Below are 72,089 nucleotides of genomic sequence, written 5' to 3'. Positions count from 1 at the left end.
ATTTGGGCTAATAGCCACTTATCAATGAGTGCATACCATGTATGTCTTTCTGTGATTGGGTTAGCTCACTCAGGATGATATTTTCCAGTTCCAACCATTTGCCTACGAATTTCATAAACTCGTTGTTTTTGATAGCTGAGTAATATTCCATTGTGTAGATGTACCACATTTTCTGTATCCATTCCTCTGTTGAAGGGCATCTGGGTTCTTTCCATTTTCTGGCTATTATAAATAAGGCTGCGATGAACATAGTGGAGCACGTGTCTCTTTTATATGTTGAGGCATCTTTTGGGTATATGCCCAAGAGAGGTATAGCTGGATCCTCAGGCAGTTCAATGTCCAATTTTCTGAGGAAACTCCAGACTGATTTCCAGAATGGTTTTACCAGTCTGCAATCCCACCAACAATGGAAGAGTGTTCCTCTTTCTCCACATCCTCGCCAGCATCTGCTGTCACCTGAGTTTTTGATCTTAGCCATTCTCACTGGTGTGAGGTGAAATCTCAGGGTTGTTTTGATTTGCATTTCCCTTATGACTAAAGATGTTGAACATTTCTTTAGGTGTTTCTCAGCCATTCGGCATTCCTCAGCTGTGAATTCTTTGTTTAGCTCTGAACCCCATTTTTTAATAGGGTTATTTGTTTCCCTGCGGTCTAACTTCTTGAGTTCTTTGTATATTTTGGATATAAGGCCTCTATCTGTTGTACGATTGGTAAAGATCTTTTCCCAATCTGTTGGTTGCCGATTTGTCCTAACCACAGTGTCCTTTGCCTTACAGAAGCTTTGCAGTTTTATGAGATCCCATTTGTCGATTCTTGATCTTAGAGCATAAGCCATTGGTGTTTTGTTCAGGAAATTTTTTCCAGTGCCCATGTGTTCCAGATGCTTCCCTAGTTTTTCTTCTATTAGTTTGAGTGTGTCTGGTTTGACGTGGAGGTCCTTGATCCACTTGGACTTAAGCTTTGTACAGGGTGATAAGGATGGATCGATCTGCATTCTTCTACATGTTGACCTCCAGTTGAACCAGCACCATTTTCTGAAAATGCTATCTTTTTTCCATTGGATGGTTTTGGCTCCTTTGTCAAATATCAAGTGACCATAGGTGTGTGGGTTCATTTCTGGGTCTTCAATTCTATTCCATTCGTCTATCTGTCTGTCTCTGTACCAATACCATGCAGTTTTTATCACTATTGCTCTGTAATACTGCTTGAGTTCAGGGATAGTGATTCCCCCTGAAGTCCTTTTATTGTTGAGGATAGCTTTAGCTATCCTGGGTTTTTTGTTATTCCAGATGAATTTGCAAATTGTTCTGTCTAACCCTTGGAAGAATTGGATTGGTATTTTGATGGGGATTGCATTGAATCTGTAGATTGCTTTTGGTAAAATGGCCATTTTTACTATATTAATCCTGCCAATCCATGAGCATGGGAGATCTTTCCATCTTCTGAGGTCTTCTTCAATTTCTTTCCTCAGTGTCTTGAAGTTCTTATTGTACAGATCTTTTACTTGCTTGGTTAAAGTCACACCGAGGTACTTTATATTATTTGGGTCTATTATGAAGGGTGTCGTTTCCCTAATTTCTTTCTCGGCTTGTTTCTCTTTTGTATAGAGGAAGGTAAATGATTTATTTGAGTTAATTTTATACCCAGCCACTTTGCTGAAGTTGTTTATCAGCTTTAGTAGTTTTCTGGTGGAACTGTTGGGATCACTTAAATATACTATCATGTCATCTGCAAATAGTGATATTTTGACCTCTTCTTTTCCGATCTGTATCCCTTTGATCTCCTTTTGTTGTCTGATTGCTCTGGCTAGAACTTCAAGAACTATATTGAATAAGTAGGGAGAGAGTGGGCAGCCTTGTCTAGTCCCTGATTTTAGTGGGATTGCTTCAAGTTTCTCTCCATTTAGTTTAATGTTAGCAACTGGTTTGCTGTATATGGCTTTTACTATGCTTAGGTATGGGCCTTGAATTCCTATTCTTTCCAGGACTTTTATCATGAAGGGGTGTTGAATTTTGTCAAATGCTTTCTCATCATCTAATGAAATGATCATGTGGTTCTGTTCTTTCAGTTTGTTTATATAATGGATCACGTTGATGTTTTTCTGTATATTAAACCATCCCTGCATGCCTGGGATGAAGCCTACTTGATCATGGTGGATGATTGTTTTGATGTGCTCTTGAATTCGGTTTGCCAGAATTTTATTGAGTATTTTTGCATCGATATTCATAAGGGAAATTGGTCTGAAGTTCTCTTTCTTTGTTGTGTCTTTGTGTGGTTTAGGTATAAGAGTAATTGTGGCTTCGCAGAAGGAATTCGGTAGTGCTCCATCTGTTTCAATTTTGTGGAATAGTTTGGATAATATTGGTATGAGGTCTTCTATGTAGATTTGATAGAATTCTGCACTAAACCCGTCTGGACCTGGGCTCTTTTTGGTTGGGAGACCTTTAATGACTGCTTCTATTTCCTTAGGAGTTATGGGGTTGTTTAACCGGTTTATCTGTTCCTGATTTAACTTCGATACCTGGTATCTGTCTAGGAAATTGTCCATTTCCTGAAGATTTTCAAGTTTTGTTGAATATAGGTTTTTATAGTAAGATCTGATGATTTTTTGAATTTCCTCTGAATCTGTAGTTATGTCTCCCTTTTCATTTCTGATTTTGTTAATTTGGACGCACTCTCTGTGTCCTCTTGTTAGTCTGGCTAAGGGTTTATCTATCTTGTTGATTTTCTCAAAGAACCAATTTTGGTTCTGTTGATTCTTTCTATGGTCCTTTTTGTTTCTACTTGGTTGATTTCAGCTCTGAGTTTGATTATTTCCTGCCTTCTACTCCTCCTGGGTGTATTTGCTTCTTTTTGTTCTAGAGCTTTTAGGTGTGCTGTCAAGCTGCTGACATATGCTCTTTCCTGTTTCTTTCTGCAGGCACTCAGCGCTATGAGTTTTCCTCTTAGCACAGCTTTCATTGTGTCCCATAAGTTTGGGTATGTTGTATCTTCATTTTCATTAAATTCTAAAAAGTTTTTAATTTCTTTCTTTATTTCTTCCTTGACCAGGTTATCATTGAGTAGAGCATTGTTCAATTTCCACGTATATGTGGGCATTCTTCCCTTATTGTTATTGAAGACCAGTTTTAGGCCGTGGTGGTCCGATAGCACGCATGGTATTATTTCTATCTTTCTGTACCTGTTGAGGCCCGTTTTTTGACCAATTATATGGTCAATTTTGGAGAAAGTACCATGAGGAGCTGAGAAGAAGGTATATCCTTTTGCTTTAGGATAGAATGTTCTATAAATATCCGTTAAGTCCATTTGGCTCATGACTTCTCCTAGTCTGTCGACATCACTGTTTAATTTCTGTTTCCATGATCTGTCCATTGATGAGAGTGTGGTGTTGAAATCTCCCACTATTATTGTGTGAGGTGCAATGTGTGTTTTGAGCTTTAGTAAGGTTTCTTTTACGTATGTAGGTGCCCTTGTATTTGGGGCATAGATATTTAGGATTGAGAGTTCATCTTGGTGGATTTTTCCTTTGATGAATATGAGGTGTCCTTCCTTATCTTTTTTGATGACTTTTAGTTGGAAATTGATTTTATTTGATATTAGAATGGCTACTCCAGCTTGCTTCTTCTGACCATTTGCTTGGAAAGTTGTTTTCCAGCCTTTCACTCTGAGGTAGTGTCTGTCTTTGTCTCTGAGGTGTGTTTCCTGTAGGCAGCAGAATGCAGGTTCCTCGTTGCATATCCAGTTTGTTAATCTATGTCTTTTTATTGGGGAGTTGAGGCCATTGATATTGAGAGATATTAAGGAATAGTGATTATTGTTTCCCGTTATATTCATATTTGGATGAGAGGTTATGTTTGTGTGCTTTCATTCTCTTTGTTTTGTTGCCAAGACGATTAGTTTCTTGCTTCTTCTAGGGTATAGCTTGCCTCCTTATGTTGGGCTTTACCATTTATTATCCTTTGTAGTGCTGGATTTGTAGAAAGATATTGTGTAAATTTGGTTTTGTCATGGAATATCTTGGTTTCTCCATCAATGTTAACTGAGAGTTTTGCTGGATACATTAACCTGGGCTGGCATTTGTGTTCTCTTAGGGTCTGTATGACATCAGTCCAGGATCTTCTGGCCTTCATAGTTTCTGGCGAGAAGTCTGGTGTGATTCTGATAGGTCTGCCTTTATATGTTACTTGACCTTTTTCCCTTACTGCTTTTAATATTCTTTCTTTACTTTGTGTGTTTGGTGTTTTGACAATTATGTGACGGGAGGTGTTTCTTTTCTGGTCCAATCTATTTGGAGTTCTGTAGGCTTCTTGTATGTCTATGGGTATCTCTTTGTTTAGGTTAGGGAAGTTTTCTTCTATGATTTTGTTGAAGATATTTACTGGTCCTTTGAGCTGGGAGTCTTCACTCTCTTCTATACCTATTATCCTTAGGTTTGATCTTCTCATTGAGTCCTGGATTTCCTGTATGTTTTGGACCAGTAGCTTTTTCCGCTTTACATTATCTTTGACAGTTGAGTCAATGATTTCTCTGGCATCTTCTGCTCCTGAGATTCTCTCTTCCATCTCTTGTATTCTGTTGGTGAAGCTTGTATCTACAGCTCCTTGTCTCTTCTTTTGGTTTTCTATATCCAGGGTTGTTTCCATGTGTTCTTTCTTGATTGCTTCTATTTCCATTTTTAATTCCTTCAACTGTTTGATTGTGTTTTCCTGGAATTCTTTCAGGGATTTTTGTGTCTCCTCTCTATGGGCTTCTACTTGTTTATTTATGTTTTCCTGAAATTCTTTCAGGGAATTTTGTGTCTCCTCTCTATGGGCTTTACTTGTTTATTTATGTTTTCCTGGAATTCTTTCAAGGATTTTTGCGATTCTTTCAGGCATTTTTGCGATTCCTCTCTGTAGGCTTCTACTTGTTTATTAATGTTTTCCTGTGTTTCCCTAAGTTTGTTCATGTCTTTCTTGAAGTCCTCCAGCATCATGATCAAAAATGATTTTGAAACTAGATCTTGCTTTTCTGGTGTGTTTGGATATTCCATGTTTGTTTTGGTGGGAGAATTGGGCTCCGATGATGGCATGTAGTCTTGGTTTCTGTTGCTTGGGTTCCTGCGCTTGCCTCTCGCCATCAGATTATCTCTAGTGTTACTTTGTTCTGCTATTTCTGACAGTGGCTAGACTGTCCTATAAGCCTGTGTGTCAGGAGTGCTGTAGACCTGTTTTCCTCTCTTTCAGTCAGTTATGGGGACAGAGTGTTCTGCTTTCGGGCGTGTAGTTTTTCCTCTCTACAGGTCTTCAGCTGTTCCTGTGGGCCTGTGTCTTGAGTTCACCAGGCAGCTTTCTTGCAGCAGAAAAGTTGGTCTTACATGTGGTCCTGAGGCTCAAGTTCGCTCGTGGGGTGCTGCCCAGGGGCTCTCTGCAGCAGCAGCAACCAGGAAGACCTGTGCCGCCCCTTCCGGGAGCTTCAGTGCACCAGGGTTCCAGATGGTCTTTGGCTTTTTCCTCTGGCGTCTGAGATGTGTGTGCAGGGAGCAGTCTCTTCTGGTTTCCCAGGCTTGTCTGACTCTCTGAAGGTTTAGCTCTCCCTCCCACGGGATTTGGGTGCAGAGAACTGTTTATCCGGTCTGTTTCCTTCTGGTTCTGGTGGTGTCTCAGGCACAGGGGTCCTGCCGCTCCTGGGCCCTCCCCCACGGGAGCCCAGAGGCCTTATACAGTTTCCTCTTGGGCCAGGGATGTGGGCAGGGGTGAGCAGTGTTGGTGGTCTCTTCCGCTCTGCAGCCTCAGGAGTGCCCACCTGACCAGGCGGTTGGGTCTCTCTCTCACCATGTCTGGGAGCAGAGAGCTGCTGCGGGCCGGTCTACTTGTTCTCTAAGGGAGTTCTTCACGTCTTTCTTGAAGTCCTCCAGCATCATGATCAAAAATGATTTTGGAACTAGATCTTGCTTTTCTGGTGTGTTTGGATATTCCATGTTTGTTTTGATGGGAGAATTGGGCTCCGATGGTGCCATGTAGTCTTGGTTTCTGTTGCTTGGGTTCCTGCGCTTGCCTCTCGCCATCAGATTATCTCTAGTGTTACTTTGTTCTGCTATTTCTGACAGTGGCTAGACTGTCCTATAAGCCTGTGTGTCAGGAGTGCTGTAGACCTGTTTTCCTCTCTTTCAGTCAGTTATGGGGACAGAGTGTTCTCCTTTCCGGCGTGTGGTTTTTCCTCTCTACAGGTCTTCAGCTGTTCCTGTGGGCCTGTGTCTTGAGTTCACCAGGCAGCTTTCTTGCAGCAGAAAAGTTGGTCTTACCTGTGGTCCCGAGGCTCAAGTTCGCTCGTGGGGTGCTACCCACGGGCTCTTTGTAGCGGCAGCAACCAGGAAGACCTGTGCCGCCCCTTCCGGGAGCTTCAGTGCACCAGGTTTCCAGATGGTCTTTGGCTTTTTCCTCTGGTGCCCGAGATGTGTGTGCAGAGAGCAGTCTCTTCTGGTTTCCCAGGCTTGTCTGCCTCTCTGAAGGTTCAGCTCTCCCTCCCACGGGATTTGGGAGCAGAGAACTGTTTATCCGGCTGTTTCCTTCTGGTTCTGGTGGTGTCTCAGGCACAGGGGTCCTGCCGCTCCTGGGCCCTCCCCCACGGGAGCCCAGAGGCCTTATACAGTTTCCTCTTGGGCCAGGGATGTGGGCAGGGGTGAGCAGTGTTGGTGGTCTCTTCCGCTCTGCAGCCTCAGGAGTGCCCACCTGACCAGGCGGTTGGGTCTCTCTCTCACAGGGTCTGGGGCTTGACTACTTCTTGATTAATGTTTTGGCCTTTTTTTTTTCTAGATTCTGGAGACCTTCCCTTGCTGTAGTCTCCATTTCCTAAAACCATGTAGCATCTCCTTTGCTGCCTCTTCTTTTTATTTTCAAGGACACTCAGCCTATTTGAGTTTAAAATATTTAATCCAGAGTAATCTCAGTAGTTAGTTTTGTTGATTTGCAGTACTTCTAAATTAAAAAAAAAATATTTCCCCCTCCAATGCAAGGAAGAGTTTTGCAAATTCTAGTACAGGAAATGTACATTTGGGATAGGGCATTATTTGTCTATTTTTAAATTAATTAATATTTTTGTCAAATGAAATTTGCAAAACTCCACCACTGGAAATAGTTCCTGCAGGTATCAGATTTCCAAAGGATGCACTAGCATATTCATGTTGATTTTTATTTCTGTACAGATCCCAGTAGAGCCATGATGGTAAAGTTAATGAGATGAAGAGGTGATAGGCTCATTCTACATCATATTCACATTGAACAAGTTTGGATTCAACATGTGTCATACGGGATCAAAATAGTTAATGAATTTTCCATCTGTTCCTGTTTAAATATCTTGCAAGTTTACAGAGTGCACACTCATTTCCACAAAGACTGAATCAGTTTCTTCACTAGGATTCAATGGACATCTGTGAGATAGGAGTGATTCCTAAATGTTTTTATGTCTTACTGTCACAGATTCCAAATATCTAGAGTCACATCAGATTTCATATTCTGCCACATCCACTCAGAAATTTATTGACCTACAGATACTAGGGACACACTCTGTTTCACTGACGCTATTGAATGTCAGGTGTTCAAACAGTCTATTGAAGAGATTCCATGCTGACATATCATATGCTTTGAGGCCTTTGTTTCCCAGGGATCTGTGCTTATAACAAAGTTCTTAATGTTATAGGAACGTGGGTCTCATGTAACAAAGATGCTTCAGAATCCATAGTCATCTGCTCTGCCTGACACTGAGCCATTTAGCTGTGATCTAGAAGGCAACCCATGTAGTGATCCTCTTTACCATTTTGTGTGATTCCTTTTCTATACAAATTAAACAAATATTAATAAATAGCACATTTATTTGCTGACTAAAACTTTCAATAATTGATGAACTTAGAAAATGCTCTCCTTTTTGTCCCTTCATCATTTGAGTGATCAAACTGTCAAGCTATCTAGCTGAGTGCCTGAGTGTGTCAATGAAGAACAGTTTTCATTGGATCATCAAAGATTCCAACAGTCTTCATGAAGATTGTTCTCAGGGTCATGCTAGAAAAAGGGTTGACATGATTGTTGGATGATTATAACTTCAGTACTTTATAAGAGGATGAAGCAAGGTGATTAACATTTCCACATCATCTTTGACTTAACAGCTAGTTACATTAAAGCAGAACAAAGGATATGCTTCTAAAGCAAATAATATTATGAATATTGAATGGAGATCTTGGTGGTAGGAAAGATTCAGTGAAGCCATACTGTTTTGTAATTAAAAAAAGAAATTGCATAGAGTTTTAAAAAGGATGATCAAATAATTTAAAAGTACCAGAGAGTAATGTTGCCAGCTGCTGTCTGAGATTAGGATCACGTATCTTAAATAGTTCCACCGATACAGGCATTATGTCTTGGGAAAATCGGGGTCCATTTAGGATCTAAAGTTAAAGAAAACATTTGGAAACTTTGAGTATTCTGTTGATTCTGATCATTCAGCTCAAAATATCCAAAGTTACTGGTAACTTTAAAAGTCTATATAATTCATAATACAAAAATATCTATGAACAGGAAATGAGACAGAAAAGTTCAGTGTGAGTTGATTTGACACCCCAATCTCCCAGCAGTGTGAAAACATTCTGAATCTGTCAGTTGAGTATCAGGGACAGACCACATTGGTTTTGCCATCATGAACACTTCTAATTTTACTTCATTGAGATTGCAGAGTAATTTCTCACACAAAGCAGAGTTGAACATCTTGAGAACCTGGATTCCATAGACTTCTTGAAGACAGTATCTCTTTGATTTTTTTTGTTAATCTCTGAAAACATCAGAGACATTTTCAAAAGGTGGAAACTTGAGAGCCTGCCTCCTCTCATTCAGGTAGCCATTCCATTAGTAATCTCTCCCTGTTAATCTTCTCAATCTAGCTCCACCTTTCAATCTTCCCTGTGAGTGACCTAGTTCTGCCCTTCCCTATCTATACCTGGACCATTGCTATTCCTTTAACACATACATATCTTTAGTGTATCTTATCTCTTCAGTCCAAACTCTACATTATAAGACCATTGTAATCTCAAGAAACTATTTCTGTGCTTGTTGATTTCTGTTTTTTTTTTTTTAAACTCATGTCTGTGTTACTCCAGACTGTTCAAAAATGTTTAATTATTAAATAAGTATCTTGCTTTCTGAGTTCTGTTTTAGGCTCTACATACTTTCAGCATTGCTCTTAGTACACTGATGTAAGCAATTAAGTGGTTGGTTAATGTGGTGAAATGTTTGGCCATGAAAGAGATTTCAGCATTCTGTGGTGGAGTCAGAGGGATTCCTAGTCCCTTAAGCAGGTTTCTTCTAACACGTCTCTGAAATTGAACCAAAGGTTTATGTTTCCTTTGTTGTTCAAGATGCTAAAGGTAGCCTCTAATTTTGATAGTTTTCAAATTTATGTAACTTATGGATTAGCAATGTGAGGGAAGATTGAATGATTTCCAAGTATGAAACTAGATTAAGTACTATAAATAATCATGTTCAGATGAAATCCAGGTATGATGATTTTATAAAAGTGTGTTCCATTGTGATGTTTTAGTTCCTTAAAGTTGAATGTGAATTAGCCTTCTCCCAGCATCTAAGACATAGTGCAAGGCTATGTAGCTTAGTAATTTTTTCAGTGTTCTAAATAGTAAAACTAAAATCGTAGCTGTAACATAGCTATTTTTCTATTTTAAAGAAGGCACATACAATGGAGTCTTTTATTTTGAATAAAGCTAAGTGTATAATATATTCAAAATCATTTGTTACTCTACCTTAATGCCAAACAGAACTGCAAATCAATGGACTGAGGGTATATTACAGTAACATATTTATTAATGAAGATAAGATAGATGTAATAAGCTTTATTTTTTTCAAATTATTTCTGCCTTTTCAGAAATGTCACAATTAGAATTTAGCTTGTAACTTACTTATAACTCAGCTTACCGCTATAATAAACATTCAATTGAATTTTTCAAAGCTCTTTTAAACTTCCAACATGAAGCTTAATATTAAGCATCAGAAACTATTTAATCTCTATAAATTAAACTCTTGAGGAATTCACATAACTGCACTTATCAGAAGATGCTTGTATTCTAAGGCATGATTTTCACCATGACATTAAAAAGGACACTAAGCAAGAAAATGTTGTAGAGTAATGCTCATTACCCTAGTATAGGAGATTCAAATAAGCATGTTATAATGGTTGAGATGGAGTATCTTTGGTTTAAGTAACTGTTCCATTGGAACTGCAATAGGATAGCTGTGATAAGTTTTAAGATGTTTTACTCAGGAAACATAGACATAAGTGTACATGTAGGGAAGTATGAATTAATGATGGGACAATTCAATGATAATGCCTTTTCTTCAAGGGAACTATATTTAACTTAGTATCTGAGGGTCTACGTGGCCATGCAACAGTTTGTAATGATATTTGAAGTGTGGCACAATTTTGAGCTTTGGGGGTTCCCAGTCAATATCTCTATACTTCCTTAATAATGATCCATTGGAGAAGAAAAGCAAAAGCAAAAGGTTATGACCTTAATAAACTATATATATATACATATGTGTGTGTGTGTGTGTGTGTGTGTGTGTGTGTGTGTCTATTTATTAAGACACAGAGACACACAGAGAAAGAGGAGGGAAGGAGTATGAACATATGTATGTAGAAATTTATGGAAGCTAGAAGTTGCTGTTGGGTCTTCTGGAGCTGTAATTATGAACTGTATTACATAGTTCCTGTGGGCCATACTAAGTAATCTATAAGCTAAGCAGGCACTTTTTTTTCTTTTTTTCGGAGCTGGGGACCGAACCCAGGGCCTTGCGTTTGCTAGGCTAGCGCTCTACCACTGAGCTAAATCCCCAACCCCTAAGCAGGCACTTTTAATCCTCTGCTATTTTTCCATTCCCTTCATCAACAGATGCTTGAAAGTGTGCAGAGATTTTTGATAAGGCATCTAACTAATAGAGGTCATCAATGATCAGAACAGTTCATAACAAAACAGACGTTATGTCCAAATGAGAATTCATATGGGTGCGAAATTCTCATCATGGCTTCTTATCTTTTCCCTCAATGGGGAGTATTCAAAACCATCTCACATGTGGTTGGTTAGCAATTCAAAATCAAAGTATTTACTTCAAAAATTATTTTTGAAATAATGTACTTTATATTTTTGCCTCAGCTACAATAGATGGTGCTACAGTGGTGAAATTAGAACAGAAGGAGATTAAAATTCATCACTAAATACTTACTGTGAGGAAGAGAAGAAAACTGATTTGTACCCCCACTGAATTTTTGAGCATCTTAAATGTTATGCTCAGAAAAATAACCTTCTTGTAATAATCTTACATTCAAATTTTTTAATAAAAGATTAGTTCATAGGAAGTACTTGAAAGAAAATTATACTAAAATCAGAATCAACCATAATAAAAAATTTGAACCTCAATAGTTTAGCTCCGTGCTGTAAAATTTAAGATTAGAGATTAAATAAAACACATTGGGTTCACATAAGATTTTTGTCTTTATACCTAAATTTATGTTTCTGAAACCTGTTACATAAAAAGAACAATTGTTCCCTTTTTCTTATTATAAGATGAAACAAATATACAGTACTAAAAGTAGCTTTTCTATATAACATCTATTGCCTTTTCAAAATTATTTCTTCTTATTTTTGACTTTGTAATAAAATTGCATCATTTCTCCTTTTCTTTCTTGCCTCCATGCACTTTCCTGTACCCCTTGTTACTCTTATTCAGACTCATAGCCTCCTTTATTCATTATGTGTTGTTACATACAGACACACACACACACACACACACACACACACACACACACACGCTTGTATTCTGAAACAAACAAATTCAGTCTGCTAAGTCTAACATTGTATGTATGCTTTCAGGGTTAGCCATCTGGTGTTGCTTGACTAACTGGTATGCTCTTCTCTGAGGGAGACTATTTGACAACTCTAATTAAGAGTTACTTAATAGCCTGTGGTTTTTGTATAGGGCTGACACTTCTGGGGCCCCTCCAAATTAATATGTCTTTTGTTGTCCTTTCTTAGTTCTTGTTTAAGACTTATGGAATACAAACTAACATATAAATGCTTTTTACTCTTTGGCTCTTATGAATTGCCCATCCCTCTTCAAGAATGCTCCCTGAGCTTCACTTGCTTTTACTTTTTTTGTTTGTTTGATTTTGTTTTTTTGTTTTTTGTTTCCAGTTTCCTTTTAGTAATTTTTTTCAAGAAATCAGCAACCGATTATAATTTGTGGAGTGGAAGAAATCAATGAAATTGAAAATTTGATTAAGAAAAGATGAGAAAAAGGACTAGAACAAGGAAAGAATAGAAAGAAATTATAGCTTAGATTCTAGCTAAAGGAGACAGAGAAAGGACACAGTAACAGAGGCACTGACTGAGTAGACTCTATGAACTCATTTTCTACTTGGCTCTCCCATTTCACATGCAAAATCCACCCATTTAGATATCAGAGAGATGAACAGATTTCTTCCCTGTGTGGTCTCATTAGGCAATAGTTACACAGAAGAAAAGGTGAAACTCAATCAGTGAAGTGACTCAAATCAATTCTCTTATATAAAGTCCTTCATATGCTGTGTTTTATAGTTTTGTCCTTTTTCCACATTTAGAATGACAAACTATGCCAATTTAGTACAGCGGATTTTTCTTTCATCTGAAATTAACAAATAAAACCTGAGATAGTAATGTTATTAAAATGATGTTTAATAATTATTACATAAAATAACTACATTTCAGAATTATTATAGGAGAAATTTATGGATAGCGATATCAGCTGATATTCATTTGGTGCATATCCCTTCTCTCAGTAAAGATGGAATCAAACCCTTTACTTTTAATCATCTTATAGTGTTGATGTCTCCCAACACTTTTCATGTGAATTACTTAAATATTCTATGCTGTCTGTGAGATCCTATTTTAATTTTTTGCTCAATCCATACTGATGTCTCAAATTTCTTAGCAATAGCCAAATTCTTCCTGTCAGAATTACTAATGGACACTGATTTTGAAATACTTAAGTTATACAACTTTACATAATCTACCCATCTATCTTTTCACCAGCTCCTCTTCTTTTTAATATGAACCAGCATATATATCATATAGTGCTTGGATATTTTTTTTTAACATTGAATAGTCTTTACATTACTTCCTTGTAAATATTTTACCAACACTGATGTGTGGGATTACTGAGAGTGACAGTGACAAAGGAATCAGTGAGAAGATGAAAATATTCAATATATAAGAAATTTGGGAAGGAGACCAAGGGGAAATTGGAATAGTGTGGGATAGAGTAACTTACTTTTTGATATGGCATATTTGGAAATAGAGGAAAGTGGTAAATCAAATAGAATTAGACGGTGTCTCAATAGTCTATGGGGGAATGTTTTAGTAATTCTGTCTTTAAAAGAATCAAGAATGACTATTTTTTTAGTAAAACAAAATACTTTCTACATTAAATTGTCCTTTACCAGAATCTAAGAATTTGGTGAAAGAAAGATAATAAGAGAGTATAACAGTGCACAATATTAGCAAAGTCCCAGAGAGAAAGCTGAGACTCTACCAGTAGATGCCTTGCGGACTCAAGGTGACTCAGATGGTGATTTTAGTCATTAACTGTGCTGACCACTAGAGAAAATATTGGGAAATGTGCCAAGATCCTCTTGGGGGAAAATAATGGAACTCAGACTAGCTTAGGTTTCAGCAATTACTCTTGCATGCTTGGCCAAATAACACATCATTCAAAGATGACGCACACCCATTGACTGTGTGTCCCAGGCTGATTGCCAAGAAAGCATCTGTACATTAGAGTTACACAAGAATAATTATATCTAATTTCTCATCCTCATGCTGAATTGCCGACTACTCTAGCTTACTAATCATATTTCTTACGCATCTTACTGTGAGCTACCATATCAATATTTTAAATGATTTGTATGAGAGAGAGAGAGAGAGAGAGAGAGAGAGAGAGAGAGAGAGAGAGAGAGAGACATCCTCCTCATAATTACTATCCAATTCCTTCATCCCTGGACGCTATTTAGCATCAGTAAATAAAAGCATGATTTCTCTGCTTTTGTTTGCATGACATGGTTTCTGCTACAGTGGTAGTTTGTAAAATCAACTGTTTTAGAAAAGCAGTTATAGAAATTCTTTAAAAAAGTTTTTCCACTTCAAATAAGGAGGCTAGCCAGGTTCTCTGAAAGGCTACAGGTTAAAGGGGGGAAATTATGTGAAGATATGTCAGGTTTTAAGACAGTTTAATGTACATATTGACATACCAGTGTACTTGAAGGAAAAAGTGGTGCTGCATCCACTTCTAAATATTATTTTGGATACTGAAATCAAGCTAACATATATAATCATCAAAAAATTGCTCAGTTAGCTGGAAGTTAAGTAATGACTCTCACTGTGACTAAAAGAAACAAGTAATTATTGGTTTATCCTCGAGCTAAGCTAAATATTGAATTAATATGCTTAGGTTTGGGTGGCAGATGGATGAATGTGAAAAGGGAATGTCAAAATTCCTAAAGTATATCTTATATATTTGGATTCATAAAATGTTTAAACTAGACACACTTTCTATCTATCCACAGTTCTCGTACAATGACCACTCATACACACATGGGAACACAGAAACCAAAGAATAAACAGAAATATGATATTTATGAGGTTAGCTTAATTTGTGTAACAAGATCCAGACCTAGAATTGCTATTGAAGGAGAGCTTGTGAAAGAAAATCATAATAGTAATAATGGATCTGGGTTTATAACTTACGTAGTGAGGTTTTCAAAAATGTTATTGGAAGGACAACAACATATTTAATACAGCACAATTGGGAAATCAGTATAATCCTAAGAAAGCAATGCATTGTGTGAGGTCACATGAATATCTATAATTGTACAGTTGACCTCTCTCTCTCTCTCTATATATATATATATATATATATATATATATATATATATATTCATTGAATGAACAACAAAATGTGGCATCTATAGGGATCAATGGGGATCATGTGAAGATGGACTTATCTGAGATGTCCTTAGATACTATGATAAAAGGCACCTAGAACTCTAGTCCAGTTTGTCTAGTCTAGTGTCATATACCTGCACTGTTATCAAACAGAAATATTCACATGGTAACAAAAATGTATAGAGCATGCAATTTGAAGATGCAAGATTTTTTAAATAGTTAGAAGGCAAAGTGGTAAAGTATTCCATCCCTGATTTTTAGTGGCTAAATGAAGCCACAGGAACATCCATCACCCATGTATGAGAGCAATTCACTGTGAGATAAGTGCCAGTGACTATTGGTTTATTGGTTGCTAGTATTCCCATGTGGTTCATTAGGCTGTCTTCCATAAAAACTAGAAAGTGTCATTTAAGTATGTAGGACCAAGCAGCAATGGATAACGAGCTAAAAGGAGGACAAAATATTGCAAATGTTTCACCCAGTACGACAATCATTTATTCCATTGTGATGATTCTCTATTTTCTAACCCTACTATTCTGTAGTGGATATATTATATTCATTAATCTTATGTTCCATGTCAAAACAGTTTTTCATTGATTTTTGTTTTTTTTTTTGGTAATTGATTTCTATTTATATATCTCCATCTCTGACCATGTCCCTTTCTAAGCCTTAGTGCATATCTGATGGCCCATTATTGAAACTTAACTTTTCTATGTGCTGTAACTACTAACATTAAAGGAAAGGACATTGAACAAAGTACAATGAAGAGTAACAACATTCTTAACATATATCCCAATACACTTACATATGATGAAAACAAGATGAGAAACTTCCCCCCAAAAATATAGGTAATAATTCCAAAGGCAATTTAAGATACTGAGAAGAAAGCTATTCATCTATTCTATCTATGGCTATTCATCTATATGATGCTAAAATACCATGCACTGTTAATTAGTAGAATATATATATATATATATATATATATATATATATATGAACTGCCCATGTATACAGAAATCTCTGTCATTAATAACTTTTTTAGGATGTGCTTTAAGACATTTATAGATAGACTTTTCCCCTTGGAAATAAATAGAAATAACATTAATTCAAATGTTTACAATGGCCATAGAAAATAAAATTAACAAAAATGTGTTTCCATCTAAAGCTGTTGTTGTTATTGTTGCATGTGCGTGTACACTGGAAATCAATCATTTGATCTTTATTCTACAGTGTACATTGGGAAAGATTTATTTTATCTTTATTAACTTGAGTATTTCTTATTTACATTTCGGTTGTTATTCCCCTTCCCGGTATCCAGGCCAACATCCCCCTAACCCCTCCCCCTCCCCTTCTATATGGGCTTCCCATCCCCATACTCCCTCCATTACCACCCTCCCCCCAACCATCACGTTCACTGGGGGTTCAGTCTTGGCAGGACCCAGGGCTTCCCCTTCCACTGGTGCTCTTACTAGGATATTCATTGCTACCTATGAGGTTGGAGCCCAGGGTCAGTCCAGGTATAGTCTTTGGGTAGTGGCTTAGTCCCTGGAAGCTCTGGTTAGTTAGCATTGTTGTTCATATGGGGTCTCGAGCCCCTTCAAGCTCTTGTAGTCCTTTCTCTGATTCCTTCAACGGGGGTCCCGTTCTCAGTTCAGTGGTATTCGCCTATGTATTTGCTGTGTTCTGGTTGTGTCCCTCAGGAGAGATCTACATCCGGTTCCTGTTGGCCTGAACTTCTTTGCTTCATCCATCTTATCTATTATCCTTTGTATGACTGGATTTGTGGAAAGTTATTGTGTAAATATGTATTTGTCATGGGATATCTTGCTTCTCTATCTAGGGTAATTGAGAGTTTTGCTGGGTATAGTAGCCTGATCTGACATTTGTCTTTTCTTAGAGTCTGTATGACATCTGCCCAGGATCTTCTGACTTTCATAGTCTCTGGTGAGAAGTCTGGTGTAATTCTGATAGGCCTGCATTTATTGGTTTCTTGATCTTTTTCCCTTACTGCTTTTATTATTCTTTCTTTGTTTTGTGCATTTATTGTTTTGATTATTATGTGACAGAAGTAATTTCTTTTCTTGTATGTTCGTGAGCATCTCTTCCTTTAGGTTAGAGAAATTTTCTTCTGTAATTTTGTTGAGGATATTTACTGGACCTTTGAGTTGAGAAAATTCAATCTCTTTTATACATATTATCCTTAGTTTTTATCTTCTCATTTGTGCTGTATTTCCTGAATGTTTTGGGTTAAGAGCTTCTGGAATTTTGCATTTTCTTTGAATGCTCTGTCAATCTTTTCTATGGTATCATATAAACCTGAATTTCTTTCTTCCATCTCTTGTATTCTGTTGGTAGCATCTATGACTCCTAATCTCTTCCACAGGTTTTGTCTGTCCAGGTTTGTCTCCTTTTGTAACTTTTTTTATTTTTCTATTTCGAATTCTAGATCCTGGGTAGATTTGTTCAATTCCTTTACCAATTTGCTTGTGTTTTCCCATATTTCTTTAAGGGATTTTTGTGTTTCTTCTTTAAGTGTTTCTACATGTTTGCATGTGTTCTCCTATATTTCTTTAAGTGAGTTACTTATGTCCTTCATAAAATTCTCTATCATCATCATGAGATGTAATTATAAATCAGAATCTTGCTTTTCCAATGTGTTGTGGTAGCCTGGGCTTGCTGTGGTGGGAGAACTTGGTTCTGATGATGCCAAATAGCCTTGGTTTCTGTTGCTTAGGTTCCTGTGCTTGCCTCTTACCATCTGTTAAAAATGAAGGTACAACATACCTAAACTTATGGGACAAAATAAAAGCAGTGCTAAAAGGAAATCAAAAGAACCATGTGATTCTACTTCACACCAGCAAGGATGGCTAAGATCAAAAAACTCAGGTGGCATCAGACATTGGCAAGGATATGAAGAAAAAAGATCACTCCTCCAATGTTGGTGAGTTTGAAAGCTGGTACAATACAATCACTCTGGAAATTAGTTTGGTTTCTCAGAAAATTTGTACATAATACTATCTAAAGACCCAGATACACCACTTTTGTGCATATACCCAAATGATGCTCCTACATACAACAAGGACACATGCTCCACTATGTTCATAGCAGCCTTATTTATAATAGCCAGCGGCTGGAAAGAACCCAGATGCCCTTCAACAGAGGAATAGATACAAAAATGTTGTTCATTTACACAATGGAATAATTATTATTCAGCTATTAAAAAATGAATTCAGGAAATGCACAGGCAAATGGATGGAACTGAAAAATATCATCATGAGGAAGGCAACCCTGTCACCAAAGAAACTCACATGATATGCACTCCATGATAAATGGATATTAGGCAAAATTCTCAGAATACCCATGATACAACGCACAGACCATATGTAGCTCAAGAAGAAGAAAGACCAAAGTGTGGATGGTTCAGTCCTTCTTAGAAAAAAGAAAAAAATCACTCACAGAAGGTAGAGCATGGAGAGGACTTGGGAGTTGGAGGGGAAAGGGTGGTAGGATCAGGTATGGGAGGACACAGGTATGATATACAGAGCCTCAGAAGATTGAACAGAGGTGTGTGGCAAAGGAAGATTGGAACTGGGCCTAGCTATCAGAAAGTCCAATGCCAGGAAAGCAAGAAGCTCCCACTGCAGATCACATTAGCGGAAATACCCAACAAAGCGGAAGGAGAACCTGTAGAGACCATATCCAGAGGTTAGGCCAAGGCCCCAGATGGTGGAAGTGGTCCATCCACTCACCTCCAACTTTTTACCCCAGAAATTTTCCTGTCTAAGGGAAATACAGAGAAAAAGTGTGAATCAGAGACTGAAGGAATGGCCCTCCAGACACTGCAAGCCCAGGAATCCATCCCATATACATTCACCAAACCCAGACAATAGTGCAGATGACAAGAAGTTCTTGCTAACAGAACCTGATATAGCCATCTCCTGAGAGGCTCTATCAGAACCTGACAAATACAGAGGCCAATGCTCACAGCCAACCTTTGGACTGAGCATGGGGACCCCAAAGGATGAGCTAGGAAAAAGACTGAAGGAGCTTAATATGTTTGCAACCCCATAGGAAGAACAACAATATCAACCAACCAGATCCCCCAGAACTACCAGGGACCAAACCACCAACCAAAAATTACACACGGAGGAACCAATGGCTCCAGGTGCATGTATGGCAGGGAATGGCCTTATTTGGTATCAATGGAAGGAGAAAACCATGGTCCTTTGAAGGCTTGATATCCCAGTGTTGGGGAATGCCAGAGCAGTGAGGTGGGAGTGACTAGGTGGATTGGGGTGTACCCTCATAGAAGCTTGGGGAAGGGGATGGGATTAGGGGTATGTGGATAGTAAACCAGGAAAGGGAATAAAGTTTTAAATAAAATATCTAATGAAAACCAGAATATTCATATATAAAGTTCTCAAAATTATAAATGAATTAAAAATTAAAACATCTTTCCAATACAGTAGTGAATCTGTTTGGATATGACTTTGCTGTAGGAAATGGTAGAGCCTCCAGACCTCATCATCTTCCAAAATAATATTACATGATATTACTATTATAGATGTTCCATACATATGTACAACCAACTTTAGAATACATTTTTGCAATTACTCTATATAATTCATGTATTTTAAAGGAGTTGAGAAGAAAAACGGCAAGTACATATATTGTCTTTTATATAACCATCTAGGGACCTATTTCCCTACCAATTTGGGCCTTTTTCATTTCATCCTATGGAATTCTTTATCATCTGGTGTTATTTTCTTACTTCACTAAAATCTCACCCATATTTTGTTAGTTGTTCTTGTCACATGTACTTTATTTCTGAGTCCTATTGCACTAATATATGAAATTTATATCCCCATATATACGTTAATATAAATGTATGTATTTTCTATGACTATATGTAATGTCTTATGATTTTTAATTTCAGTAACCCCCTAGAGAAGATAAAGAAGAAACATAGACTCCCATTTCTAATATAGTTAACTCATTATGGTAAATGGTTTTATTTACTTGTATTTTGGTGTCAATTGCGAAGGCTTGATTCCCTAGTGTAGGGGAATGCCAGGTAGGAGAGGTGGGAGGGAGTAGGTGTGTGGGAAGAGCAGCACCCTAATAGAAGCGGGGGGGGGGGGTTGGGATAGGAGGCTTCCAGAAAGACAACAGAAAAGGGGATAACATTTGAAATGTAAATTAAGAAAATATCCAATATGTAAAAAAGGAGGGGTCCCCCTTGCTTCCAATAAAAGGATGACCGTTTAGTTTTGAAATTGGTAATTCATTTTGTTCATATTGCTTTGATATTATTGTATATGCTTTGGTAGGTCTCTTTGAATTCATTAGATTTGAAGTTGTCTGAAGTGTTTATATGTGTAAAGTACTTTTTTCATTGTTAAGATTTTTTTTTATTTAAATGATCTCTCTTTTTATCTCTCTACTCTTCTTTAATATTCACATTGAGACGGTACTTTTCTGTTGCCTGGACACCAACACTTCTTGTAAACTTCTTTTATCTTTTTTTTTTCCATTTTTTCCTATTGAAGATCCTTGGAATATATAATTTCTACTGCTTTGTTTTCCAGTTGTCTGAATACTTGTTCTGAAACATCAAACTAACAGTTATTTTTCTGCAGTGAATTTTCAAATTTGCATTATATTTCCAGAGTCAGAATTACTCTCTGTGTCATTCTTTTATAATTTCTAGCTATTGCCATTCACTGTGAGTGAGGCACTCACTCATTCCTTATTTGAGTCTATAATAATTCGTTTCCTTTATTTTTTAAATTATACATTATAAATATGTGTATATATAAATCACATTCAGGAACCACTTAAATTTCTGATTCTAAACTTACAAAATTATTTAATTATTATTGAATACTTTAATTGCCGTGTATAGATCAATACTTCTCAACACTCCTAGTGCTACAACCTTTAGTGAAGTTTTCGTGAGCCCCAAACCATAAATTTATTTTCATTGCTACATCATAATTGTAAGTTTTCTACTGTCATGATTCACAATGTAAATACCTTTATTTTCCAATGTTATTAGGTGATCCCTGTGAAAGAGTCCTTTGATCCCCCTAAAGGAGTATCAATCTACAGACTAAGAACCTATAGATTTGATATAGATCAATTGATTTTTTTCTTTTTGAATTAGATATTTAGGATAACATTGATGCTAATACCCCATTTATGATGAAAACAAGAAAACAGTGTCTTCTTTCATAGTGCATATGAACTCATAATGCTTGTAATGGCATGCTCAAACTTGTAAAAGCTCAGTCCACACCAACTCTTATAGACTTAAGAGCTATACAGAAAATCCCATTTCTGTCAAGGAAGTCTTGGCAACTGATAGCTTCTGGGAGTTTGAGAGTCAGTTTCCTGGATAGTATACCATGCTCCAGTGGAAGGCTACATATTCATGAACATATAGGCAGCACAAATGGGACTTTACAGATAAAAACAAAATACAAGGTACCACAAGACTGAACTAGAAAAGAAGGAAAAAAGTCCCGGAGGAGTTGGTGAAAGGGTGGCTATGAGCAAAATATATTATATGACACGATCAAATAACTGATAAAACAATAAAAAGAAATAGGGCAAAAGATTTTGTAACATCAAAATCCCTCCTTTATGCTGTCTCCTTCTGTGTACCATATAGAACATAGATGAATAATTTGGAGATTTATCATTATAAACCTCAGAGATATTTGGAAAATAAATAATTATTTGAAGAACCTTGGTTATCTTTTATTGTTCAAAGTATGCTGGCTAGAAATGTTAGAATATACCATCAAGATGTTTTATTTTAACTGAGGTGTCTTTATTTCAAAATATTTTTTAACATTAGTTGAAATAACTATTTTCTTTATCAGTGATTCTTTTTCTACAATTATGAGAGCAATGTACTAATGTCTTAATGTAAGTGTAAACTTAGAACATTCTTGAATACTTTTTTAGTTAATGAATTATTATTAAAGTGGGGGATGTTTCTCTCACTGTGTGCATGTGCTTCTCTCCTCTCTCTCTCTCTCTCTCTCTCTCTCTCTCTCTCTCTCTCTCTCTCTCTCTTTCTGTTTGTATGTGTGTAGTCTATACAGACATGCAAATGCCACATTACACATGCGGTCAGAGGACACTTCTTTGAATTTTATTTTCTTCTTTCACCTAATATTACATAAATTTGTAAATTAAAAATCAGAATCACCACAGAAATGAATATATGAATATATTAAATTTATCATTGAACTGTATAGGTTAATATTATAATAGAGTATAATAACCCAATTTTCATAATGGTAGAATAATTTTCTCTAGTTCTTTGGAAATGTGGATAAAATACACTACAGTAGAAAATGTAATAAAATTCTGGGGAAATAAACTTTAATATACTTGCAAAACTCAATGAAAATTGATCATCATAAAGAAGTAGAAGGTATAATTTAGTTTGAAAATATTGACTTAGACATTTTACCCCTAATGTAAATTGTTCTTGTCTTGCTAGTTTACAAAGAGATTAAACTGAAATGGCATTTGTTCTCCTTTGTATCTGATATATAACATAGACTTTACTATCTAACTGTGGTTGGCATGAGTGTATTTATGGAACTGCCAACCTGGAATGAGAAATTCCAGAAGAACTTCATGAATGGACATTGATTCAACAGCAAATGTCTATGTAAGAGTGTCAACCAGCATATTCTGTGCATCTTGAAATAAACAATCACTTTCTAGAGAATCAGTCATCATCTTGAGGGGAAGTTAGTACTCTGTTTCTTCTCACCTGATGGATTAAATTCTGAATAGAAGCTTTCAAGAAAGAGGAATTCAGAATATGTGGCCTATACTATTTTACCTTGATTCTGTCTTTGAATATCACATTCATTCAGCAGAAAATTGAGAGCAAAGCATCTATTTCTTTTCCATAGACACCATTTGAGATGCTTCTAATAATAACAATGACATACATCAGTGTATAGGAATGCCTTCCAGAAAAAGTAGCAGTGCTCTTCTATTTTTTTTTAACTATTTCCTTTATGTGCATGTTTAAGGAAAGGAAAAGAATAAAAGAAAGCAACGCATACTGATTTTAGGAGAGGACATCTTAATTCTGTGCTACCCGAATCCTTGACACAGATGACAATAAAAGAATGTGAATGATACTAAAAATATGTAGAAAGGAATGTTTACATGTTCACACTTGCATGGATTAATATCCCTAAAAAATGACAATGTTAACCTTTTATATATATAAATTGCTGTAGTCTTCTGCAAAATTACTCACTATTCTCTGATCTGAACTAAGCCACAAGGAATACTGGCTTTTTTAACAGAAAAAATATAAGCTGAGCCATTCTCTGGGTAAAACATTTATTGGCATCTAAACAGTGGAAAAATACACACTTCAACATTATATATATATATATATGTATATACATATATGTATATATGTATATATATAATATATATGCACACACACTTTTAATAGTTATGTAATTTCTCACCTGTGAGATCATTTGTAAGCATCTGATTATTTTCATATTTTACACTAAATTCATAATAAAGAAAATAAAATTCCCTTACCTATGAAGTTACAGGCATTACTTATTCCACAGAGAACACTGTAAAATAATTTACTCATCCAGCTGAATTCATCACAAAAACTTGATGATTTGCTTAATTATAGCTCAGTGAAATTGTACTATTTCAAACATGATATATGTTATATGCAAATATGAAAATATAAGCACTTAGTTCACATTTCCTAGATATTATTTCAAATACATGCTTCCTTTCTTGCTCCTTTCAGTAGAATTTTAATGACAATGGCCATAACTCCTTCCAGTAGAATTTGAAGGACAATGATAATATCATATGAGGATGCTGAGGCCCCTATCAAGCTAGACTGTATGTATCTGTAAATTGTGCAGCTGTGAAGGGGTAAAACCTCAAATTTGCACATTCGTCTTAAACTAAAGTGCAAGAGGTGTTAAACAAACCATAATACCAGCTGACCTAGTGTCAACTCATTGGAAAATTTAGTCCTTACACTTTTTAGATGATTTTGCAAGTATTCTGAGTAGTGGGAACACATTATGGATTTCAGGTCATGTAAAAAAAACACGCAATAACTTCTTGTTTTAACAGATGCTATGACTCTCTCTGAAGCAGAGATAAAAACTATTACCAGTCTTTCTAATATTTCAAGAACTTAGGTTTCCATTCTGAGTAGATCATATAGACCATTCTTGGCAGCTTCTTTTCCTGTTTAAGAAGACACTTCTATGAATGGTTGCTGTTTTCCTCCTGTTATGATTTTCACTGTACCTGGTTCGTTTTTCCTTACTCAGTTTAACATGTGTGCACTATATGAAACCATTAGCAATCATTCTACCACTTAGTGTTTCTCTCTCCCTGAGTAAAGTTCTATAAATTTCTATTCCATCCATTTCTAATCAGCTACAGAACGATGTCCTGAGTCACATACCATTCCTGGAGGAAATTTAAACAAATGCCAGGATTGCATACCTTCCCTTCAAGGATTCAGTTTACATTGCAAATGTGATCTCCTTATCATAAATAATAATGCTTGCCATAATCTGAAGAATTATTTTGACAGTGTGTCTGGGTTTCCTCTGACGTTTTATGTGACACTGCTACAAATTTCATCATTTCTGGGATTTTTATATGTGAAATTTCAGGCTAATTTTTGTCAGCTTTCCAATTTACAGTTTCAGAGTAGAAAATTTTCCTCAGAAAAGGGTACATTGGTTTTGTTTGTTTGTTGTCTAATCTCAGCAATCAGAATTTAAATATTAGTTGTAATGTCTCAAGAGTTGATACATGATTTAAGAAGTATCCAGTAACTTCTTCATTTTACTAAAACTGATATCACTTAGCACATGAAATATTTGTCCAGGCAGGGTAGGAGCAGAGGAAAAATGTCTGGTTGGTTAGTTCTATGAGTTCATTCACTGAGATGAAGGAACAATGTGACAAGACAGAGTCAATAAGCACATTTCCAATATTCCTAAGAGCAATCAGTGAGACATAATACCACTGCTGGAATCCCAACATAAACTCCTGTGAGTCATAATTTTGTGCCCTAAGACAATACCCTCCAAAAATCAGACGTTAATAAAGATTATGAGAGGGAAAAAAACCCATGAACTATCCATTTTAGAGAAGCACGAAACAGACCAAAGAATTTTGACCTTGGGCCAGAGCAGAAATTTGTTTCAGAAGCAATATATAGCAACTACTGTAGAAATGAAATAAGGAATACACAGATTTGTCTAGACCTTGCTGGGAAGGATTCTCTCTATGTCTACTAGTAGTCATTAATTCTGCTTCCTTTTCTTCTCTGGATACCCAGTAGACTGTATCACTCAGGCTCCCTGGAAATATGCTTATGATCTTATAGAGGAGAGTACAGGGTCACTATCTTCACATGACCAAAAAAAAAAAAAAAGACCATGTCATGCATAAGTACCTCACTTACCTTGTGCTTTCTACTACATGAATACAGGAAACCATGGCAACCTAGAAAGCCATGTGTTATAGGTGGCAGGTCATCTTCCTAGCTCTGAACCTGTGGATGAAATTATTTGACCCTCTTCTTTACGATTAAAGACTCTTATACAACCAAGGAATGGATTCCTGTTGCATAGATTCACTAGGGATTTTAGTATAAATGGGGTTATTATCAAGCCTACACTAAGGAAGGTTAAGATCAGTATATAGTTCAGTTGTCATGAGGAATAAACAAAACCAATAGCAGAAGCTAGGAAAAATGTCTGTATATTATGTGGCTTCAATGAGTATTAAAGAAGAGTGTCAAGAATAACTATAGTTCTATATTAATTAATTCTAGACATAAGAGATGAGCGCAGTTATTAGAGGTAGAGAAAGAAAGTGTATATTAGATTATTGCACAGCACAGCAGACAGGTACAAGTTGGCAAAAAGATTCCCATTGTGATTATTACGTTTATGAAAATATAATTCTTCTCCCTTGGCACATAGTTCACATCACAATCATGTAACAGCTTCATTGGAAGTTAGATGGAAAAGAAGTCTAAATATATATATATATATATATATGTATATACATATATATATATATATCTTACTTTTCCTTTTTAGCATTAAAGTTCTAGACTGGGGATACTCTCGCATCACATCAACTATATTTGTAATTTACATCTTCAATTTACATGGGTCTATAATAATTCTTATTTTTCTGGGCTCAAATATTTCTCGGCATCCAATTACACAAGACTATAGTTAAGCCTTGTGAAATCTTTACCACTCTTACTAATAGCATAAAAATTGCTATCAGTTCATTCAGTTACTTCATAGCTGAAATGCAGACACAATAACGGAATTCTTCAAGTCTACCTGTTCTGAGTCCTTATAGGATTCTTGTTTATTCTCTCTCTCTCTCTCTCTCTCTCTCTCTCTCTCTCTCTCTCTCTCTCTCTCTCTCTGTTGTCCCTGACCACCCCTGTTTATTCTCATATACTGATAATTCATTATGTGAAAAATTTCACCAGCCTTCTTTCAGAGAATGATATGTAGAGAAATTCTTGGTTAGCTTCTTACTATTTCAGTAATACTGAATGAGTCACATGATTTAAAAATATATTCATGATAATCTTTTGAACTGCCTGGAGTAATTCACACTGTTTTTTATGACATGATATGTCAAGATTGCTCAGTTCAGCACAGATGATAGAACTCATTTGGCTTAATGAGTAATGAAAATAAGAAATAAAGTTTTAGGCTGTTATACCTTTTCATATGTATTTTTGTTGTGTTTTCCTGAAACCTTACATATTTTAAATGACAATCGTTTCTATTAAAGAAGTGTTTATTTTGTGATTCAAGTCCTTCCTTTCCAATTATTTAAGCCACCAGTTTTCTTTCTGGTGATTGAAAGACATATCTATATTCTCTTTCATGTCAAGAGCAGAAGGTGTGAGCATTTGGGCACTGTATGTTGTATTAGATTTATAAAGCATAATTTGAGAAAGAGGTGGCATGTGGAAGAACATTGTCAATTGCTGGAACATTGTGAATTTGCTCACCTAACAGCCCAAGTGAGAGCATCTTACCCTTGTTAAAACAACCTGAGGAAGGGAGGAATATTTTGACTTTTGACATAAGAAATGCAGAAAATATCCATGAATGCAAAGCCAAAAAACAATTCCAAACAATAATTTCTATAAGAATATATAATTTTTGAGGGAAACACATAGTTGTACAAATATTGAAATTATGACCAAAGCAATTGGTAAATTGACCTGCAAATTAAATTTACATTAAAATATTTTCTAATGATAATATTTTCATTTTTCTGATGATAATATTTTCATTTTTCTGATGATAATATTTTCATTTTGCTACAGAATATATCAGCACTTCCTCTTACATTCATTGTCACTGGAACCTCAGTATTTGATGTGTCATATTTCAATCACCTAAAATTATACATATTTTATTTTTGCTTGAAGTCTGTCAGCCTACTTACAGTTTATGTTTTGCTTTGAACCATCTAAAACAAACAGTGAAACATAATTTATGAAGTCTTTTAAATGATATTTTACATGAACTCAAATATTCTTTCACCTATGCAATTTCACAATGCCCATGCAGCCACTATTTATGACTGTCTCTCTACAAGCAATACTGAGCAACTGGAGCTACACACAGGAAAGTTTGCTTTTCTCAGGGTCCCTAGAGTCATATTCCATTTCTATTAGCTAGCAAATCATAGGCTTACACTGTACAATTCAGGAGGCCTATGGGAGTTGTGCCTTCCAGGATGCCATTGTGAAAAGTGATTCCTTCCACAACACCTTTGTTGGCTTCAGTACATCAGAAGCAGCAAATTGTCCAGGTCTTCTAGTGTTGCAGGGGGAAAACAAGAGAGAGTTTAACTGTTCTCTTACCTGTCACCTAATCCCAGGAGACTTAACAAAACTTAATATTTAATACAGAATTCTCAAACACCTACTCTTTAATGCTAACCACAAGGCAAGAAAAGATTGCCAATGCATGTCTCTTGAGGTAAGTAAAGAATTTGGACAAGAAAAAAGATGCATGTGAGTCAATTTTTACCTTTGTGTAACTGCAAAGACATGTGATTACATGACCTTTGTCATCATGGCAGCATCTAGGACACCTGATTTCCTAACAGTGTATCTGAAAAGAGGAGATGGTGTGATGTCAAATATGTTCACAGTTCTCCATTTTCTTTCTGCTAAGTGAAAATAGAAAGGTCTATCTGATTCATTTTCATATTGTGAAATATGAAGACAACTAATAATTCATAACTTTGGTTTGATATACAGAAATCATATTGTCATGCAGTATTGGTTGAGACATAATTTGAAATTTTGTTTAATTTTACATTTCGAATAAATACTTAATACACATGGCAAACAAGTCAACTTTCCATGCTGTGATATTGAGTGCTAATCTCTACTCTTTCCTCAGGACATCCCTTTATCAGGAACTCTTAAGTCTATTGAGACCCTGTGAGGCATTTGTGCCCCAAAAAATTTGCCAATGGAAACACTGAAAGCAGGATTCCTGTGCTGATCATAGGCTAGTGTTCAATGTGAGATATTTTTATCTTCAGAGCCTTGGAGGAGAAACATTGAAAAATTTTCTACTCCTCTAGTTACTTCTACTTGACGATTGTTGTGCTATAAATAGAAATGGAAAAATTAAGTGTGGTAAACAATTCCAAGTTGGCAATGTTTATTTTCAAATTATTTTTCTACTAATTATGAAATTCTTGAGTTCTATAGGCATTACACCTTTGGAGAATCTATAATGAATGGCAAGGGTAAACCATAAGAATTTTTTGGATTCTCTGTGTTCCTTCAAGACATGAAAAGTATATCTCCTATATATTATGAACTAACTTGTACTGAAAGATTATGTGGATATATAAATGTGTGTGTATGTATATTATATAAATATTTATTTCCATAAAAGTTTACAATAATAAATTTTTGCAGGGTTGTCACTTCATATAATTTACTGTTTTTCTCTACATCCTTTTATAAATTCTCTTTGCTAATTGGGTAAATCATCAAGACATTTGGATTTAAAATTCTCTAACTAAACAAAAATTTTATCTCTGCTCCACCTTCCTAAGAACTTCTCAGGACAGATCCTCACTATATGCAGTCTATAATGTTTTGTAACTTCTCCTCAGATGCAACCTCAAATACACACACACACACACACACACACACACACACACACACACACACACACATGTTTGTATGTGTGTTTAGGACATCTAAAATATCATCAATCATCAATGTGAGAAAACTAATTAAGCAATTACTGCAATGTATTAGCAGTGCTGTCAACATACTTTATGTTCTAAACTTGATTCCAGTGCATCAATTTAAATGGGGAACCTAGGGGAGCCATTAACATTGTGAATACCTTCCTAATGTGATAGATTAATATCACATTATAAGAATGTATTGTATCATAAATGGTTTCTGTGTTCTTGGTTGCTTCTATTGCTATGAAAAAGACCATGTCCAAAAAAAATCTTGAGGAAGAAACAGTGTATTTCTCCCCAGGTTACAGAAAATCATAGAGAAAAATGGGGTCATGAACCTGGAAGCATGAATTAAACAAAGGCACAGAGAAATGTACTTATTGGTTTGCGCCCCATGTTTTGCTCAACTATCTTTCTTATAAAACCTGAATCAAGCGCACAAGGCTGGCAACCCCCACTGTTAAATGGTCTCTTTCACATTATTCATTAATCAAGAAATTTCTAAGGTTGCCTAATGGCCAATCCCTTGATTGCAATTACTTAACTAAAGTTTCTTCTTCTCAGACGACTCTAGCTTGTGTCAAGTTGAGCGAAAGCTAAACACATATGAAAATATTATAAATACCATCTTTGGTTTGCCTAATCTCTTCATTTTTCTCAACTATGTAATCCTGATATTTCATGTTATAATACAGAAAGATGACAAAAGGATGTGATCTTTTGAAGTTCCCAGCCTTCAGAATTATTCCTAGACTAATACATGACTATCACAAATTACTTGGTCTGTAATGTTCTAACAAAAAATACTGTTATTAAGAGGACAAGTTTCTAGTAAAAGATAAAGGAGCACAATTAACATAAACGAGTTTTGTTGGCTGATTGAACCTTTTAGTAATTTTCATTATAAGTTATAATACTTTCTCTTGTTAGAATTTTGTACATGTATATCAAACTTTTTGCAATATTTACCAATATAATGGTTTTATTTGCAGAATGACATGAATACACAAAATTTGCCAGGGCAGGAAGGAGAAAGAGTGGGTGGATGTTAGTGGAGTACCCTCAAAGAAGCAGGGGAGGGGGAAGGGACAGAGGGTTTCTGGAGGGAAAGCAGGAACATGGATAACATTTGAAGTGTAAATAAAACAAATATCCAATAAAAATTTTTAAAAAAAGAATCTGCTTATACTTCTTTCTCCTATATTACCATTTTATTTTTATGTTTTCCTGTGCTAAAACTATATTTAATTCATTTACATTTTTTCCTCTGGTATGCACTACATATATCTCAGTTTCAAAATGTTCTCTGGGAATAGTTTTTTTTATTTTTTTAAATTTTGTTTTCTTGGATATTTTATGTATTTAGATTTCATATGTTACCCTCTTCCCGCCAATCTACTATAATAGTCCTGCACCTCCTGCTCCTATGAGGATCCTCCCACTCCAACTCAACGACTCCTGCCCAAATGCCCTGACATTCCCATATATTGGGGAAAATAAGCTTTAACAGGACCAAGGGCTTGGACTCCTATTGATGCTGGACAATGGCATCCTCTGCTACATATGCAGCTGGTGCCATGGGACCCTCCATGTGTACTCATTGGTTGGTGGTTTAGTCCCTGGGAGCTCTGGTGGGGTCTGGTTGGTTGATATTGTTCTTCTTATGGGGTTGCAAACCTTTTCAACTCCTTCAGTCTTTTCTCTAATTCCTCCATTCGAATTTCCTTGTTCAGTCCAATGTTTAGTTGCAACCATCCTCATTTTTACCAGCAGAGCCTCCCAGGAGACACTCATATCTGGTTCCTGTCAATAAGCACTTCTTGGCATCAGCAATAGTGACTGGGTTTGGTGGCTGCATATGGGATACATCCTCAAGTTGCATAGTCTCTGGATGACCTTTTCTTTAGTGCCTGCTCCATTCGTTGTCCCTGTATTTCCTCCCCTAAGTATTTTATTCTCCCTTTTAAGAAGGAATGAAACATCCACACTTTTGTCTTCTTTCTTCCTCGGCTTCATATGATCTGTGAATTTTTTTTTAGTTATTTCAAGCTTTTGAGCTAATTTATACTTATCAGTGAGTGCATACCATATGTGTTCTTTTGTGAGTGGCTTACCTCACTCAAGATGATACTTTCTAGTCCCATTCATTTGCCTAAGAATTTCATGTAGTCATTATTTTTAATAGCTGATTAGGAATCCATTGTGGAAATGTACCTCATTTTCTGAATTCATTTCTCTGTTGAAGGGCATCTGGGTTCTTTCCAACTCCTGGCTATTTTAAATAAGGCTGCTGTGACCATTGTAGAGCATGATTCCTTATTATATGTTGGAACATCTTTTGGGTATATGCCCAGGGGTGGTATAGCTGGGTCCTCAGGTAGTGAAATGTCCAATTTCCTGAGGAAATTCCAGACTGATTTCCAGAGTGGTTATGCCAGCTTGCAATCTGACCAACAATGGAGGAATAATCCTAATTCTCTACATCCTCACCAATATCTACTGCCACCTGAACTTTGGATCTTAGCCATTCTGACTGGTGTGGGGTGAAATCTCAGGGCTATTTTGATTTGCATTTTCCTGATGATTAAGGATGTTGAACATTTCTTTGGGTGCTTGTCAGCCATTCAATATTCCTCAGTTGAGAATTATTTGTTTACCTCTATACTTCATTTTTAATAGTATTATTTGTTTCTCTGGACTCTACCTTCTTAAGGTCTTTGTATATATCATATATTAGTTCTATATCCAACATAGGATTGGTAAAAAATCTTTTCCCAATCTGTTGGTTGCTGTTTTGTCCTATTGACAGTGTCCTTTGTAGTGTTTGACTTATTTGCTGACAAGCTACATACAAAGGAGTCCTGTGGTTATCAAACATTTATTCAAATCTACTCCTTTGCCTAACTTGAAGAAAGTTATCTCCATGTTTAATTGTGTTACTGATATAAATATTCAATAACACTTTGAATTTAAGAATAGGAGATTAACCCAAATACTTATACACTTGTGATGTCATAATGACCTTTGTTCTCATTTTATTATTTTTCAGTTCGTGATAGTCTTACATTATGCTTAATGAAAAGGTTTCAGTAACTTGATTGCTTTATCTTTGAAATATCAGTCTTATTTTGATCAAATTATTTATGTATTTACCCAGCACATACCATATAGATATTAATATCATGGATCCAAATATTTCCAATAAAGGTAAACTAGACCAAACACAAGAAGACAGAAATGTAGGTGGTGTGTGTGTGTGTGTGTGTGTGTGTGTGTGTGTGTGTGTGTATGTGTGTATGTGTGTGTCTGTGTCTGTGTCTGTGTCTGTGTGTTAAAATGGGCAGTTTGGTGGCTATCCAGCTTGAATCCCTGAGAGGCTTTCCACTCAATATGATTAATCAAAACCAATACTGTTAATTATTGCTTTAGTGATGTTGAATTATTCATAAATGACCATTTGATTCAATTATCACAAGTTAGATTGTAGTCGCAGCTGTTGGGAATCGTTGCAAATCTCAGGGCTGAGTGAGAGTCCAAGAAGAGACGAGCTTTATGCCTTCACTGGACTTTCTGTGGTTGCAACTGTCCTTCACTCCTCCTACCATCCAAATATAATCCTGCTATACTTATCTACTTGTCATTTGAATGACAATGTCCCTTATATGCTCATGGTAATTGTTCGTGTTTGAAGCAATTAGGATATAAGGCCTTATTAAAGAAGTGTGTAACTGGGCATATGCTTTGGTGTTTCAAGGACTCACAAATCAGAGACTCTCCCTCTTCCTGCTGTCTGCAGATCTCAAGGGAGACCTCTAAACATCCTCATCTAGTAACCTATCCTCCTGTGGACCACCTTGTTCATGCCATGATGTTAATGAACTAAAGCTCTTAAATTTTAAGCCAGGTCCAGTTAAACATTTTTCTTTTTAAGAGTTGACTTGGTCATGGTGACTCTTTACAGCAATAAAACTCTTCCTAAGATGCAACAGTCAGGAATTTTGATGATTTGTTTAGGTTGATCATAAAGCTAAACGATTATGATTTTCCTTAATGTTTCCTTAATATATAAGTGATGCTAATAGTCTACAGGGAGACAAAGATCATTTCTTTAGCTCCATTAACCTTCGTTAACATGTAAAGGATTAATTGTAAAGGCAATAAAACACCTCATTTTATCACTAATTTCGAAACATTAAAGAGAAAGCTATGCATTACTTGTTGTCAGGGAACAAGTTAGAGGCCTTTGCTTTAACACTTCCTAATAGCATTGGATATCTGAAGCCAAACGAGACAAAATCTTATTACAAAATTACCCAAATACCAAAATTCCAATTTCCTGTACAAATATGACTCTACTAGTGAATCAACTAAAGAAAAAACATTCTATTTTTGTGAATCTTATTTGTCGCAGTGTGTGTGTGTGTGTGTGCGTGTGTGTGTGTGCAAGTTTGTGTGTGTGTGTGTGTGTGTGTGTGTGTGTGTGTGTGTGTGTGTTCAAGTATGTACCACGATATGCCTCTGGAGGGTCACAGAATAACTAGAATGATTCTCTGATCACCTTATTCCTAGTGAGAATTGGTGATCAAATTAAACGTTGAAATTAAACTTTGTTGACAAGTACATTTCCCTTATCATCTACCCAACTATGCCATCATTAGAAATCTTGACTGATGTAAGGAAGAGGAAAAAAAAAATAATGTGGGGAAAAAAGAAGTTTTCAAGGAACGTAGTATGGAAATAGGCCAAAATCTACTGCTCCACAGGAAAAAAAAAAGTATTCCAATTCTTCTGGATTCATGCCAACAGATTTTGGTTTATTAATTTTCAGATTCATGTTTGTTTTATTTTTCATTTTGAAAACATTTCTTCAAACAGATGCTATCTGATTATGATTGCTACTCACTTTTTTATGATTAATGATGTTGTTGTTATTCCATATGTCCCTTGTATTTTTGTCATGAATCATGAATTTGACAACTCTCTCTCTTTCACATCTCTTTCTCTGTGTGTGTTTTTCATTATTTTGTTTGCTCAGCTATTAAAAATATGGACATTATGAGATTTGCAGGCAAATGGATGAAAAGAGTAAACATCATCTTGAGTTAGGTAACCCAGAGCCTGGAAGACGCATATGGTATGTACTCCATATTACACACGGTACGCACTCAATTACACGTGTATGTGTTTAACAAGTAGTAGCTTTCCCTATGGCTTCCCTAAACATCCTTGTGATATGAATTTCTTCTCAGTTGCTCAGTCTCTAACGTCTCATTTCTCTACTTATTTAAGCATCATTTTATATGCTCCATAACTGTCTAATTTTTCGGGAGACTATGTAGTTTCTAATGAATAAATTTAATTTTTGTTGGGCTATAAGGGTTTATTTTTCTACATTTGTTATGTTTCCCTTTGTTTTTGATTGAAAGTAATTTTTGAAGCAATTCATTTTAATCAGGCTTTTCCATTCCAACTTCCTCCAGATACTCACCTCCTGCTTAACCAATCCACTTTATGTATCTGCCTAGTTCTGTAAAAAGCAGAGGATGTTTTTTGAAAAAATTATTCAGTTCTTAAATGTTTAATGTGAATTGGGGGCTGAAACAGAGGCCCTTGCAGGTTGAGTTGGGATTCATTTGGAGAATTCATGCATGAATCTGTTTTTCGTTTAGTTATTAACCTCTCATATAAATATAAAGTTCTCGAATATTTTCTTCCATTTCATGTGTTATATCTTACTTTCTTTTTTTTTTTATTAACTTGAGTATTTCTTATATACATTTCGAGTGTTATTCCCTTTCCCGGTTTCCGGGCAATCATCCCCCTCCCCCCTCCCCTTCCTTATGGGTGTTCCCCTCCCCATCCTCCCCCCATTGCCGCCCTCCACCCAACAATCTAGTTCACTGGGGGTTCAGTCTTAGCAGGACCCAGGGCTTCCCCTTCCACTGGTGCTCTTACTAGGATATTCATTGCTACCTATGAGGTCAGAGTCCAGGGTCAGTCCATGTATAGTCTTTAGGTAGTGGCTTAGTCCCTGGAAGCTCTGGTTGCTTGACATTGTTGTACATATGGGGTCTCGAGCCCCTTCAAGCTCTTCCAGTTCTTTCTCTGATTCCTTCAACGGGGGTCCTATTCTCAATTAAGTGGTTTGCTACTGGCATACGCCTCTGTGTTTGCTGTATTCTGGCTGTGTCTCTCGGGAGAGATCTACATCCGGCCCCTGTCGGCCTGCACTTCTTTGCTTCATCCATCTTGTCTAATTGGATGGCTGTATATGTATGGGCCACATGTGAGGCAGGCTCTGAATGGGTGTTCCTTAAGTCTCTGTTTTAATCTTTGCCTCTCCCTTCCCTGCCAGGGGTATTCTTTTTCCTCATTTAAAGAAGGAGTGAAGCATTCACATTTTGATCATCCGTCTTGAGTTTCATTTGTTCTAGGCATCTAGGGTAATTCAAGCATTTGGGCTAATAGCCACTTATCAATGAGTGCATACCATGTGTGTTTTTCTGTGATTGGGTTACCTCACTCAGGATGATATTTTCCAGTTCCGACCATTTGCCTACGAATTTCATAAAGTCATTGTTTTTGATAGCTGAGTAATATTCCATTGTGTAGATGTACCACATTTTCTGTATCCATTCCTCTGTTGAAGGGCATCTGGGTTCTTTCCAGCTTCTGGCTATTATAAATAAGGCTGCGATGAACATAGTGGAGCACGTGACTTTTTTATATGTTGGGGCATCTTTTGGGTATATGCCCAAGAGAGGTATAGCTGGATCTTCAGGCAGTTCAATGTCCAATTTTCTGAGGAACCTCCAGACTGATTTCCAGAATGGTTGTACCAGTCTGCAATCCCACCAACAATGGAGGAGTGTTCCTCTTTCTCCGCATCCTCACCAGCATCTGCTGTCACCTGAGTTTTTGATCTTAGCCATTCTCATTGGTGTGAGGTGAAATCTCAGGGTTGTTTTGATTTGCATTTCCCTTATGACTAAAGATGTTGAACATTTCTTTAGGTGTTTCTCATCCATTCGGAATTCCTCAGCTGTGAATTCTTTGTTTAGCTCTGAACCCCATTTTTAATAGGGATATTTGTTTCCCTGCGGTCTAACTTCTTGAGTTCTTTGTATATTTTGGATATAAGGCCTCTATCTGTTGTAGGATTGGTAAAGATCTTTTCCCAATCTGTTGGTTGCCGTTTTGTCCTAACCAGAGTGTCCTTTGCCTTACAGAAGCTTTGCAGTTTCATGAGATCCCGTTTGTCGATTCTTTATCTTATTTTCTTCAGGAAATTTTTTCCAGTGCCCATGTGTTCCAGATGATTCCCTAGTATTTCTTCTATTAGTTTGAGTGTATCTGGTTTGATGTGGAGGTCCTTGATCCACTTGGACTTAAGCTTTGTACAGGGTGATAAGCATGGATCGATCTGCATTCTTCTGCATGTTGACCTCCAGTTGAACCCGCACCATTTGCTGAAAATGCTGTCTTTTTTCCATTTGAAGGTTTTGGCTCCTTTGTCAAAAATCAAGTGCCCATAGGTGTGTGGGTTCATTTCTGGGTCTTCAATTCTGTTCCATTGGTCTATCTGTCTGTCTCTGTACCAATACCATGCAGTTTTTATCACTATTGCTCTGTAATACTGCTTGAGTTAAGGGATAGTGATTCCCCCTGAAGTCCTTTTATTGTTGAGGATAGTTTTAGCTATCCTGGGTTTTTTGATATTCCAGATGAATTTGCAAATTGTTCTGTCTAACTCTTTGAAGAATTAGATTGGTAATTTGATGGGGATTCCATTGAATCTATAGATCGCTTTTGGTAAAATGGCCATTTTTACTATATTAATCCTGCCAATCCATGAGCATGGGAGATCTTTCCATCTTCTGAGGACTTCTTCAATTTCTTTCTTCAGAGTCTTGAAGTTCTTATTGTACAAATCTTTTACTTGCTTGGTTAAAGTCACACCAAGGTACTTTATATTATTTGGGTCTATTATGAAGGGTGTCATTTCCCGAATTTCTTTTCTGCTTGTTTCTCTTTTGTGTAGAGGAAGGCTACTGATTTATTTGAGTTAATTTTATACCCAGCCACTTTGCTGAAGTTGTTTATCAGCTTTAGTAGTTCTCTGGTGGAACTTTTGGGATCACTTAAATATACTATCATATCATCTGCAAATAGTGATATTTTGACTTCTTCTTTTCCGATCTGTATTCCCTTGACCTCCTTTTGTTGTCTGATTGCTCTGGCTACCACTTCAAGAACTATCTTGAATAAGTAGGGAGAGAGTGGGCAACCTTGTCTTGTCCCTGATTTTAGTGGGATTGCTTCAAGTTTCTTTCCATTTAGTTTAATGTTAGCAACTGGTTAGCTGTATATGGCTTTTACTATGTTTAGGTATGAGCCTTGAATTCCTATTCTTTCCAGGACTTTTATCATGAAGGGGTGTTGAATTTTGTCAAATGCTTTCTCAGCATCTAATGAAATGATCATGTGGTTTTGTTCTTTCAGTTGTTTATATAATGGATCACGTTGATGGTTTTCTGTATATTAAACCATCCCTGCATGCCTGAGATGAAGCCTACTTGATCATGGTGGATGATTGTTTTGATGTGCTCTTGGATTCGGTTTGCCAGAATTTTATTGAGTATTTTTGCGTCGATATTCATAAGGGAAATTGGTCTGAAGTTCTCTTTCTTTGTTGGGTCTTTGTGTGGTTTAGGTATAAGAGTAATTGTGGCTTCGTAGAAGGAATTCGGTAGTGCTCCATCCGCTTCAATTTTGTGGAATAGTTTGGATAATATTGGTATGAGGTCTTCTATGAAGGTCTGATAGAATTCTGCACTAAACCCGTCTGGACCTGGGCTCATTTTGGTTGGGAGACCTTTAATGACTGCTTCTATTTCCTTAGGAGTTATGGGGTTGTTTAACTGGTTTATCTGTTCCTGATTTAACTTCGGTACCTGGTATCTGTCTAGGAAATTGTCCATTTCCTGTAGATTTTCAAGTTTTGTTTAATATAGGCTTTTATAGTAAGATCTGATGATTTTTTGAATTTCCCCTGAATCTGTAGTTATGTCTCCCTTCTCATTTCTGATTTGGTTAATTTGGACACATTCTCTGTGTCCTCTTGTTAGTCTGGCTAGGGGTTTATCTATCTTGTTGATTTTCTCAAAGAACCAACTTTTGGTTCTGTTGATTCTTTCTATGGTCCTTTTTGTTTCTACTTGGTTGATTTCAGCTCTGAGTTTGATTATTTCCTGCCTTCTACTCCTCCTGGGTGCATTTGCTTCTTTTTGTTCTAGAGGTTTTAGGTGTGCTGTCAAGCTGCTGACATATGCTCTTTCCTGTTTCTTTCTGCAGGCACTCAGCGCTATGAGTTTTCCTCTTAGCACAGCTTTCATTGTGTCCCGTAAGTTTGGGTATGTTGTACCTTCATTTTCATTAAATTCTAAAAAGTCTTTAATTTCTTTCTTTATTTCTTCCTTGACCAAGTTATCATTGGGTAGAGCATTGTTCAATTTCCACGTATATGTGCGCATTCTTCCTTTATTGTTATTTAAGACCAGCTTTAGGCCGTGGTGGTCTGATAGCACGCATGGGATTATTTCTCTCTTTCTGTACCTGTTGAGGCCCGTTTTTTGACCAATTCTATGGTCAGTTTTGGAGAAAGAACCAAGAGGAGCTGAGAAGAAGGTATATCCTTTTGCTTTAGGGTACAATGTTCTATAAATATCTGTTAAGTCCATTTGGCTCATGACTTCTCTTTGTCTGTCTACATCTCTGTTTAATTTCTGTTTACATGATCTCTTACTTTCAGTAGTGTTTTTTTTTTTTTGGAAGGTTTTATGTTTGCTGACATCCCTTTTGTTCATTTGTGTTTTATTTACCTGATGTTCTGGTATTATCTCCAATAATCCATTGCCAAATCCAATACTACAAACTTTCCACTGTCTTGTTTTCTAGTATCATAAATATTCATAAAATATCACCAAATTTTGAATAACTTTATCATTTGTGATAAAAAACAATTTTATATGGATATTCTATTAATTATAACATCTGTTGATTAAACAATTCCCTCATTGTATAACCTTGTGTTCTTTTTGCATGGTATGATATTACAAATGAAGGTTAATTTTAGTAATGTTTGGTTTTGTATATGTAACAAGTGCAATATCTATTTCATGAAAAATATGTTTAATTTATCAAATGCTTTTTCCTTCATAAACTAAGAGAATCACTTTTTGCATTCTGTTACTGTGATATTAATACTTGTGTTTAATTATATTTTCAATCCATCAGTGAATACCTCAGAAACATAGCTCCAGGCCCTTTTAATTTGCAATTGATTCTAGTTCACTAGTATAATGTTGCAAATGTGAACAACATATATCCCAGAGACACTAAGCAACATTTTCTTCTGTATGGATTCTTCTCCTGTACTTTTGCTGAAACTACTGCTTCTTTTAGAATCCTGAATTTAGGCAAATTCCAGTGCCTTCAAAGGATGATAATCTTTTTGGACTTTATTCTTAAAATAATTCCAAGATGTTCCTTGGGGCTGCCAGCTACTTCTGTGGTTCATTTTGTTGGCATGGATTTCACTAATAATAAAATTATAATTTGTGTTAGGTTTATATTTGACATTGTCTTAATTCTTTCTTAATAAATTTTACATTTATAAAATATAAGCGTTTATGTTGATCTATGTAATTTCCTAGCACATAAATGTTCACAATAATTTTATTGCCTTCAGGTTTACACAATGCAGTACTAATCAGCTATTAAAAACAATGACTTTATGGTTGGAACTAGAAAATAACATCCTGAGTGAGGTAACCCAATTACCAAAAAAAAAGAAACAAAAAAAATGATATGCACTCACTAATAAGTGCGTATTAGTCAAAAAGCTTGAGTTACCCAATAATACAATCCACAGACCACGTGAAGCTCAAGAAGAAGGACGACTAAGTGCAGATGGTTCAGTTCTTCTTAGAAGGGTGAATGAAAATATTCATAGGAGGAAATATGAAGGCAAAGTTTGGAGCAGATACTAAAGAAAAGGACATCTAGAGGCTGCCCCAACTGGGGATCCAGCCCATACACATACAGCCACCAAACCCAAACAATATTGCTGACGCCAAGAATTGCGTTCTGACAGGAGCCTGATATAGCTGTCTCCTGAGAGACTCTGCCAGAGCATGAAAAATAAAGAGGCAGATGCTCACAGGCAAACATTGAACTGAAAATGGGGTGCAGATTGAAGGAGATAGAGAAAAGATTGAAGTAACTGGAGGCATTTGCAATCCCAAAAGAACAACAATTCCAACCAACCAGAGTTCCCACGGATGAAACTACCATCCAAAGATTACACATGGACAGACCCATGGCTTCAGCTACAAAGGATGGCCTTGTTGGGCACCAAAAAGAAGAGAAGCACTTGGTCCTTCCAAGGCTGGAACCTCCAGTGTAGCGGAATGTCAGTGCGGGGAGACAGGAAAGGATGTGTTGATGGTTGGGGGAACACCCTCATAGAAGAAGGGAAAAGGGGGACAGGATAGAGTTTTTATGGACCGGAAACCAGGAAAGATGATAACATTTGAAATGTAAATAAATAAAAATGTATCCAATACAAAAAGAAATTTAGGAGTTGGGGATTTAGCTCAGTGGTAGAGTGCTTGCCTAGCAAGCACAAGGCCCTGGGTTTGGTCCTAAGACTGGGGAGAAAAAAAAAGACAAAATAACAAAAACGAAAATTAATATATATATATATATATATATATATATATATATATATATATATATATTCCTTGTACCACATTATAGTGCAACATGCATCTCCAAGAGATAACAACATAAATGACAGTATCAATAAATAGATTATTATCTCTTTTCAACATCAGGCTACACATAAACATTTTTTCAAATAGGTTCCAGAGAGTCTCTATACTCTTGACATGCGTTTCATTTCAACTGGACATTTGCCTTAGTTGTAGCAAATCTTCCCTTGTAACAGAAGTGTACAAAACATAACAAACTACCAATCAGGGCAACTATGCACATTGACACATTCAAATATTGTGATCTGATATATGGTCTAGGTTAAGCCACCACAGCACATTGAACAGTCAAAAGTTCCCTTTAGTCTTTCTAGGAACGGGCATTGGCCTTAGAATTAGGTTCTCTGAGTTTCAAGTCTGAGTGCTTTCTTTCTTCAGAGAAAAGAACCAACAAACATTTGGTATGTATGCAGGAGTACACATAGGATAAGTTTGTTTTCTTTCTTCCTTCCTTCCTTCCTTCCTTCCTTCCTTCCTTCCTTCCTTTGTTTCTTTGTTTCTTTGTTTCTTTCTTTGTTTCTTTCTTTCTTTCCTTCCTTCTTTCTTCCTTCCTTCCTTTCTTTCTTTCTTCCTTCCTTCCTTTCTTTCTTTCTTTCTTTCTTTCTTTCTTTCTTTCTTTCTTTCTTTCTTTCTTTCTTTCTATCCTTCTCTTCCCTTCCCTTCCCTTCCCCTCCTCTCCCTACCTCCCTTCCTTCCTTCCTTCCTTCTTTCTTTCTTTTTTTAAAGACATTCTTGCTATGTAGCACAGGCTTGTCTTGAACAATCCTCTTAATTCAGTTTCACTAGTAATGGGATTTAGCATGGGTTCACCTCCATGCTGGTCCAACATTAACCCTGCTTATGGATTTTGTAAACCATGCAGCTCATGGTCATCATCCACAGCGATTTTGTAGGGTCCTTTGAGGGCAAGGGAGTCCATTCCTTGGTTCAGATGAGCTTGGTTTAGTGCACTAGGGCCATAACAACTCAATGGCCACCTGCTGCTCTGAGGCAGTGGCTCCTAACTATGTTGTCTGCTGATGGCATGGAGTGACTAGTAAGGGCATTAGAAGAGCAAGCAAGCTTTGAGATAGAGAAACAGCTCCTTCGAAGAGCAATAGTTACTCCAAAGTGAGCTTTCCTTTGGCTATAACTGGTACATGACTGGGTAAGTCTGTATAAGTGAGGGATCCAATTTCTCTTCTGCCTAAAGCGAATAGGTACAAGGACTCTGCATGGCTTAATGAGGCAGGAGGTAGTGCTCAGCCACCTAGTGGCATGAAGGACATAAGCCAGAAGCAGAAAAGTAAAACTGGTGGGCTGGGGCAGGTTTGAACAGCTCATGACTCAGCCTCAAAAAGAATTTGAGCTCACCACTTCCTGCTTCCTGCCCTCATCCTGAAGCACAACCATTATGACTCCTGTGGGGAACAGGGTGGAGAGGTGGGGGTTGTCTAGCCTACATCTTGAGTCAGAATCCTTCAAGTTGATCTGTGTAGACTGAGACCAGTCACAAAACCTGGCAACAGAAGGCACCTTCCCACAAACACACACACACACACACACACACACACACACACACACACACAGAAGGCTCCACTCAGATGCACTGATTCTCCTAATTTCTGACTTACTCTTTGTGTGTTTCATCATATAGCAGAGACTTTGTTTATTTTGTTGGTATTTCAAATATCAAGCATGGATTTCACTGAGAACTACTACTGTGAAAGTGTGTGATTATACTAATAATCTCCTTCCTTCCTCTGACTTTAATGTAGTTAATTATAATTATTTACTTCTTTGAGAAATAAAGTTATGTTTTAATTATATAAGTTTTGATTCATGATATTTGTTTTAATTTGTCTCAAGATAACTTTAAATAATAATTTTTCCTCATTCCCTTCACAATTTAGAAGTTAAATCCATATTAGGGGACAACCAACATTCATTAATTTCCAGGTTGACTTTGGCTGCCAAATTGAGTTCCATCTCACTCATCTAGAAGTTGCTGAAAATAATTTCAATATTTTTTCAATTTATCACATATTGTTTGAAGTCTAATATGTCATTTACACATGAGAAGTTCCATGATGAGATATGTGATTTACTCTAGAAAATTTCCTTATGATTTTGAGATATTTTAATATTATTTGGGATACTATTATTCATATATTTGTATATATATTTATATTTTTATATTCGTATATTATTTCTATATATACTAATATTTATATATTTACATATTTTCCAATTGTTACTCCAAACAAATTGTAGATAGCATAATCCCAGCATGTAGGCAGAAGGAGACCTTGATCAGAAATTAGTAACGACAGCAAGAACATGTCAAATACAGAGGCAAATGCTAGCAGTAAACCACTGAACTGAGAATGGGACCACCATTTAAGGAATTAGAGAAAGGACTGAAAGAGCTGAAGGGGCTTACGACCCCATAAGAACAACAATGTCAACCAACCAGAGCTTTCAGGGACTAAATCACTACTGAAAGACTATACATGGACTGACCCTGGGCTCCAACTGCATAGGTAGCAGTGAATAGACTTGTTGGGGCACCAGTAGAAGGGTAAGCCCTTGGTCCTGCCAAGATTGGACCACCAGTGTAGGGGATTGTTGAGGGGAGTGGTACTGAAGGGTGGATGGCAAGGGGAACGCCCATATAGAAGGGGAGGGAGAGGGGTTATGGGACTGATGAACAGGAAACCAGCAAAGGGAATAACATTTGAAATGTAAATAAGAAATTTAACAAAAGTGGAAAAATTAATAATGTATAAAAATAAACCATATTGATATATTGCTATCTTCAGTTCCTATTTGTTTATTGAACAGATGACATTTCTTCCCATTGCTGGAGAAAAGATAAAATATCCTAATATTTTGGTATTACTATCCATTTTTTTTTCATTTTTTTGAGTAATGTTTCTTTTCACTATTTGAAAAATCTGATATTAGAACTCAAAAAGGTCAACAGGCTGAAGGATCCAAGTGAGGATGCCGCAGTCCCCCTTGGGTAGAAGAAGAAAGCAACTGCAAGGTGGAGGGAGTGACCTAAAAGGGAAAGGGGATAGGGATGGGGAGAGAGGGGAACATGATCTGGTATTGGGTTGGGGAAAAGTACTGAAGCTCTGAGGGCCAGCAAAAAAGAATGGAAACAGGGGGCCTTGGGAAGAAGGAGATTGGGAAGATCCTCCTGAACCTACCACAGATCTGGGAAGTGAGAGACTCTAAGGAATCAAAGGGAGGGTGGGGGCTGGACGAAATGCCATAGAGCAGGGAGAGGGAATTTGTAGAGCCCACTTCCAGCAGAAAGGCAGTCCATCCAGTGAGGGATGGTGTTGCTATCCCACAGTCAAAACTTTGATCCATAATTGTTCCCACAGGGATAGAAATGGAGAAGAGCCTGAAGTAAGGAAGGTCCAGATACAGACCCAAAGGGGACTCTAGCTAAAGGGGAGGCCTCAAGGTTTTACTCCATTACTGAGGCTAAGGAAAAAGGGACCTAACATGACTGCCCTCCAAAAGACCCAACAAACAGCTTAAAGAGTCAGATGCAGTTATTTGCACACAACCAATTAACAGAGGCTGCTGACCTGTCTGGTTGGATTAGGGGAAAGCCAGAGGAAGCTGAGGAGGAGGGTGACCCTGTAAGAGGACTAGCAGCTTTATTAACCTAGACCCCAAAACCTCTCTGACACTGTATCTCCAACCAGAAAGCATACAGTAGCTGATGTGAGGCCCCCAACACATATACAGCAGAAGACTACCAGGTCTATGTTAAGTAAGAGAAGATGCACCTAATCCTCAAGAAACTGGAGGCCCCAAGATGTTTAGAGGTATGTGGGCTGACTGGAGTGCAACATACTTGTGGAGACAGTCAGGGCAGGGAGGAGACATGGGATGTGGAACAGTCAGATGGTACACTGGAGTATAAAATCTGTAGTGTAAAAATTAAATACACACACATACATACATACATACATACATACAAAATGTTTATTTAAAAATTATTTATTAGATAAATAATTGTAACATGATGTCTTTTTAAACATTATTATACATGTAAATTATATCTTATTTAATTATCATATGGTAATCTATGTTCCCCTTTGATTAAACTATGTATAGGATATTTCTTCTATCTTTTAATTTCAAATTATGTGTCTTTGTATTTAAAAACATTTTAAATTATTAATATCAAAGTGCCTTCAATTTAAGGCAATAAATGAAAAGGGATAACTTAATAATGCTATTTTAAATTTAAAAATTGTATGTTTTATGTTTATCTTTATGTAAATAACTTTTATTTGACTTATATAACTGTCAAAAGCTTTCTACTTTTGTCTACTAACTAAAATCTAGTTCTGGAAGCTTCTATCATGTGTACAATCTAATGTTGGCAAGACTTTGTCAGCCTCTGATAACTATGGTTAAGTAAGCTAATCCCTTTTAGTTCTTTTTGGTTTTTTTCTTTTTTTGGTTATTTTCTTTACTTACATTTGAAATGTTTTCCCCTTTCCCGGTTTACCTTCTGGAAACTCCCTATCCCATGTCACCTCCCCCTGCTTCTATTAGGGTGCTCCCCTACCCACCCACTTACTCACTCTTGCCTTCCTGCCCTGGTATTCCCCTACAATGGGGCATTCAAGCCTTCACAGGAGCAAGGTCTCTCCTCCCCTTGATGTCCAACAAGGGCATTCTCTTCTATATATGGGGATGGAGTCATAGGTTGCTTCATGTGTAGTCTTTGGTTGGTGGTTTAGTCCCTGGAAGCTCTAGGGTGTTTGGTGGGTTGATACTGTTATTCTTCCTATGGGATTGCAAATCTCTTCAGTTACTTCAGTTCTTCCTCTAATTCTGCAATAGGAACCCCATTTTCAGTCCAGTGTTTGAATTATGCATCTGCCTCTGTATTTTTCAGGCTCTGGCAGAGCCTCTCAGGAGACAGCTATATCAGGCTCCTATCAGCAAGCAATTCTTGACATCCCCAATAGTGTCTGGGTTTGGTGCCTGCATGTGGGATGGGTTCCCAGGTGTGACAGTATCTGGATGACCTTTCCTTCAGTCTGCTCTAATCTTTGTCTCTGTATTTACTTTAGACAGAAGCAGCTTTATTTATGATAATCAGAAGCTAGAAAGAATCCAGATGTCCTTCAGCAGAGGAACGGGTGAGGAAATGTACATTTACACAATGGTTTACTACTCAGCTACTAAAAACAACAGCTTCATGAAATTCTTATGCAAGTGGATGGAACTAGAAAATATCTTCTTTTTGGTTTTTTACTGGCTCAGTTGATTCAGCTGTTCTTGCTCAAACTACTCTCCCGCTGACTGGTTGAAACTGGCTTCTGTCAGCTCCTGACTCAATTGCTCTGCTAGTCCTCAAGCTAACCCTAGGAATTTCTGCTTATCTTGTCTCCTGATTCTCTTGCTCATTCTGTCTGCACCTGTGCCTATATCATTCTCTATGCAACCTGTCTGTAAAACTGTTCTGGGAAAAAAATCAAATCCTAACAGCAATGGAGGAGTGTTCCTCTTTTCCACATAATCATAAACATCTGTAGTTGACTGAGTTTTTGATCCTAGCCATACTGACTGGTGTGAGGTAGAATTGCAGGATCATTTTGATTTGCATTTTTCTGATGACTAAGGATGTGATCAGTTCCTTAGTTGTTTTTCAGCCATTAGAGATTCCTCAGTTGGAAATTCTGTGTTTAACTCTGTACCCCTTTAAGTGGGTTATTTGATTTTCTGGAGTCTAAGTTCTTGAGTTATTTGTATATTGTATATTAGCTCTCTATGGATTGCATACTGATACAACCATTTCGGTAATCAATTTGTGATCCTCAGAAAGTTGGAAATAGTTATACCTGAATACCCAGCAATTTCGTTCTGGACATATACCTAAAAGATGCCCCACACTACCACAAGGACACATGCTCCACTATGTTTATAGCCACCTTATTCATAATAGCCAGAAGCTGCAACGAACACATATGTCTTTCAGTGACAAAATAGATACCAAAAATGTGGTAATTTTATACAATAGAACATTACTCATATGAAGCTTAAAAGGAAGGAAGTATCAGGTGGGAATGTTTCAATCCCACTCAGAAGAGGAATCAAAATAATGATGAGTGACAGAGGGTCAGAGGGACCTGGTGGGAAGGGATGAGGGGGCAAGATCAGGTATGGAGGGAGACAACAGAGAAGACCAGAAGGTGAGGTGAATGAATAGAAATGGGTAGCAGTGTTGAGGGGTATGGTAGGAGGAACCTCTAGAAAGTCCCAAACACCAAGGATGTACAAGGCTCCCAGAACTGCTGGGGATTAAATTAGCTGAAATACCCAACAGGAAGGAGATAGAATCTGAAGGAATCACCTCCAGTAGATAAACATAGTCCACACTTAAAAGATGGGGCCACCCACCCATCTCAATGTTTTTGTCTCATAATTAGTCTTGTCTAAAGGAAATTCAGGAACAAAACAAGGATCAGAGACTGAAGGAAAAGCTATCTAGAGAACACTCCAACTTGAGATCCATTCCATGAAACACAAAACCAGACACTATTGCTGATGCTAAGATGGGCTTGGAGACATGAGCCTGGCACGACTATCCTCTCAGAAGCTCTAGGAGCAGCTGATTCAGACAGATATGGATACTTACAAGCAATCATTGGTCTGAGTCTGGTGACCTCAGTCCAAGAGTTAGGGGAAGGACTGAAGAACAGAAGGGATTGCATCCCCAAAGGAAGAACAACAGCATCAACTAACTCAACTCCTCAGAGCTCCTAGTAACTAAGCCACCAACTAAAAAGCATACATGGACTGGTCCATGCCCCTGCTACATATGTAGCAGACGAATGCCTTGTCTGCCTCAGTAGGAGGGAATTCACTTGATTCTGTGCTTGCTTAATGACCCAGAGAAGGAGTGATGCTAGGTGAGGTGTGAGTGGGTGAGTGGGTGAGGAGCACCCTCTTAGAGGCAAAGCAGAGGGGGAATTGCATGGAGGGCTCATGGAGTGGGGACAGAGAAGAGGGACATTTGAAATGTAAATCAATAAGATAATGATAAAAAAACAAACAGAAAACAAACAAGCAAACAAATAAAAGCAACCTCTGAACTCTCCAAAGTGAATGGCAATTAATTCTACTCCTCTATATTTCCTTTGAACTCACTGACAACCAAACTGACTGAAGTGAATCCACTACCCGGAACTCAACTGCCTGAACAGAACTGACTTCTGATTGCTGGGATTAAAGGCATGTACCACCAAGCCTGGACCTAATTTTTTTTTACCTGGAATTTGCTCTATACCAGGCTGGCCTTGAACTCTGAGATCTGCTTGCCTCTGTCCCCTGGGATTACAGGCCTCTCTGTATTCCAGCCAGAGTAGTCTTAAGATTGGCTTAAAGTTCCTCTACATCTTTATTCCTCTTGTACTTAAATTTCAGCCTCTCAATTTTAAAACCTTAAAAAAACTAGTACTAAAAAGAAAAACATATGTGAAAATTTTAATTTCATGGGTGTGGCTCAATTTATTTATTGAGTACTTTTGTATATCATATAAACGATGATGACTACAGAGAAACATAATGTGGCAAATTGAGAAAAATACGTGATGACTAAATGTTAAATCATATACAGGAATTCCATACTAGTTCCTTTAGGCTCAGGGAATATTAAGGTAGAAAGGTATGCACAAAAGGTGTAAAATATCTGCATCAAGATAGTGATGTAGACTGTTGATTTTGCAATACCGCATGCTTGTTCAATTCATGTACTTATAGAAATTATGATGATTTGCACTAGATCTTACAGAGCTGGCAACCTGATCAGCTCATGAGGCTCAATTCTCCTGAAAGCTTTATGTGCAGGTAATTTTTGATAGAAATGCAAGAGAAATTTCTTCAATAGTGTAGTTACTCTTTAAGTATCCTTGTCCTTGGCATCACCATCATCTCACCTCTGCTAGCCTAACAAAACTCATAGGGGGATTTTTTGAAAAGAAATCAAGAAAAGAGTAGAAAACATTGAAAGACAGCTGGATATGGTCCTATCACATTATGCATAGGTAGGAAAACAATATAATGAAACCAATTGTGCGATTGTTTTACATTGTGATTTCAGCATATAACGAATACCACATTCAATAGTAAAAAGCAATGCTTTCTTTGAAAGCATTCAGTAGAATTCATGATAACATATTTTCTTAGTGATGACCTGACTCAGGCCTAACTTTCAGATCTTTTTGTCAGCGTATCAAGTTATTTGCTTAGTGATGTCTTCCATCCACAAGACCCTTAGTAACAAGGGTCCATGTGAGGACAACTAGAGATGTACGTCATCACGAGGGAATCTCTTACTAATAATTCAAAAACTTTTTTGACAATTCTGTAAATTAGGATGTGACACATTCTAAAATTAAGCTCCTAACTTTGCTTGTTCAGGAAGCTATGTAAAAATTTGAATATATTCCATAGCTATAATTGTGATCTGCAAATCAGCACATTTTTAGAGTTTCTGCATAACTTTGGCTGCCTTGTCTATCTCACTTTCTGCTACCTTAGTTTCATGCACATAGTGCACAGCATCTTTACAAAGTTATATCTTAAGTATATGTATATGTGATCATATACATGTGTGTACATTTGTGTATATTCACATTGATAGGTATAGGATAGTGAAATATACTCATTTTTTAACTTTGCAGAATTTCTATAGAGTCTTTTACAATTATAAAATATTAAAACAATGAATAAGAGATATGTTCCTTTTCTAACAACTACACAGGATTGTCATTACTAATTAACCTGTCATGATTGTAATTGTCTGCTCTTTGATAGAGAATGAGTGAATATTTAAAAATTAGTGAACATTTGTCTATATTTTGTAAAACTCAGGTAGAGCCCCTTCCTGGATTTGCTTCTGCTGTATAGTTTCTAGGGATAATCGTGAGACTTGTAGGTGTGAGAGACTGTGGCTTCTGCAGTTGCTAAGGCATTGGAAAGATAAACATCTGTCCACTTAATTTTAGTTTGGAGAATTTCTTAGATATAATCTATATCTTTAAGTCAATTAATGTTAAGTTATGGATGTTGTTAGGGTCAGAATTAATTACCCCTAGTTTCTTTAAAAGAGCAAAATGCAGTCAGAAATGTTCTTCAGTTGGTATTGAAGTCATAAATAGATGTTAAAAGTGAAAACTTCACAAAGCACAAACCAAGGGTAATTCGTGACAATCAATGACGGTTTCAGCTGATATCATCAAAGAGGCAAAGGCGTGACTGCAAGGAAGCACATGCTTATGAGAAAACTGAGTGACTTCTCAAGAGCACCTGGAACGCTAGATAGAGACCAACAGTAGCTCAAACCTTGCATTGATCAAAGTCTGTGAAATTTTAGCAGAGGCACTCGAAGTTGTACGTCACTAAGTTTGCAATGGATGGTTACATATATTTTAGCTATAGAAAGTTTCTCTCTTCTTTCTATCTATGCATATTCTGCCTCCTGGACATGACCTCTCGAGGTCTTTAGTTTATCTTACTTGTTGCCTTTTGTACGGCGGAACACATTTGCAGTGTTAATATTTTACTTGTTTTATGTGAGGCAGATTGATTTTTCCCCTCATTAATTTTAATGATAATGGGATTTTTACACAAATTGCAGTCACATCGATGTAACTGAACAATTGATTTCTTATACTATTTTTGTTTCTCTGTTTAACATTGTATTTATTAAAATAACAAGAAAGGATTTATATGAAAAATCATAACCATTATTTATTGAAAGTAAGATAAAGAGCTTTACAACTGGACAGATTCCGTGCACATTAAAAGAGGAGACACAATTCTGACTCACAAATAAATACAGACGTCACCTAGGACAATGGCTGGGTAAAACACAGCACTAGGTACTGTTTTGTAAGAGTACTCCCAGAAATTTGACTAATCTTGGTATATTTTCATCTTGAAAATTCAATAAATTCTACCCTAATGATATTTACAGTATGATTTTTTTCGTTAAAGTCTATTCCTGCCTCTTGATGTGTACTAGTTAGTTCTACAACCATATATACCTATATTCTTATATAACTAATTGTTGCTTAATAATAATTTTAATTAACTAATAACAATTAATTTAATTTAATATTATGATAATAGGCTTGCATGTCTTGAGTTGTCTGAACATTTTCCTGTTTGATCAGCAAGTATTCTACCTCCACTCAAAGGTCTTACATTCTCAGCCTTCACTGGAGTTACCGAAGCTTTTCTGTGGGATAATTGCTGTAAACAGTCCACCAATACTGCTCACTCATTGTCAACCATTTTCATTGTGTGTAAAAAAAAAAGAGTGAGAGAAAATGCACAGTGTTACTGTTATGACATGTTTGTTAGTTTAATTGATTTTTTGGTTGTTTGGTTTTGAGGGAGTATTTCATGAAGCCTAGTCTTTACTTTTTCTTAGTATGATGTTGAAGCTAAGTTTGAATTCCTAATCTCCCTGCTTCTACATCCAAATTGTAGGGAATTTATTCAGCACTTGTTTCATAAAATATTGAGTAGCTTTTAGCTACTGGCTCTTTATGTTCATTATTATAGTCTAATAAGGAGCCTTATTTAAACTTTTTATTTATAAAACATCATATATATATACATATATATATATATAATGAACACTTCCACTACATATTTATTTGTTTCATTTTCTTTCTCTTATTGTGATTTAATTTAATACAGTTATGTCTTTCATGTTATATTTATTTTTATTTTTATTATGTGTTTCCTTGTGCTCTATGTTGAAGGTGATCTTTTTTCTGACTTTCGTACAATATGGACTTTGATGCAATTTTAATACTGTTGAGTTTAAGAGGAAGACTTTAGGAATGTGTGCTAATTCCAGGATTTGAATCTACTTTACAATCTGTCATAAATTGCCTATTAGAAAGAAAATGTACAAAGAAAGTTTAAATAACAAATTCATCAAGTGTCTGAATATGAAAAACTAAATTTTAGGTACTAAACCACTTTCATTGAGAGTATCTGGTGGAACTATGATGTTGTTTAAATAGCTGTCGGATCTGACATTAAGCTGTACCAAGAAGACAGTAGTCCCATGCTGAAGGGCTTGGTGCTGAGGCACCTTGCCACAGTCCAAGTGGGAAATGTGCGACTCCTCAGTTTCAGTCCCAGTCCTACAGCACTTGCTGCTAATTTTGAATAAGACATTTTTTTTTTTTTTTGGAGCTGGGGACCGAACCCAGGGCCTTGTGCTTCCTAGGTAAGCGCTCTACCACTGAGCTAAATCCCCAGCCCCTGAATAAGACATCTTAAAGCCTGATATTTGGATCACTAACTTCTAAATATCAGCTAGCCCCTCCTTCTGGCTTTGCTCGCATCTTTCATGTAATAATGACAGCTGTCAAGGCATGCACCAAGGAATTCTGCATGAACTGAGTAACAGAAGATAGTTTCTGCCTCAAACCACCTGCATGTTGAAGCTCTGAATGCTCCTCAGCATGTGCGAAGAATTGAAAATCACTAGACTGGATTTAGAAATGGATCATTCAAATGCTGATCCTTGGAAAAACTGGAGCCACAAGAAAAATTTATTCAATATGTAATGTCTCAATGCCTGCACTATATCTTTCAAACAGCAAAGCATTATTACTATATGATTTGTCAATTCTACTTGATAACAGTGCATATCAAACTTTTAATTAATATTAAAGCTGATTTTATCCAGAATACATTAAACTAGAATATTCATATAATTGTGAAAAATTATACTGTGTATTTGGAATTTTGCTCTGATGTATTATAAGAAAACTATATGGAAAAGGAAAAATATTACCCATGTTTACATTAATGAGAAGATTTCAAATTATTCTTAGTGCTTACAACTTGAATGTATGTATATAAAAGTTAAATATTGATATAGTAAAGATGGACTTAAATGTAAAATTTTCTTTTAAGCACTAAATTACATTTAAAATGTAATTTTTTAATGACTAAGAAGACATACAATACTTGGCAGAGAAAAATATTAATAAACACAAACTAAACATATGAGTTATTGACTTTCCTCATGGCAATACATTTAAAAATGAATTTTGTAAAAAAAATCCAAACCAAACCAAAGACACCATATAAAATGATAACCAAGTTAAAGATCTAGTAAGACATGTCAAAGAAATGTGACCTTCCTTTAACCAATCTGATTAATTCCAATACTGCCTATCTACTTAAGCCAGAAAACATTTTGGTCAGTATAATTAATCAAGAACTGAACTCAAGAAGAACTTACAAGTGTAGGCATAGCACTGGGAGAAAAGGCATTGAGAGTAAGAGCGTTATTGGGGCATCAGAGCAAGAAGAGAGAGCAAGGTTAGAAGGAGAATGAAGAGTGGAATAAATTAGAGACTATAGGTAACATAAAATACTAAAAGAACAATGTGCAGAATGCAGAGGGAAAAGGGAAAAAAGAAGCTGGAGAGAGCAAAAAGAGCAGGCAGGTTTTTCCTTACCATGGGACGGAATAGGCCATTTTTAATAACAAGACAGACTTAGACTTGTTAAATGGACAAAGGTTTAGTCTTACAAACTTGGATGTAATTCATTTAGCATTAAAAGTGTAGAAGCTTTTTCTTTCCCTATGCAATAAAGGTTGGAGCTCATAAAAATAAGAAAAAGAAATAATCCTTTTCCTGTTATGTACTATAGATTTTCTATTCTAATATAAGATACTCTATTCTTTTCATGATAAAATGTTAACAAGATAAACTTGTGAGGATCAAGTTATTCACCAAATTGGCTACAATGTAAGTACTTTTAATGGTCATCTAATAGCACTGATTTTTTTTAGTTTTTTTTCATTTAGTATGAAAATAATCACTTAAAATAGTAATCATTTTACTATAGTCAGAATAAGGAAATATTATGACATTAAAATTAGAAGAAAAAGTTTGAAAATAGAAATAATGCTTAATACCAAAAATATGACATTAATGGCATTATCAAGTTAAATTTTCAGCTCTTAGATTTATTTTTGTAAGCACTTAAATGATTTTCGCAACCTTACTGCATGAAAGGTGGGCCGCGTACAGCCTGTGAGGACATGACTACGGAAGCAGGTGTGAAGATGGATGTAGTCTTAACCTAATGTCATCAAATCAGAGAACATTACTCCGTGTCGTTCTTATGAAGGTGAGTTCAACATCAACTTTGGTCTTGGGAAACTTCTTTGGTAACTACATAGATGTCACAAGTGTTGAAATTCTAATATTGCTGTATTTTATCATTTACATACTAGGTCTTCTGGTCAAATAGCTCTCATAAAGTATTTGGTTTAATTTTAATTCTATGTTAAATATCATAAGAGTATATTTATTGAGGCATTATTTGTTTCCTTAGTAAAATGTTCTTATTAAGTGTAGTTTTTATTTGACAATAGAGATGCACAGAACACTGAGGCATGGATATTATCATTGAAAAACAAGTCTTTTATTTGTTTTATTTTTATTTTTTTAGTATTTCAACCAGCCTCTGAGAGAGCCTCAGTTCTTAATAGCATGCTTGTAAGTTTGATCTTTGTAAGGAATATACATTTACAGAATATGATAAAATTTTGAGAAAATGTGCTGCAACTTCAGCCTGAGTCTCTGGACATACTTGGTGTAGGAGTCAATTAGTTTGCTGAGTGCCCACTAACGTTGTCATCAATGAAGTCTGGCATAGCAAAGATCAGAGGCACCCTAGCAATAATCAGTAGAAAACTGAATATAGAAAAACTGCTAGTGTTCCTGGGAGAGAATCACCTGGAAGAAAATCCTCAAACCAACTGGAAACCTATGAAAGATTCTAGTTGACTGTAACAATGAAGGACATCTTTACCTCACACCAGGAGAGCTCCCAACAGCAACATCCAGTTAAATTGTCTCTAAATTCAGGAGGTACAGAAAGTTTCTTAATGAATATATGGAAAAATAGGATCACGCCTCTAAATATCAAGGGCAATTACATATCAATAAAGACTTAATTTGTACAGGAGAAACTATTTTCTTAACTCAGTCTTCTCTCCAGATATTATTGTGAATTCGAATTTGTCTATGCACATGCATTTGCATGTGGCTGTTTGAAAAGGAGAAAAATATATGCAGTTGCAAAACGCCACTGAGAGAGAACGTGTTAGAAATTTTGTATTATGAGCACATCCAACTTCCCAGAAGAATGCACTGTGCATGTTATGGATTTTCAAGAAAAATAGACATAATCAATTCCCCTCACAAAGCCCATCATGCCAAGACTGCTAAACATGGATACTTGCCCACTGATGCTCAGCAGGATTCAAAATTAGACGCTGTTTAACCTGGTGTCTCCAGAGCTGTCTCTGAATACTGTCATCGAAGATGCTCCAAACTGCTCCGCTCAGACTGTGTGCATTAATGAATAGATGATGTTTGAAACCATATGGGATTCTATACTCACCTTAATTTAAATTAATTGTCCTGTGAATGATTAATGCTTTGTCGGAGTTTCTCATAGTGCCTATATCACAGATACCAAACAAAAGAACTCCACCTTTTATGTTATGTCCTTTAACCCTATTAAAATATAATTAATTACAGCAGCTATGTCTTTTTCTAAACATGACTAATAGATCATTTATAAGCATTAAGTACTTAGTAATGGCATTTCTTGGACCTTTAGTAATTTAAGTTTCAATGTAAGAATAATGATTGCATTTTTAAAAATAAAATCTAGAATGAGTGGGATTAACTAATCTGTAAATAGGAAGGTATGCAGAACTGTCATAAAGTTTTCAAAACATAATCAGTACATGCCAATTACATAGATGTATATAATAATATATTTGAAAATATCTAAAATTATTCCTCTGTTTTACAAAATTTCAGGAAATTATTTTCTTTTACAAATAAATATTTTCTAAAGATTGAATTTTAATGTTGAGGAGACTATTTTATCATTAAATAAATGAGAACAAAATATATATCCCTCCAGAGATAGAGATCATGGATTTCATATTCCTTCAATATATAATGTTAAGTACTATAAAAGAAATTTATGAGAGTTTTGTTTTGTTTTGTTTTTTGTTGTTATGAGTTTCTCTGTGTATCTGTGGCTGTCCTGGAGTTCAGTCTATAGATCAGGTTGCCTGTAGTAGCGGGTTGGTTCCACCTGTTTCTGTCTTCGGAATTCTGGTATTAAAGGCATGCTCTAACACTGCCTGGCTAATTTCAGAAGTTTTTGTTGCTTTTTTTTCTTTTGTATAGAGAAATTCTTTTCTTACCATGGTTATTTAGAGATGACCTTTAACATGTAAGACACTAATTTGTTCTAGAACTTGAATTCTTTACTAATCATTGATAAGAATCTCTTCAAATGTTTTCTTAAGAAAATTATATCATTTAAGTAAAATACCTCTTTGGATAATTAATTCAATACTTCCAAACTCAGTCCGCTGTTTTAAATTATAGCCCATCTATCAGAAAGCTAATGTGGCTAAATTTGATTTGTTATTTGAAGATATTATTCTGAATTTACAGCTGAAAGCCTATAAGTCTTATTCTAGACCTGATGTTCACGAACCGTTTATAAGTCCTTTTTGCCAGGTAAATTCCTTATATTTCTTCTCATCTCTCACTATATTTCCCTTCCCCTCCTTGTGACCAATTCAACACTTACAAGCCAAATCCAGACCAGTGGCCTTCTAAACTGCTTGTTATCGAGAAATCTTCTGTTGGCATAGTCCTCCTTTCTCTCATCATGCAACCCCCTCCCCCCGCACCACTCTGCCATCTTTGGCCCTTCTTGCCTAACTGCAGATCATAGTGTGGGAGTCATCTATACCTAGTCTAGATAACAGTTTGTTTAGGTTAGCTACTAGCACACAAGTCCTTAAGAGGTGGAGGCAGATGAGAACTACCTGGATGAACCCCAGAAATATCTATTTAAAATAATATTCATGTATTGTATCAAAGAATTAAATTATTTTCAGAAAACCTGAACAAAACAATTTGTTGAATCTCAGAAGACAAAAAGAGATGTTTGAATGGTATCCAAAAATATTCAAATACTCAGTGAAAGAATAGAAGTTAATTCAGAATTTGAAAACAGAATCAACTGAGATATAGAAACACTGAAGAGAACAGGAGCTGAAATGAAGCAAGGATATAATTGTATAAATAAACTCAGTACCTGTCATTCCTTTTTTTTTTATGTTTCAAACAGCTGTCAAGCAAAATAACTATGTATCTACTGACTGTAAAGAGAGGCTCATGCTTTGAGTTTTAAGGAGATAAACAACTAACTCAAGAAAAACATGGTAACATTGATAATATATTTTCTAATTTAATTTATTTTGTCCAAGTAAAACAGGTAGTTATTTTATGAAAATAAATACTACGATGTTATACATAAGTATTAAATTTTTTTCTAATCTCCGAAAATCTGACCATTGCTCCCATGTTTTTAGAGTAATGCATTTTTTTCACTCATTTTGGCTGATTTAAAAATATTTGCTTCACTGTATACAAATAGCTCATTTCTTTTTCATGTCTTTCAAAGTTAAATCTTGTTCTTTATATGCAAGAATGTTTTTCTATGTTCTATGTTTTCTTCCTCATAAAAAGAAACTGGTAAGAATTTTGCAAAAATATCTCATTATTCCAATTAAATATTTCTAGGCACAAAATTTAGTCAAATCAAGACTTATCATTTGTATAATTATGATAATTTAACTGTTGCTTGGAATAAATGCAACATCCTTAAGATTACTTTTCTTTGGTTAGCCAATCCAATGATAGTCTAGCCATTAATTTGTGAAGATTTTGCAGAAGAAATTAAAGTACTATGCAATCGACCCTAAAATAGGCATTACGCTGAATTATCTTCCTTGCTGTAATGTAATTACTTGAGTCATTAAAACCAGAAAAGGGAAAGCAGAAGAACCATTTATCCAAATGTGGCAGAAAATGACGCGAGTGAACCGAAGCAGAACTGGAGGTTAAAAAGATGAGATTTGACATTTTAGACGGAAACAATTATGCTGATGGCTTTGACCACAAGACAACCACAAGGAAAGAAAACTGAAACTGACTGGAGACATCAAAGAAATCAACACCTCTTTCCTAAATTATGATGAACTGATTTTTACCCAGAACCTGAGTGAAACTTAAAGCAGAGACCTTCCACTCACAAACTCCAGCCTCGGCATTAACGAAGACCAGGTTGGCATTGTAATTTTAACTGAATAGGAAACATTATTAGGTCGAATCTAAGCCTAGCACTCCTGATTGAGAAAGCTTAACTGTTAATTTCCCTTGTTTTAGGTCCATTCATTTATGATAATTTTCTGTAATAACATTAGAAATCTAATATATTCCTAAAAATATTAAGCACCAAAATATGATATAGTTTTCATTCACCAGAACATCAAATCTCAAATTATTTTTCTTGTAGCTGCTAAGTAGTGAGCACAGTAGGTAGTGAGGAGGGATGTGGAGGGTTCTTTGATATTAGTAAAGGAAATGTGGACTTCCCTCCCCTGGGTCATGTTGATGTCTGAAGGCTGTGCAGAGCTGGACCCAACTCTCATCAGCTTCAGTACTTGGGGAAATTATCCAATACCTTGCCTGGGCAACATGGGTGCACTGGTCCTGAGAACATAAGAAGGGATGCTTCGAGTTGCCGTCCCAACATCTATGTATCTATAAACTGACAGTAAAAGGAAAGGGTTCATTCATAAGAAAAGCTATAAGATCTCTATGACATAGGACAACAAAAGAATATCTAACAGAGTCCCAGTGAGGATCGATTATGAGAGAGCTTCAGAATATAGAGACCTGGAACCACACCAATGAATCACTTCAGTAAAAATCTTCAAGAAAAGATGTTTGGGCCAAAAGGTACTGTGTGGGACACATTTCAGCTTCCAAGGCAAAATTCTCTTTCTTTCTTTTTCTCTCTCTCTCTTTCTTTCTTTCTTTCTCTTTCTTTCTTTCTTTCTTTCTTTCTTTCTTTCTTTCTTTCTTTCTTTCTTTCTTTCTTTCTTCCTTCCTTCCTTCCCTCCCTCCCTCCCTCCCTCCCTTCTTTCTTTCTTTCTTTCTTTCTTTCTTTCTTTCTTTCTTTCTTTCACTCTTTCTTTCGCTCTTTCTTTCGCTCTTTCGTCTCTTGCTTCTTTCTCCTTCCTTCATTTGTTCCTTTCATTCTTTCTTTGATTTTGGGGGAAAGATTAACAGGGCATAAGTCAGAGATAGAGGGATGGGAAGATGACTGGGGATTGGGGTGCATAATATGAACTCACAAAGAATCAATTTAAATTTACCATAAAAGAAATAAGCTAATATAATTTCATTTTTTTGTATTTATGATGGATTTTGAGTTATTTTCTATTTATTAATGATTAGATTGCATGAAATGTGTATACATTATCATTTTTGTTTTCTAACGATTTATTTTATGTTCAGGTTTGTATGAGTGTGTGTGTGTGTATTGGCTTCATATAGTCTTACAAAGAAGATAGCATATACATAGGTATATGAATAAGATATATAATGTATATGTATGTGTATTTATATTCATATTTACACACCTACACACATATAGATAATCAGATCTTCCTGGATACCAGTGCCTAAATTTAGAGTTACAGGCACTTGTGAACCTCCTAATATGTACTATGGGGATTGCACACAGGTCCATTTCAAGAACAGCATGTTATCTTAACTGCTTAGCCATTTTCCTAGCACAAAATTAATTTTTATTATATACATATATATGTATATAGGCAGGATATTTTATAAATGATACTATTACATGTTAATGTGGAAAAATAACATGCTATTGTACTATATTTTTTGCAGTATTGAATGCTGGAATGAGTTAAAGTTTGAATTAAACTATAAACAAAAGCAAAAAGTCCTCTCTTGTTTAGCACACACTTTAATGCCCTATTCTGTTTTTCAACACCAAGCATGTGAATCATTATCAATCACTAATGAACACCTGATAGTAACATTATGTGAATTGTTTGGATTTTCATTTTGTTCCCATGAGTAATAAAGTAGTCATTTTGGAAATGAAAATAATATTAAAAACAAAATATTTAATTTTGAAAAAAAATATGCTGATTTGCAACTCTTTGGGAACATTTTGATGGGTCCTTTTCAAGGAGTTTGAGCAAAATGATGAAAGTGTAGTCCTTCGAAGTATGCTAATGGCCCTTTAGGCCAGAAACACACAGATTCTGCAACTTACACAAGAACAATATTGGGTGTCTATAAAATTCTGATTGGTTACTTAGTTTCCAATTTTGGGAATCTAGGAAATTGGTCAAGATAAATGAAACAGCTTCAATTCAACTATGTACATTAATATGAAAATTCACCCTACTACAGCTTATATAACTATCAGTTACTTACCTAATACATCCTATTAGAAGTGAGCCACAGGTAAAACATCCTAAAATTTAAGTATCAATTGTTCTGTCTCATGCTTAAAATTTGGATGTCAAAGAAATTAAAGTAAATCTGGAATTCTTTCCTGTTACTGGCTTTCTCGTATCTCACTCCAGCAATATTTTGGTTGTTTTGGTAGAAATCGTCGTCGTCTAGTGTTTGCAGCTTTCCTTCTGTATCACTGACAAGAACATGGTCCATTCATGGAAAATTCATTCTGCTGAAACAAAGCTTGGTTTCTTAAAATGTTCACCTTAACCTAATAAAAACAATTATAAGTCCCATGATGCTATTCATTACCACCTTACATAAAGCATGTTTAGAATATGAACTGTTTCTTTGATGTTAGTTAAAGTATCTAGACAATATATGCTCCTAAAATTCAATAGTAACATCAGCCAAATATAGGAAAAAGATTCAGTAATAGTTCAGTAGAAGTACACAAAATTTTAAAATTTGCTTTCAGCTTACACAGATATCTAACACATCAATTATCCAAAAGCCACTTTTTAAACTCTCTAATGGAATTTCTCATTAAGAAAATATTGTATTCCCTACATATTGGTCAACAGGATCATTGTTATAACATCATTGTGTCATTTAAGATTCCTAAAAGATAGTTTACTTATTTTGTCTAAGCACCATCTCTTAAAAATTTGAGATATTGATACATAAATAACTTCTACATTATCTTTAACTTGTCCTCTGTTTTCTCTGGAATAAAATCTCCTATCCATGGACTAATTATCAAAACTCAATTTAGTTGAATATGCCTAGATATAGAACCCTTAAGAACTTCTGGGAGAATCACCATTCCCGACCTCAAGATGTATTACAGAACAATCATGATAAAAACTGTATGGTATTGGTACAGAGACAGGCAGGTAGAACAGTGGAACAGAATTGAAGACCCAGAAATGAACCCACACACCTATGGTCACTGATCCTTGACAAAGGAGCTAAAACGATCCAGTGGGAGAAAAGACAGCATTTTCCACAAATGGTGTTGGTTCAACTGGAGGTCAGCATGTAGAAGAAAGCAAATTGATCCATTCTTATCTCCTTGTAAAAAGCTCAAGTCCAAGTAGATCATGAACCACCACATCAGATACATTCAAACTAATAAAAGAGAAAGCGAGGAAGAGCCTCAAACACATGTACACTGGGAAAAATTTCCCTGAACAGAACCAATGATTTATGCTCTAAGATCAACCAATGGGACCTCATAAAACTGCAAAGCTTCTGTATGGCAAACGACACTGTCAGCAGGACAAAATGGCAACCAACAGATTGAGAAAAGATCTTTACCAATCCTACATCCAATAGAGGGTCAATATCCAATATATACAAAGTACTCAGGAATTTAGACTCCAAAGAATCAAATAGCCATATTAAAAATAGAGAAAAGAGGGGTCAGCATCTTTACTCCAGGTCTGAGTTCAGTCAGAGAAGATACACCTAACCATTATGAGAATGGAGGCCCCTGTAATTTTAGAGGTCTAATTGGGTTAGGGGTTGGGGACATCCTCTTGGAGACAGGGGCAGCTGTGGGTATAGGATGTGGAACAGTTGGAGGGTGGACTGTAAGGGGAATAAAATCTGGAGTGTAAAAGTAAATAAAAATTAAAATAAATAAATGCAAAAAATAGAGTACAGAGCTAAACAAAGAATTATAAACTGAGGAATATCGAATGGCTACGAAGCACCTAAAGAAATATTCAACATCCTTACACATCAGGAAAAAGCAAATCAAAACAATCCTGAGATTCGACTTTCCACCAGTCAGAACAGCTAAGATAAAAATCTAAGGTGACAGCAGATGCTAGCAAGGATGTAGAGAAAGAGGAACACTCCTCCACTGTTGGTGGGATTGCAAGGTGGTACAACCATTCTGGAAATCAATCTGGCTGTTCCTCAGATAATTGGAAATAGTACTACCTGAGGTCCTCAGCTATACCACTCCTGGGCATACACCCAAAAGATGCTCCAACATATAGCAAGGATACATGCTCCATTCTGTTCATAGCAGCCTTATTTATAATAGCCAAAACTGGAAGAAATCCAGATGTCTCTCAATGGAAGAATGGATACAGAAAATGTGGTACATTTACAATGGATTAGTACTCATCTATTACAAGACAAGGACTTCATGAACTTCTTAGGCAAATGGAGAGAAATAGAAAATATCATCCTGTGTAGAATATACATAGTATGCAATCATTATAAATGGATATTAGCTCTAAAGCTCAGAATAACCACAATACAATTTACAGACCACATGAAGCTCAATGAGAAGGAAGACCATAGTGTGGATTCTTCAGTCCTTCTTAGAAGGGGGGACAAAAATACTCATAGGAGGAAATACAGAGACAAAATGTGGAACAGAGAATGAAGGAAAGACTTCCACTCCTGGGAATCCATCCCATATCCAGTCACCAAACCTGGACACTATTGTGGATGTCAAGAAGTGCAAGATGACAGGAACCTGGTTTAGCTGTCTCCTGAGAGCCTCTGCCAGAGCTGGACAAATACAGAGGCAGATGCTTGAAGCAACCATCGGACTGAGAACAGGGTCCCCATTGGGGGAGTTAGAGAAAGGACTGAAGGAGCCGAAGGGATTTCAACCCCATAGGAAGAATAATGCTATTAACCAACCAGAAATCTCAGAGTTCCCTGGGACTGAACCACCACCAAAAGAGTACACATGGAGCAACCTATGACTCCTGATGCACATGCAGCAAATGATGGCCTTGTTGGGCATCACTGGGAACAGAGGCCCTTGGTCCTGTAAAGGCTTGATGCCCCAGTGTAGGTGAGGGTCATATAGGGAAGGTGGGAGGGAGGGAGTAAGTGGGTGGGGCAACAACCTTCATAGAAGCAGGGGGAGGGAGGATGGGTGAGAGGTTTGCTGGAGAGGAAACTTGGGAAGGGTATAACATTTGAAACGTAAATAAAGAAATATCCAATAAAAGAAAAAAATTAATAAAGATCATCTGTGTAGTTAAATCCACTCATATGAGCACAATGGAATCAATGACTGTGTCATTTTAAAGTGATTAAGAGACCATATGTGGAAACAGTGTCAAGTGGCTATCCTCAAGCTATGTAAAGCCCTAAGTATACCAAAACGGTTAGCTAATTCATTCTCAACTTTCAGCTTATAGCTAAGACACATAACCTCTCACTTTTCTCTATATGAGCTTTGGAAGACTAGGTAAGTTAAAGCCTGTAATGATGTCAAGGATCTTATAGTGCAAACTGAGAGTGTGTCTTCTCAAATTCTACACATTTTTGTTTTACCTGCCTCATTCTTTATTTTATTAGTTTTAGCACAGTGGAGGGAGAGATGGGAATATTTAGATTAAAAACATCAAAATACTCAAAATTTGAATTAAAATTTAAACAGTAAGCATTTTTGGTGTCTCTTTAAAAGCTCTTAGATCTACCGTACTCATGTTAAATATTCTTTTATGAACATTTTTGCCTTTAGGAATACAATGTATATTTTCTATGTACAATGGATATGTGTACACCTAACATCAGCTTTTTATTGTAGCTCTGCATGTCATATATACATACTTTGTCACTTACATATAGATAAAGGGAAAACCTAAAACACAAATTGAAATTTCCAAATACAGTTGTTTAAGTTATTCAACAAATAGTCTTTTGTTTAAGAATCGACATTGACTATTAACTAGGTTTGACTATCCCTAGGTTTGGGAACTCTATAACTAACAAAAGCATATGCGGTATTCTGGGATCATATTTCTTGTCTGATTTTCCTTTTGCCTTTCTAATGAGGAAAACCCATTGGATTTACTTCCTTGAAAAGAGAGAATGTGAAAATATCTGGACAATTAAAAAGCATATTAACAGTTCAATAAAATCCTCTCACTGTCTTATAAAACAAAGGACATAATTATTATCAGTAAGAAAATATGAACAATGTCATTGCAAGAGATTAAAAGATTTCTGAGACAGCAATGGAATCAACTCTACTCATAACTCATCTAATGTGATTTGCATATTCATGTCCCCTTCACACTAACATACTAAAATTCTAAACTCAATGAGATAGCATTAGCAAGTGGTAGGTATGTTTTGGGATAAAGAGTGAGGAGTCCATGTGAAAAAGATTGATGTCTTAAGAATATGATTCCAGGGGTTGGGGATTTAGCTCAGTGGTAGAGCGCTTGCCTGGGAAGCGCAAGGCCCTGGGTTCGGTCCCCAGCTCCGAAAAAAAGAACCAAAAAAAAAAAAAAAAAAAAAGAATATGATTCCAGATGACACTCTAAGCTTTTTAATATAATAAATCATGGATACTTCAGCAGGCTGTAATATAGAAGAAAGTCCCACTAAAGTCATCCATATTGAATGCTTCAATACCAGCCTTCAAAACTGTTTCGTTCTTAAGCAATCTTTTCTTTTTGATTCACTTCACCTAGGGAGCAGTGAACAAACATGTTAATTCAAGATTAAACAGTGACTAGGAAAAAAGAAAGAAAGAAAGAAAGAAAGAAAGAAAGAAAGAAAGGAAGGAAGGAAGGAAGGAAGAAAGAAAGAAAGAAAGAAAGGAAGGAAGAAAGAAAAAGAATTTCACCATTCTAATTGCATGAATTATTGGGTTTATTGGGCTTTTTTTATGAGGGAATGAGGGACGGAAGTGTGGTGGCATACACACACACATACACACACACACACACACACACACACACACACACACACACACACACACACACACACATTCCAGGGAGCTCAACTGAGGAAAGGCCTCTGCACAGTATTTGTGCTTACTGTGAATATAGCTTTGGACAGGGTATCTCTTAAATCCTGGAATTTTCAGAACTTTTTGAGGTTCTTCAATTTCATGAGTGATTCTGAGTCTTGATATTCCTTCTTATGTTTTATGAGCCTTGTTAACCTCCCTATAAAGGAACATTGCAACTCTAAAGCGATAGTGACATCACAGACACATTTTAATGTTATTTCTGCAGCTTGAAATGATTAAGCATACAAAACCTATGATTTTTTTCAGTGAAACCAAAAGCATAAGACTTCAAGCAGATAGGTCAATATTTTTGCATCTTCTTGGATTGCATTTCCTTGATTTAAAAAAAGAACAAATAAGCCATACAATTAATGAGATATTGTTTTCTACTTAGATACATTGATTATAGCAACCTTTTCAGTGGCCAAACCCTAAAAAATGGAGTCTGCTCAGCAAGAGCTCTCTTATGACCATTTTTTAAGTGTTTTGAAAAGAATGAAGGTTGAGCTCAGGGTAATCTTACCCCAGGTTATTTTTCTTGTATTCTCTCTCTTTTTTTGAGCAAGAGATAGACAGAGAGAGGTGAGGTTTTTGGTATGATTTTTCTCTTTTGTTGGAATCCACTGCAAATTAGACTTCCCTTAAAGCAAGAGACCAATTACATTCTCTCCTTCACACCATAACATGAACAGACTAAGAGTTGGAATGTTAGAAATGCCCAGTGTAGACAGGGAAAGTCCCAGAGGCGTCAATGAGGGAGTCTTACATTTAGTAGAGTATAAAAGGAATAAGTGTGAGCATGTGCTACTCTTCTGTTTGCAGATAAAACTCATTATTTCTGCACAATCATTGACTCTGTTCTTTGTTTTCTTTGAATTAATTTATTGCAGATTTGAGACAGTAGGGACGTTCACTGTCCCTTGTCCATCTCACAATCTCTTCTCCTGATTAAGCTATTTTTAATTTGATATATTAAAATATCCTTTTGAAAAATACATTGCAATTCTAAAACATGTCAGGAGTGAATTAAAATTTTAACTTAGACACTTAAAATATATTGCCTAGAAATTATCTATTGCCAATTCTTCAGCATTCTGTTTCAATTATCATATTTATAACAAAGTCAAAGAAAGAAAACCACAGGATCAAAAGAAATAAAACACTGATGGAAAAGGATTAACGTTGTGTGAGACTCCAAGAATGAAACTGTTATTAGGAAGAGTGTGTTATATATTCTAGTGGAACTAACAAGAAAACTGACTTGAGTGATGACAGAGATTCTATTTATGAGCACAATTTTGAAGGAACTTTTGAATCTGAATTCTTTACCTAGAATGCCAATGGAAGTCTCATCAGTCATATTTGTTTCACTGAAACAAATGTTTTATTTCTCACAAATTGAGGGCATTTTCTTTCAAAACTTAATGAGTCTATCATTGATTTGATACTTCACATATTTCTAACTTCAAACTTTTATATCAAGAAGGATGTGTTTTCATGACATTCTTTGGAAATACTAATTAGTTACCATTCACCAGAAGAAGAAAATGTACAAAGAAAATATCATTCCTTCAGTAGACACATTTATACTACTATTTTTGCAGAAACTGTGCATTTGAACTCAATTATTTGTTTCACCTTTTTATTCCGGAGATTAAACATTGATGCATTTTATATTTAGTTACATTCATTGCATCGTGCTTGTTTAAATATGTGTGCACTTGTGCATGTTAATGTGCGTCTTTGCCTATGTGCTTCTGTGTAAGGAGAATATTAACTCCTATTAACAGTTTCGCTCTCAATTCTGAAATGTCTCCCCACTGTTTCTGTTCATTTTGTATGTTTGGGATCCATTTTCTATGTTCCTTGTTCATAATCTGCACTATTTTATGGGAGTGTTAAATAAATATCAAGTCCCTATAAAATATAAATTTTGGTTTTTTTATTATAAATTTACACTTTAAATTGTCTCAGACATAATCTATTAAAAATGACCCAAATGGAGTGCATCTTACAAGGATTTATGTACCATAGACTCCATTTAAAATTTCAGAAACTACGTGTTTCCATTATAGAGCTGATATGAATAATTAGAGACACAGAGAGATATTGAAAGAAAATCTATTTCCAATAATGGAAAAGAATTTGAATAAAAATCAGCCAATCATCAAAGAAAACAGTAAACACTGAATCATTAAGAGATATTTGAATTTCCCACATCTAAAGAAACATAAGCTAGTTTGCTGATTGACAAAGTTTAAGAAGAAGGATATATATAAATTTCTAAGCCTTAGTGAACAGATATTTGGAAGTATAGAGTTTGAGAAAAGGTCTGAAGTAGCCCAGTCTGCCCTCAAAGTCATAGCAATGCTCCTGCATCAGGCTTTCATGCACTAGAATAAGAGGCATGTTCTACCACATACGGCTGAGGTAACCTTTCCTGTTCGATACAAGTGACTTGGTTGGAGCTAGAAAGACTCTTTGGAGCCTTGAGAAAGAATAAAGCACTGTTTTGGGATATCTTGCCTCCAAACTGTAAGAGAATGGTTTGACTTTCATTTTATTTCATTTTATTTTTTATTCAGTTTTCTTCTTTATATGTTTAATGTTGTAATTTTACTGACAAATATACAAGTCACTTAAGAATTTTTAAAAAGATATTTGAAATGAAGAATATATATTATATTTGTAGAATATGTCTTTGAAAACATGGTAGACTCTATGAGGACTCTATGAGGACAGCAGGGAGGCTCTGGAATATTTCCCCTGGAAACTGTCGGCATTTAATAAAAACTTTCCACCTAGGCATGGTGGAGCAAATCTGTAATCTGAGAACTTGGGAAACTGAAGCTGAGGACTGAGTTAAAGAGTCTCATGCCAATCAGAGCTAAGTAGTAAAATGCTTTGATCAAAAGGAGGCAGAGGAGTAGGGGCATGGAAGGACGATCCGTGTTTGTACCACCTCTCAAAAATGCTCATGGATTTATAACTTTTTTCATTTGAATGCAGACAGAATCACTTTTCTAATAAGTGAGCATGGTTATACATATATGTATATATGAAAATACGTTTAAAAGTAATTATAAACTCTTACGTTGCACACGTGGCTTCACTTTTTGTACAGTTAACTATGTTTAAATACCAGTGACTAATATCACAGCCTCTCTCCATAAATTCTATCATTTCTCAAATGCTTTATAAAATTCTCTAAGTAGTACATTTATCTGCTTATAAGATATAAGTCTATTTAACATAATTATTAAATATAAACATTTTATTACAGAGAAATTGATATGTCTGAGAAAACCAAAGAAATGCATTTTCTCTATAATGTGGTAACTACATTTGTACAGCTGAGGTCAAATGAAAAGCTAAAATTGCTTGTAACTTTTTACATGAGGTCAATATATTTAGAACATTAAAAAAACCTGTAATCAGTGCAAAGTTCTTTAAGGCATTTATTAGAGCTGTTACTTTGAAATTTCTATTCTCTTTTGAAAAATATTTCTGACCAATTAAACATATAGTTATTTGAAGTTTTGTGTTCTCTTTGTTTCCTTTCAGGACTATAATCATTTATATTACTCTCTAACTTGTGGTGAGAAAAGTTTATGCCTACTCCTCTCTAGCCTTGTTCTGTGTCTCTTGTTTAATAAGACCACAAGTGAAGATGTCTCATTCATCTTCTTCCCCTCAGGTCCTCTGATTCACAGCACTGGAAGTTCGCTTGTCTGGTTTTTCATTGGGAAACCTTACCACACTAATGAGCACTCAGGTGTAATTCATTGGGTGAGGTTTTCTAGTTGGAAATTGTGTGTTACTGATGGTGAAAATGAGCAAATCCTGCCAGTGCAGAATGATTTATTACAACTTTTTGCGAGACCAGCAAAATGGCTTTTATTGCCAATTCTTGCTTTTTGTGCAAATTTTTTCCTAAACATTACTCACTATATTTTTGACATTAATTATGGTATTATTTCCAAACACAGTGAGTTTTGAAAATAGTTTGGGTATTACTTGGCAAACTTCAGTTGAAGTAATACATACCTGGTATAGGCATGTGTTTTAATTCAAAACCTTGCACATTAAAAAACATATATAGTAACATAATTTTATACGCTATATATGTAGATCTATTTCAAAGTATGTCCATGTACACAAAAATTTGTAGTAAACATCTACTTACAGAACCTCTACAGCAAGAGAAAGGTGGTGATGGAACACTAGACTATAAACCTTTCTATTTTATACACATAAAAATTTAAACTAAATTTCCCAGAATTTCATGGAATCTTGTTTTTGCTTTCTTAGAATTTAGAATGGGTTATGGACATTTTATGTTTAAAACATTTATCTTGATAGTTGTAGAGGCCACACTATTACATGAGGGCATATCTCATTTCCATGTTTCTGTAAAACATATAAGAAATATGTCAGTGGCAAAAAAAAAGGACTTCTATCCCCGTTTTGGAATAGGTGGACATCATTCTTTTGTGGATAGCTCACTAGCCCACTGATATACTCTGTTATTTCTAGTGCAGTCATTTCTCAGAAGGATGATTCTGAAAAGACACCTAAAATATGATAGGTTCTTTTTTTTAGTAAAAATTCCATATACTAATAATTTAACTGAGTCTATAATATGCATTCCCCAAATTCACAGAATTTATAAACCATCTAGAGGAAAAGTTATTTGTAAAAAGTTACTTTACTATTATGAGTTTTACAGGTCTTTATTTTCTCATTATTAGTGATTTGGAAGCTCCTTCATTAAAACCTTGGCTTCACTTTCTTAATGAATTAGAATCGTGATTTTAATATCACGATCTCTAACAGATGAAAATGCAGCATGTCCAGCATTAGGCAAGGAGCCAAAGATGTGAGAAAATGGTGTTGCTGGCTTTCCACCATCAACATTTTGCAATAATGTATCTTCAGTACAGTCTGGAGCTCACTCCACTGTTGATGTGGACTAGCTTTCACACCTAGACATTTAGTTCTAGTTTTTCATGCTTAATCTTCTGGCATGTATAATTGGGGAAAATAACTATGTGATTTCTACTCCTTTCATAAGAAAATTTCTATTACTATTCAGTCTGCTTCAGGAGTGTGTGTCACCTAATATTTGTGAAATAATTAATCAATTCACAAACTAACATAGAATGTTTCCTATCTTTTTAAATTAACTTTCCTTTATTGTGGAAAGAATCTTCTCAGAAGAAGACTGATGGCAGTACCAGCTAATGAATCTAAACACATTTAGGGAGTAGTTACACAATAGCGCATCAGAAGAAGTACATTTACACATAGGTTCAATGCTCTCCCAATGCTGATCTCTTGAACAGGTTCACATAGCTAGGCAAAAATGCTCACCTTCAGCCAATGAAAATCAAAACAATCTTGAGATTTCATCTCATACCATCCAAAATGCTAAAATAAAAAATTCAGGTGACAACAGATGCTGGCAAGGATGTAGAGAAAGAAGAACACTCACTCCTCCATTGTTGGTGGGATTGCAAACTGGTACAAAGACTCTGGAAATCAATCTGGAGGTTCCTCAGAAAATTGGACATTCCACTACCTGAGGACCCAGCTATACCTCTCCTGGGCATAAACCCAAAAGATGCTCCAATATATTACAAGGATGCATGCTCCACTCTGTTCATAACACCCTTATTTATAATAACCAGAAGCTGGAAAGAACACAGATGTCCCTCAACAGAGGAATGGATACAGAAAACATGGTACATTTAAACACTGGAGTACTACTCAGTTATTAAAAACAATGATTCCATGAAATTCTTAGGCAAAGCAAATTCTTAGGATTAGAAAATATCATCCTGTGTGAAGTAACCCGAACACAAAAAGACACACATGGTATGCACTCATGACAAGTGGACATTAGCCCAGAAGTTTGGTGTACCCAAGATATAATTCACAGACCACATGAAGCTCAGTGAGAAGGAAGAGAAAAGTGTGGATGCCTCAGTCCTTCTTAGAAGGGGGAACAAAATACTCACAGGAGGAAATATGGAGACAAAATGTGGTACAGAGACTGCAGGAAAGGCCATCCAGAGACTGCCCCGCCTGGGAATAGATCCCATATACAGTCACCAAACCCTGACACTATTGTGGATGCCAAGAAGTGCATGTTGACAGGAATCTGATATAGCACTCTCCTTAAAGGCTCTTCTAGAGCCTGAGAAATACAGAGGTGGATGTTCGAATCCAAACATTGGACTGAGAACAGCGTCTACAATAGAGGAGTTAGGGAAATGACTGAAGGAACTGAAGGGGCTTGCAACCCAATAGCAAGAACAGTATCAACCAACTAGACACCCCACATCTCCCAGGAACTAAACCACCAACCAAAGAGTACACATAGGACTCATGCCTTCAGCCACATATATAGTAGAAGATGGTCTTGTTGGATATCCATGGTAGGAGAGGCCTTTGGTCCCGTGAAATCTGGATGACCCAGTGTAGTGTAATGCCAGCGAGGGGAGGTGGTAAGGTGAGCGTGTGGAGGAGCACCCTCACAGAAGCAGGGAGAAGGGGATGTGATAGGTGGTTTCTGGAGAGGAAACCACCACTGTGAACAGGGAAAACATTTGAAATGCAAATAAAGAAAATATCCAATAAAAGAAAAGAAAAATAAAATAAAAATAACCTACATATCAATAATT

Source organism: Rattus norvegicus, chromosome 14 (assembly GCF_036323735.1).
Source record: "Rattus norvegicus strain BN/NHsdMcwi chromosome 14, GRCr8, whole genome shotgun sequence".
In the NCBI taxonomy this organism is placed as follows: Eukaryota; Metazoa; Chordata; class Mammalia; order Rodentia; family Muridae; genus Rattus; species Rattus norvegicus.
Note: the sequence above shows the minus strand (reverse complement) of the source record.